The sequence below is a fragment of the Pseudopodoces humilis genome, chromosome 4, assembly GCF_049639895.1.
Source record: "Pseudopodoces humilis isolate 2021_Gansu_Grassland_sample_001 chromosome 4, ASM4963989v1, whole genome shotgun sequence".
In the NCBI taxonomy this organism is placed as follows: Eukaryota; Metazoa; Chordata; class Aves; order Passeriformes; family Paridae; genus Pseudopodoces; species Pseudopodoces humilis.
In genome coordinates, this window is record NC_142203.1 from 11,851,963 (window position 1) to 11,924,051 (window position 72,089).

A 72,089-nucleotide genomic window follows, 5' to 3' on the forward strand; every position below is an offset into this window, starting at 1 on the left:
GTTCACGAAATAGAGTGCATCTAGTACCTAGGAAAGGACATTGAAAGAAGAGTTCATTGTTACTCTCCTCTGTATTTCTATGACAGCTGACCTTAAGAAAGTCTTCTTTTTTCCTCTGAAACTCTTTTTGTTTTGTGAAGAATAAGACCATCCTACATTCTGTTGTATACAGTTCCATCTCAAATATGCAAACTGCAAGAATAGAAGTGACTAGAATATTATCGTTGAAACATCTCAGACTAAAATAATCAGTAAAATGCAGTGAAACACTCTGAAACTTTTGCCTTGGTTGCAAAATTAAAGCAAGGTCTATTTGCAGAAAATTATCCTACCTATACCAGTATCCTGCTAACTCTGTCTTCTGTATAATAATAGGTTTTTTTAGCTAACACAATTGTATCCTGAGTTGTTTAAAGTCTATAACAAAAACCAAAGTATTCATCAAAAAGGAGCCATGTGGAGTTGCACACCTCACATCCAAGATTTCTGTGTTTGAATTTAAAACAACAGTTTATCACAATCTTGTAAGTTATCCAACTCACACATGATTTTGATACGAAAGGCTATGTAAATATTTATTTGACATATTAATAATTGCTCCACCCCTAGAGAGATGATACTTTGCATTTCGGAAGAGTGGATCAATGTAGTAAACCTCCTTTTCCATGCCCCAGAGTACACCCGGCTAGCCCTGAGTCTACCGGGAGGGGAAGGAGATTTGACAATGACAAGGTAAAAGACAAAGGAGGCTCTTTTCACCGGGTGCAGTCCAGAGTTTATTCTCAGAATGAACTCCAGGGAAAAAGAGACAGAGAAGAAAATGGCAGGGACTTTTAAACTGGGGGAAAGGGGAGGGGGGAAATCAGGACCCCAGCCAATGGGGTGAAACCGAAGGGGAGGGGCGGGGGGATTGAACCAAAACCACTCATCCAGGGGGAGCAACAGGGAAAAACCATTTAGTGTAAACATAATAACCATCTTAGTGCAACACGACAGATCAATATAAATACACAATGACAAAGAGGAGGAGCCAAGAACTGAAACTTGGAGGATTCCAATAGGTCAAAAAATAATCTTTGAACACAGTTTTCTCTAAGCACTTATATCACATGTTAATATCAAGTTTATAAAAATATTTTCCTTGGATTTCTTCCCATTTTCTTTGTACTTATCACTAAATAAATTCCTTACAGACTGTATAACTTCCATTGGTTTTTCATTAGACATGAAGGAGACACCCCACTTCCACTGTTTGTCTTTTGATGAAGTCAAAACTAGAAGTTCAGAGTACACAAATACTTCTCTCTGTTGGCTTTTCAGTCACTCAGAAGTCAAATTAAAGGTCCCTACATTTATCTTCAAAGTTGTGAAGCCATTAGGTGTTAAAGGATTCCTAATCTGCATTTTTTCCTTTATCGCAATAGGCATCTATTGTCATTTCAAACAGCAAATGCCAGCCACCAGATCAATCTATATTTCTTTCAGTGATGTTTTGACTTTTAGCAACCAAACACTTAGGTTCAGGAAGTGACTGCTGTAACTGAGCAGGTGGGGCCTAAGAATACTATACCTGTGCTCAGGTTTACAGAAATTCTAAAACTGAAAATGACAAGAGAATGAAATAAATGTTCAGTATAACTACTGCCAAGCATAAGAAAACTCATGAAGGCAGTCACTTATAAGTTCAGGCACTGAAGCCAGGTAACACTGGCTGTTGATTGTACTGTATCTTCATGAAAATCTTTGCAGCTGGGATTTTTGAATTATTCCAGAAATATTTACCTCATAACTTTCTTATAACTTTTTTATAACTTCCAGAGTGTAAGAGAAATGCAGAAAATCTCATCACAATAAGGAAACACAAACAAAAATCCTAATTTCAATTAGGGTATGTTGCAGTTCATTTATTTAATTTTGTTAAGTATATGTTAAAATTAGTTGGCACGTTCTTGTTCCCCCCCCCCCGTTGTTGTGTAATGGTTTAGCCCTAGTTGTCAATATTGTTAACTCCTCCCCTTTTTCCTGAAAGTTCCCCGTCAGTTGTCCTTACCCTGCCCCATCTCCCCCATCCATCATTGTAAACCCCACCTCCCCTTCCAGCTCCTTCTGTGTATTTCATCCCTTCTTCGATACGTTATTGGTTACTAAGTTGTTATCCTGCCCTCTTCGTATCCCCATTGGTCCCCAATATTGTAATCTCCTCCCCTTACTCCTCCCTCTGCGATCCCTGATTGGACCCTAAATTGTGCCCACCCCTGAATAAAAGCCGATGCACAGAGATGCTCGGGGCTCTCTCTCCTGTTCCGTCATCCCAGACTGAGCTCTTGCCTCCGTTCCCTCACGCTAATAAACTTGTTCCTGGGAAGTACAGCAGATTGAGCCTCCTCCGTCCTTTCATCGTCACCCACGACGCCTGAATTAGCAGAGCCCGGCAGGGGTCGGAGCTCTGTAGGTTCCGCAGTGGGATTGCCTTTCCCCTGCGGTTCCCCACTCCTGGCCGCTGCCCATGCCGGAGCGGCGTCACAGAGCTAGCCCAAAGCTCCGGTGCGGCTAAGGAGCAGCATCAGTGGTACATGTGTTAAAAAAAAAAAAAAAAGCAAAAACAAAAACAAAAAACACCCATCAACACAGAATAACAGAATATCTTTACAAGATAAGTAGCCATCAGGGGTTTATTGATTCTTTTGGTCCCCATTTAAGTCCTCTTCAGAGATAGATGGCTGCCTGAAAACCATATAAGTTTTGTCAGTCTTCGTTTGAAATCTAAGTGCCATGGTTTCTTTTCTCATCAAGACTTCTCTCCCACCTTCCTGGGGATTGAGAACAGCTTCTAATATAAGGCATCTTCAGTGTGGCATATTAGCCCACCCTCTAATATTTAATTATTTCTTGCAGAAGAGTTTTATTTTTTACAGCTAATTTACAATGCCTTGATTGTAAAGTGTGTTCATAAGGGTAGGACTGTCACCTACAATTAATTTTGTTTCATATTTTTAAATCTTCATTGCCTTTCCTTCTCACTTAAATTAAATCTTAAGATGTAATGGTATTTCTACCACTGGGCAAAATAAAGTGTTGCTCAAAAGGTTGCTATTAAAAATCCTGTTTCAAGGTCGTACCAGCAGAAGTAGAGATACCACACTGCAAGATAGAATGTTCACCAGGAGATTATGGGAAAGCAAGTTCACTGCAGAATCTAAAAGCCACTGAAATATTAAAAACATTTGATAACTCAACTCAAACTTTCACCTACTGCGGTTACAGGGAGTCCCAGACTTTACCTCCTTAAATTATTATGATTATAGCAATATGATATTTTAGTCAGGTAGCTGAGCATTCAAGTGCATAAAACCACAAGTGACAAAACTTGCTGAAGCACTAAAATGATTGTCAAAATTTCCAAAAACCTTGTAAGATTTTACTCACCTTAAAAGGATTGATAATACAGTATGATTTTTTTCCCAAAAAAATCTTTGGCTGCTGTTCTTCAGTTATTCATCAGTTGCACATAAATAAGAATCAGAATACCAGAGTATGATCAGAGACACTTGCAGATTTCAAGAGCTTAGTAGAATTTATATAACATCAGAAATATTAAAAAAAAGAAAGAAAATACGTTGTATGCATGCCCTGACAAGCACAGTTTGAAGATTTAACACTATTGATGGTAGACTGCTTAGATATTGACACATTTATTCCTATATAGGAAAGTTTAAAATCCTACAAAGAAAATACCTTTTGAGATTCAAAACTGTACCTCTGCCTAATGTTATGCTAGTAATTTAAACTGATTTTGTACCTTGGATGTCTTTATATCACTTTGCAGTTCAAATTATATATCCATCATTTTACGCTGAAGCAAACAGCACTGACTACATCACACAGGCAGTTCTTCTGTGCTAGTGTACATCAACAAACAACATGTTTGGAATCTTATGAGGCCCACATAGCCATTTTAGCATACCCTTTATTCTGCACAGGAACTAGTAAAAAATTAAAGACACATTTGAAAACGAGTATAGCAAAAACACAAGCTTCACAGGTAAAATAAATACACTGTAGCAACCCAGTACAGGACTATAACAGATCCGTAAAGCATAGAAAAGTTAAATTTCAGCAGGCGAAAAGTTTTCTTAAAATCCTTAGGAACAAACATTGCTAACTGTTTGTAAAAGGGATTCACCCATTCTTCAGACAGTTATTTCTCTAGGTTTGTAAAATTATGGCTTTACAAGAACAGTCTTAGTGTCAGACTGAAGGCCAAGCCTCAGTATTGTATTTCTTGTCCAGAGTATGCCACCGAAGCCAGACCTGTCTTGAACTAGTCACATATCAGAAGGATGTCTTCTCTGTGTCATGTCACTACTCTGTGGATTATTTCCAGCATCCTCCATGTAACTTACTCTGACAGCAAAAGCTAGCATTTCCACTCATAGACTTCTTTTAACTGAAACAGATGCCCATGTTCTGTAAGATGCATGTTCACAACACAATTGCATCAGATATGCTCAGCCTTACTGCCAATCTTACCTTCATTTAATACACTGACTTGTCAAAAAGATTTTCAGAGTGCATACCCTCCTTACTCATCCCCCAAGCAGACACTGTGCAACACTAAAAAAAACCCAAACAAGCAATTAAAATTTTGATTCCACTTCAGGAAAAGAAAGGTTACACTTGATACTTCAAAAGTAATTCTAGAAAGGCATAATATAATTATTGCAGTTTGAATCTATCCAAGGACAGTAGAATGCATAAACCTATGCTTGCAAAATGTACCATGCAATGGCCAAAAGTTATCATGAACACAGTTTTATTACTCAGATAAAAGATAGAAAGCACCTTGCAATTCTAATCTAGAGTACTTGAATCAATATTAACAAATTGAGAATTATACCATCCTCTGCATCACAAATCAACAAATCTTTCCACCTTTCTATTCATTGAAGGACTCTCATACAGTACTAACATATGCAGATTTAAAGAAATAACCCAAAACATTTTAAATGGCCTTAGCTATTTTTTCACTATGAAAGGGTTAGAGAGAGAAATACCCTTAAAACTATATGATTATATGAGCGTAGCTCACATAACTATTTTTAATTTTCTTATAGTTCTCAACAAGCACTCGAAAATTTGAAAGTTTGCATGCAAACTTGTGTGTTTACAGACAAATTTTCTGGAAAAAAATAGACGTTAAGTCTCCTTAGTTACAGGATTGTTATTTTCTTCACTTCCTGGTACACAGAAAGAGCATTGCTTTCACAATTATTTTTTTTGCGTTTCAGTTTATTAATTGTTAATTAGCCATATAAGAAAATAATAACTTCTATCTTTGATCAAGCAGAGTAAAATATACAGAAAATAATTTTAACCAAGTAACAATAATTTTGAAGACTGACAGCACCACTATTATTAAACTGAAAGCCATATATTTTTCCTATTAGCTTTTTAATGCTTTTCAAATTTTCTGTGAGCCATAGTTGCATAATTCAGTGGAAGAATTTACCACCAATATCAGACCACAAGCCATCTCAGAAGAGCTTCTTACATTAGTTAACTGCAGTTATTCTAATACTTTACTGGAAATTTTAGTTTCTAAAAGCTTTCACAAAGAAGTTCTGAATTAAAATATTCTATTTAGTAATATTAAGCAAGATGGGAAGATTAACATTTCCTTACCAAAGCAGTATGTAAACTTGAAACAACAAAATAAGAACTAAAATTATTAGGCATGTTCTGTTTCCTTGTTAGGGCTCTACTGCTCAGTCCCTTTATACTGAACTACAGGTATTTATTAGATCTTAATTCATCCAGCCCAGGATATAAAAAATTAATTTGCTTTATCTCATCTTCTAGTGCTCTGGAGCAAGAATGCTGAAGGACACTGAACTGTCACCTGGCCTTCTTATATGCCAGAGGTGACTTTACAAAGTAGCCACCAGAATACAGCCACAATCATAGGATAAGAAATACATTTTTCTTACCATTGCACAAGGAGTCATGGGAAAACTGGTATGTATTTATTTCCCCTTTATATTATTAGACACAAAGCTACATGTTCAGGGAGCTAACTGCTAATTAATTTATTTTCTAAGACATTTCTACATCCTTGCCATTTGTGACTCAATGTTATTGGGTGATAGTTTATGATGAGTGATACCTAATTTTATTTAGATACCTCTAAACAGAACATTTAAGAACACCAGAAATGCCTTACACTAACGCATAGTGTAGTCAGGATTCAAGTACACTTAAACTGATTAAGACCTACAGCATGGGAGACAAAATAAAAACATTTTGCTGTAAAAAAAAGAACAGTGACTTCTAATTGTATTTTTTTTTTAGTGAGCATAACATGAAAACATGATAACAGAGCAGTATGAGCTAAGCTGTGTGAATTAATGATTCACGTGAATTGAAGCTGTGTTTCCTTTTACAGGAAGTATTTGTTTCCCTTGATCAAATCAGGTGTTTTGCCCAACTTCAGCAATTAAAAGCAGAATCCTGGAGAAACAATTAAAGCTGCCTCCTTTGGCACTTAGATGTTTTTGTTTATGTGTTTCCCCAGTCTGCCAGATAATGCCCTACATAATAATTATAAATAGTGAGAGTGGAAAATTTGTTAGGAATATTTGTTTTGCATTTAATTTCTTAGCACTTCAGGAAATTCAGTAATCTGAAAAATTATATTTGGCTCAGAGAACACCCTAGGAAAGCTTTTTATTTTAATTTTATAATCATACTCCAGATTTACGCTCTCTCTAACTCACTGTTTAAATACTACAACTGAAGAAATGTGAGAATAGTTATTGTCTCTAAATTCGCTTAACATATCTATGTTATTTTTTAATCTCTTCAAGGACAAATTTGAAAACAAGATTTTTCTTTTTACATCAAGGTAATAGTAAGAGATAATAAAAGCATATGTTTTCATCCTCTGTTTTTCCACATTTAAAAAATAATAAAATACAATTTTTTTTTAAAATTTATTTTTAGCACTTACAGATTCACATTAAAATTTTCCTTGGGGCTTGATGCAAAGAACTCCATCTTACACAAGAAAATAGTAATTACAGTTTTTCTACAGATTATTCAAGTGTGTAATTTCCCACAAATACTGCACCAAGGTACATTTAAATAGGTTTAAATGGTTTTTCACTTCTATAAAATACTAGTAGGCTGTCCACCAGATCCAGATCTAGTGACAGTTAGATATAACATTGGTTTCTGTTTACTTTTATAGGACTGCAAAAGAATGCAATTATTAAAAATGCATACTATTTTTCACTTTTACAATGCTAAGTAATATATTTGCCATTAAATTTGATTTCTCTATTTGAATCTGCAAAGCATAGTACTGGAGAAGTAAGCACTTTGTTTATATTTTTCATGAGTAAAATTTTAAGGGCTTAATTCATCTTAAAAACGAGATTCACTTAATAAATTATAAAAAGAATTTAATATAAACAAAAGACAATTAGGAGACAAAAGAAATAAAGCAAAGGGTTAAAACGGCCGGGTGCCCTGGCCCCTTGCCAGGAACACACCTGGTATCTCAGGAATACCCTTTTTATCCCCTCCTTGCTGTGAGGGGTTAATGCATATTCAAGCATGTCCCCTCCCTGGTTCTGCCTTCTTGGATCATGCTCTTCACAGTTTTATTTTCTGCTGGTCAGCATATATTTTTGCTGGTCATCATTATTCTTGCTGGTCAGCATTTTTCTGGAGTTTGGTTTCCTTTCTTTTTGCAAATGGTCAGGGCAGATAACAGTCCGGGGCCATCATCCTTCCCCTGAGGACAGATGGGTTTCATATCTTCTGCTGATAACAATTTGGCCTCTATTGTTCTCCTGATAAGAGCTTGGGCCCCAGTGTCCTTGCCCTCTGGGGTTTCCTTGCCTTGTACCTAGGAAATTCTTTTAAACTTAAGACTTATTAGCAAGGAAAAAAGTACATACATAGTTTAAAAGTATTAAATATATAATATTCATCTGCAAAAGCCAATATCACAATACAAATTTATAACCTTCACTAGCCACCAGAATTCAATTCCTAGTCTGTATTAGTCTAATAGTACTAAATAGGTGGGTTCCCAAAGCAATTTCTGTTCATGTCAGCTCTGTAGGCTACAGATCCAAAATCAGTGAAAGGTAATCTGGCCTCCCAGCAACTTCTGGGTCTCAAATTTTACTGACACCTCCTGGGTTTTTATCAATGTAAATCTTGTGGTGATCTCCACTCACAATCTAGCAAAACATTTACATGCTCCAATAAGACACCTATCAAAGAAACCTGTTCTTGTTAAAATACAATAATTCCCATCTTACGAATATACAATATCAAAGTTAAAAAGGCTTTATGTATTTTACTTTCAAAAACCTCCTAGCAAAATAATATTAAGAACAGATCTTTTCACATTGTGAAAAGAGACAGAAAAGATAAAAATACAATAAGTTGCCTGATTATTTCTTTTAAATCTGGTTGAAATTTGAGATTTAAATCTGATTAAATTTGAGGAGCTACAGTTCTTTTTCTGTACTATTACATTGAGCCATTGTAATTTAAAAAGTCTTTAAATATCTTGTCTTGTGTTGGAGGTTAGGGTTTTTTCCTTTCTATTTTCTTTCTCTTAGAGAATTTTCTCCCATATGCTGCTAGGAAAATAATGACCAGGTACTTAAGAGAGGTAAAACAGTTTTCACAGCTCAGGGGAGGGGTGCAGCTCGCTACTCACCCATTACCTGGGGGTTTCTCTGGGAAAGGCAGAGATACCATGGGATTTGGGACTGGGAAAAAGGGGTTGGGTACAGCTCTGAGTTTTCTTCTTGCTCTCTCAGCCTTGGAGGAGGACAGTGGAGCTACTGCTCACAGATGGAGGGAAATTCGCTGTTGCCAGAGCCCACCCCGGCCTTGTTTCTCCTGCCATGGGTGAGCCTTTGCTCGTAAGAGCAGCCATACTGGCACCCTGCCTCACTGGAAAGGATTCTCACCATCTCTCAGGGTGCTTCAGAGCAAATCCTGGGATGCTGAGCCTACTCCCTTCCCAGCGGGCGCCTCTCCCCGACTATGTGTGGCAGTGGCTGCAGAGAAGCCTGGCTGCCAGCACCCAGCACCGCTGCGTTCTGCCGCTGCCTCGGCCTTTTCCCCTACACTAACCAAGCACCCCGCATCCACCCGACCCCCCACAGCTCCTGCTAATGTTGTGGAGCTTTCTGTTACATTTTTTTGGCCGCTGCAGGGGGCGTGCCTGCCACTGCCATGCCAGCCACTGCTCCGAGGTTCCTGCTGCAGCCCGCGCCACCACCCAGCCGCAGCCGTGGCCAGGTGAGGGAGCTGTGGCTGTGCCTCCGCGCCACAGCGCCCCCTGCCGGCGCGGCGGAATCAACACACCCGTGCTGCCCACCGGGAGCCAGGAGCGCCCCTGCCGGCGGTGCCCAGAACTGCACTGAGGGAAGCTCTCGGAGAGCGGGCAGAGACTTCATTGGGTTTTCTGCTTTTTTGTCCATTGTTGCTGCCATTGTTGTTTCTTTGCCTTGCTATACACATACATACTAGTACAGAACTGTTATTCCTTTTCCCACGCCTGAAAGTCCCTGAATTTTAAAGTTCCTTCAGAGGGAAGGGGGTCATATTCTGCATTTCAAGAGAGATTCCCATCATCTTTCAAACTAAAATATCTAAATATCCTAAATATCCTAAAATATCCTTCAATAATCCTTCAAACTAAAATATCTTGGAAGTTACACTCAATCTAGTTACACACTGAATGTGGCTCTGTGTCACTAGGTCATTGCTTACCTATTATAGCCCTCATTTTCATGATGAATCACAATTGTCCAAAACAGTAATATAAATTCAATGTAAGTTCTACCCTCCCTCTTTATGATTAATTCTAGTGCTACAGATTTGCATGAATGAATGTCAGTGTGTTTTCTGCCCTGAACATTTCCTACTGGCTTGAATTCAGCCCTGTTGATGCTTATTACAAATTATAGCTAAATATTCTTGATTTAATGTCCGTGGTGGCCCCTCATCTGAAGGTCATGTCTGTAATAAGAGCAGACAAGACTAGCTTATAAAAAATACCAATCAGATTGTGACGCTGCCCCTGCCGTGGACTTTCTTGCCCTGGCTAGCTCTGCCTCACTGACCGCTGGCAGCGTCAGGAGTGGGGAACGGCCTGGGAGCTGTTTGTCCCACACCGAACCTTCAGAGCCTTTAAGCCTTCAGGCCCTGCGGTCTCAGCGCGTCATGGGTGCTCAGTGGAGGAATGGAGGAGGCTCAGAGTCCAAGAATCTTCCCAGAAACCGGATTTATTGTAGGAACAGGAACAGTGGACGGGGAAGGGACTGGAAAGGTCAAAGGCAGGACAGACTGAGCATCAAACTCGTCTGTGCAACTCAATTTAAAGGAGGGAGGGTACAAACTCAGGAACCAATCAGGGTAGTTCATGGGAGGAGTCGGGAGGAGGGTTCACAATGCTGGGGACCAATAGGGGTAACATTTGGGAGGGGCAGCAGTCACAATGCCAATGGGGCCTCGAGTGAGGGATGAAAGGCAGGGAACATACTAGAACAATGGGTTGGATTTACAATAACAGACAGGGGCTTGGGGCAGGCTGAGGGTGACGGACAGGGAAGGTTCGGGAATACAGGGAGGGGTTTACAAAATTGACAAGTGGGGCAAAACCATTACATAAACGCGAGGGGAATAACAGGAACAAACCAACAAACTATACAAATAAAACTAATAAACTGCCTGCAACAAGATTGTGTTTGCATATATAGTGGAGAGGCTGCACAGACATAGCAGCAAAATGGAATGGCAGCCTTTAAAATGTAGCTGCTGAAAGTCAAGGGTTCAAGAGCATATCACCTGCTTTATTTTTTGGTCCCTCTGCATTCTTTTACCGCCTTTCTGAAGCACCTGTGACAACAAGGTCATAGTTAAAATAGTCAAAGATTCCCTTTTGACCCTCTTTCCACAAATAACAGTAAATATCATAAATCACAATGTAGTCACACCTACTGTCATTGTTAATTCTTCCACCAGAAACCATGAGAAATTAGAGGGAGTTGTCACAATTGAGTCAGAGCTACATCTGCAGAGTCACATTTATCTTAGGTTAATATGAATCATATTAAAAACATCTCAGTTTTCCCCACCATGTCCCCAAAATGCAACAATGTTCCCATACCTACACAGGGGAAAAAAATGTTGCTCGCCAGAAGTACAGAGCAGACAAGAAAATAGCTGAAGTAGTTTTCCAAGATGTACACATATATATCATATGGAAAGACTGGAGAAAATATAAAAAGAAAGATACTATACGGGTTTACTCTTGAGGACACTGAATTTTCCCCTTGACCTGTGAATGAGCAGGTGCTATGTGACTGGGATGACAAAGGTTAGCAGGGTCACTTCATCAAGCAGTGATACAAGCAGTATTCTCCAGAATATTCTAGAAAGCATCCTAGACCATCCAAATTAAAATCAGTAAGGACACTGCCTGTAAGGCTCTGATGGGGGAAAGGGGGAAATAAATCGTTCTAATCATTATTTAGAGGCGCTTCACAGCACTATATCTTTGTTTTCACTTAGTGTTATCACCATGCAAATGGTTTAAGAAGAAATTTTCTTCATCACCATCTCAAGGACTGGAGGTACAGGACTGGCCTGTGGTTTATCCAGACCAGTTCTTCCTTGCTCATAAGTAGCAGGACCAGCAGAGCACCCTGCCTTCTTGGCTCCTCAATCACCCATCATCCACATGTTCTAGGAAATCTCCAAGACTACCTGAACCCTTTTGTTTTGTCCCTCTAAAAGTTACAGGGTGGCTGAAGTCTCCCATAATTTCAGGTAAATGTGATGTTTCTGCCAGTCATCTGAAGAAGGCCTCAGCTACTACTTCTTCCTGCTCAGGAGGTCTGTAGCAGATACCCGGAGCAAAGCAACCGTGCTGGTCTACCTTCTGACCTTCATCCATCTACAAGTTCCCATCTGGCTCCTTTCCCATTCCTGGACCCGGCTCCATGCACTCCAGCTGTGTGGGAAATGCTGAAAGGTTCAATCTGCAGCCTTAGAAAGAGCTTGAGTTAATGTAATGATGAAGGTACACAGACATTGGGTAGAAAAATTATAAACTTATGTCTCTATAGTTATAAGTAAGAATACATTTTGAGTAAGTAAGAAATTATAATGAGTAAAATAGTTTGAAGTTTGAACTGTAATAATGCGATTTATAGAGTAAGCTAGAGATCTGAAAACTAAAATAGGGGTGTGTGTGTGAGTACATGACCTGTCAGCTTATTGGCTAAGAGACAGGTGCAGTGAGGCAAAATTAAGCAAAGGTGATAGGTTAATAAGTAGAAACAAGTTTCATGTCAGCTATCTATTGGACCAAAATATTATATAGTGCTGTGTGAAGGAGAAACCCGTGACTACCTTGAGCTATGGCTGACTTGTTCCTGCTCTAAATCTCATGCCTTCAGACTGACATTTATCTAGCTACTTGAGCAATGAATCTTCTCAAAGCATGGTGGTCTTATTCCTTGTTTTTCATCTCAACACAGCTGCTCTCTCACATAAAGGGTAAATCATTCTCCTCACTTTCCTCTTCTCATTCCTAAGGAGTTTGCATCACTCCTGAACCAACAGCCCTCGTTGCCCCTTATTCTAGACCCACATCAATGACAGTCCTTAACCTTCTAATGAGACTACACTCTTCTACTAATCACATAAAATATTTTCTTTACAGAAAGATCCATGCTCAGATGATGTTTCAGGTATCAATAACAAATATTTATCACTATGTATCAGTAACAAACAGGGCTTATAAGAAAGTGTACCTTTACAACAAATATACAAAAATCCAAACAGTGATGTTTAAAAGTTACTTTTTTCTTTTATTTTATGATGAGGACATTTAAGAATTTATAAGCCTCTATTTCTATAAGCATAAATTACATGAATCTATGAGTATTTAGAATATATTTACATACATACAACTGATGTATCTAGGTATCAGACATGTACATCTATTCATGAGATCTATATGAACTCTTTCTCATTTATTGTTAATGTGAAAATAGTGTCCTGTATCCTGTTTTTCTCTTCCCTTCCCAGCTTGTGAATTCACGGCAATACTTTACAGATATACAAATACTTTTTTACTTGGTCTTAATTCATTTACCAGGAAAGACTTGTGCACCAATAATTTCTCATGCAGATAAGAACTTCTAGGAGCAGGGGTTGTTTTATCTATGTTTATCTCCTATCTAATGCAACTCTGTTTTGTCTTTTCTGACAGGCACCAAATAAGGAATGTCCACATCAGAGATTTTAATTACTTGAAATCTTTTTTTTACTGATCACAGACAGCAAAGCAGCTCTTGTGTTAACCCTTCAAAATGTCAATTGTGATCTTTTTTAGCCCTATTGCTAAAGATGATACATATTGCATTCTATTACTGCTACAAAAAGTGTGCTTTAATTATATACCAAGAATGTGCTTAAGAATTGCTGTTATTTATGGGAAGAGCTGTTTGACTGCTTATAGACAGTCTAAGCAGATCAAGACATAGGCTTAGACATTTCATTGGCGCAAGGCATATTGTATTCCGATTTTTATGCCAGCCCCTCTCATTCAGACTCTGCATGGGCCTCACATTTTTGTGTATCTAGTGGTTTAGATTTACCAATTTGAGTTTCCTGGTCAACGCACCAAAAAATGTGGTAGGTTTTAGCACTGGTTAAAATTATCAGGGCACTTACTCATTTTTTGTTGTGAGATATGGATTCGGAGAAGGGTAAAACAGGTTAAAACTTAAAAGGTATAAAGAAACTTTATTAACATGACTACAAGAATAAGAAGCATCAGAATAAAACCTTCAGAACATTTTTCTTCCCCCTTTTTCTCTTCCCAACTGACCACGAAGAGACAAAATTTGGGATGGTAAAATAGTACTAACTATACAATAGTTTTTAATCCGTTTTTGTAGGGAGAGGAGGGGGTTTTTGTCATGCCATGGAGACTTTTCTACAAGAAACAGGTTTTTTGTGGCTTTTCATTTCTAGGAACAGCAGCCACCTGGGCAAAAATTTTTGCATCATGACATTTTTCTCATTTTCACGGCTTTCTTAGAGGTGTGTTTATGAGCCATGAACTTATGGGGTAGTATTTTAAGGATGAATTGTTCAAAGGCAAAGATTCTCTTCATTTGTTTCTGTGATTATTTTTGGGAACAGAGGTTTTCTTCTTCTCTCCCTGGGGGAAAAGGGTCTTCATAAATTCTAATTTCTTTCCTTTTGTTTAAGTTTCTGATGGAATCAAAGTAACTCTAACATTTGCTTGGCTTTATCAGTGGATGCTTTTGCTCAGATTTACAGTTTGAGTACTTCATCCCCCCATACTTTTCTCATTAATTAAAGGATATATCCTTTCAGTATATCATTGGTCATCTCTGTGATGGATCGGCATTTAGGGGAAAAAAGTGAGAAACACCCATGGAAGTGAGGGCTCTGAGAGAGGCTGCTGGGAGTTTCTTCTCTGCTTGAGACCTGGACAATAGCTGGCCATTTCTGAGAATTGTCAGCATTTTTTCACCGCTGAAAAGTGAGATCAACTTTGTGAATACCACCTTTTAAACCTAAGCTTGGGAGCTTCTGGCTCTCTTCGTTTCTGGCCTGGAAAGGTAACAGAACTCCAGCTGGCCCCTGCTCTCCCCGTGGCTTGTATGGCCTGGGGGGAGGGGTCTGAGCCATATCCAGCAGCTCCCAGGCGGGGGATGGAGACTGAGGGGCTTTCCCCAGCCCCAGGCGGGGCCGGGCTCTGCCATGGCCCCCGGCTCTGGGCTGGGACAGGCCACAGCTGCATTTTCCTGAATGGGTATGCAATCCACATATGGAATTTTGGGAAAATTGAGTAAATAGAGTGCCTGTAATGTTTCCTTTCACCACTGTAGCACAGTAACATAATGTTATTGCATTGAATTGCTGTATATTCAATGGTAGTAGTGGCTCTGTAAAGATACTGCAATAGTTAATGAAAATATTATCCTTTTTCAAGGGGATTATAGTAAGGTTAGCTTTCTAAAAAGTGGATGAATCTTCCACTTTATTAGCAGAAGAAGAACAAGAACCTTGATATTCTACACATCTAACTCTACTGGGAGGGTTTACATAGTGATGCTGATGTCTTATCCTAATAAAGTTATTTATTTCCACAGCAACTTTTTAGAAACTAACCTGATGTACTGTTCAGACAATATTTTAGGAAATAACATTTTTTGATGACAACACATTGTACAAGAATCATTTCATCTCCCACATTTGTTGCATTTGTGATTGGTCTATTTTGCATCAATTAGCTCAGTTCAAAAACATTCAGCAACAACTTGATTGTGCCTTTAAATCAGTCAAAAGAACTTATTGGTTTTCCTTGCTACGTGACAAATACAATTACCATTACTAGTTTACTTACAGTCACTTTTCAATATATATTGATAGTTTCTTGGCCTTATCAGCAGCATCCAACTAACACGGCAACATACATTAGTACCATTTTAAATCACAGAATTACTATAATCTAAGTATGTGGTGGCAAATATAGCTGTGGTAGAACTTTTGCAGTTAGATACTGACTTTTTACAGAGGGCTATGTGCCTAATAAATTATTCATTATGTGGGAATTTCTGATGCAGCATATTACGAAGAATAATCTCTCTATTCCACAACACAATTTGAATTCACTTCAGCTGACAAAATTCAAAGATGTCTAAGTTCCTTGTTTTGCATGGGTACTATTGTTGAGCTTAACACCTAACTCCAGCAGCTAATATTTGCAGAAAACCAACCATGACCCAGGTAATGGCAAGATAATAACAAGACAGAGACAGCCTAAGTCCTTCAGTAAGAATGACATAATGTTTACTTGTTTTCAATTTTGATAATGTTTACTTGTCTTGTTTTCATTCACTCTATCCTTCCTATCCACCACTTCTTCAAATAGATTGAAGCTTCATCACCTGTACATCTATCACTCCATTGCTTTCATACCTTGAGGGAAAAAACACTAACAACTCATATCTGTGGTATGCTTTTCTTTCCATCTTTGAGCAGATGAAAAAAGCCTGAATCCAGAATTCTCAGTCCAGACTCACCATTCCATTTCCTTGAAACTACATTTGTATTGATTGTCATATTATATATTCGGTTTCAAAGCCCGTCTAAGTTTTAAGTCTTTCTGATTAGTCATTCCTGAAAGAAATTACATTCAAATATAACTCCATTGTGCTAGGCCAATTTACCTGAGGTCAAATTCTGCACTATTTACACACAGTTCACATATGTGTTGTATTGTAGTTCTGCTGAAAAAAAAAGAAGAGAAAAAACAGACAAGTTTTTAAAAAACTTCAAGTTATTAGATACTACTCAGCTTTCTTCACTCAGAGTATATAAATCTTTTCTAATAGAAATATTTCAAATTCCTTCTTTGATGAGATGTTTTCTGTCATCATTAATGGAGTGCAGTTTATAGTACTACTGCAACCTTTAGGTAGAAAAGAAGCCTTTTTGTGGCAGTGCATTTTTGTTCATTATATTTGATTCAATAACCTTCTGTATTGTACCCTCCAGGCCTTGTTAATAGTTTAGTCACAGTTGTGCCCTCCTACCCCGGTTGCCAATCCACCCGGATACCTGCCCCTTGTTCCTGAATGTTCCCCCCTCCCATTAAGTTGTCAATCCTCCCCTGTGCCAAACCCCTGCCTGGACTGCCCCCTTTGGAATTTTCCTATTCCAAGCCCCATTGGACCATGTGCCCCACTCTCCTCCCCTTGTGTTCCCCATTGGTTTATGTATTATGTAATCCCACCTTGTGCTCCTCCCCTATGTCTTCCCTATTAGTTTATTATTTGCTTCTCCCCATATACAAGCTGCTGTACCCCTGTATCTTTTGTCTTTCATCCCTGGAACCTTCAAAAAAATAAGTTCATTTTGGAAGCCACATGGAAGACCTCTCCCTCATCCTTGCTTCTGCCCTCAATGCTGGACAGCCTGTGCCATAGAGCATAAGCCCTAAGCTGCCCTGCTTTCCACGAGCAGCCCACTCTTGGCCTGGTGCCGGGAGCTGGCTGGGGAAAAATCCAGCACCGTGTCACCTTACCTTACCTTACCTTACCTTACCTTACCTTACCTTACCTTACCTTACCTTACCTTACCTTACCTTACCTTACCTTACCTTGCCTTGCCTTGCCTTGCCTTGCCTTGCCTTGCCTTGCCTTCCTGCATCTTCCCGCACCTTCCCTTCCTGCACCTTCACATCCCGCACCTTCCCATCCTGCACCTTCCCGCACCTTCCCCTAACCCTTCCCCTAACCCTTCCCCTAACCCTTCCCCTAACCCTTCCCCTAACCCTTCCCCTAACCCTTCCCCTAACCCTTCCCCTAACCCTTCCCCTAACCCTTCCCCTAACCCTCCCCTTCCTCCTCCCTCTCCCCAAAAATTGAGTTGAGGCATTTTTACCTTTCTTCTTTTTACTTTCTTAACAGTGACTACATAAGGGCAGCTGTCTACAAAACACTTTCAGCATTGTGAAAGTGTGTAACACACAGGCCAAGAGCAGAAGCTTAACACAGGGAGGTTAGCTAATCAATAATTTGTTTCCATACACCCATTTGATTCCTCCAGTATGAGGGATATGCAGTTTTGCATTGTCTGAGAAATCACCAGGCAGTTTTGTAGTGGTACAAAAAGTGCTGCTTTTTTTTTAAGCAGCAGATGAGAAAACCCTTGGGAGACTTGCACACTCTGGGAGAACAGCTTGCACTTGGCCAGCTGCACAAATAAGAACAAGTGGAACAGAAAAGCAAAGATTTATTCTGTTATGATAGGTTGATTACTCTAAAATCCTTAGTTACATTCAGTACTAAAGGTTGAAATTTATATCATAAGAAAAACTTGAGTTTTCATTACATGCGTACAACAACTCAGATACACAAACAAAAAAGACAATTGCATCCTACATTAGGCATAAACAGCAAGGTTTTGGTACTGGCAAGGAGTGGTGCTGCAGAGGTAGCCTCTGGGAAGAGGCTGGGGCTGTTCTGTCCTGGACACAGCCAATTCCAGCTGGCTGCAATAGATCCACTGCAGGGCCAAAGTGGTGGTGCCTCTCTGAAAGTGAGACAGAGGGAAAAGATCAGGAACAGGCAGAGGAGGGGGGAAGATCTAGAAACAGTATGTCAGAGAAAAAAAGAAAGGGAGGAGGTAAATTATCACAGAGATGAGATTTTCCTATAGTTCATGGAGCAGACAATGGTAAAATAGTTTCCTGAAGTAACCCACCCTGGAGCAGGGAAAATGTATGAGGAGCAGCAGCAGAGACAAACTGCCACCTCCAGAATACATACTCATCTTCAACCCCCTCTGCTGCGCTGTGAGAGGGGATGGGTAGAGGTGTTGGGAATGAAGGAGTGAAATTGAATGTGTAAGAAGGGGGATGCAATATGTTAAAATTTGTCTTCTTATTTCCCACTACCTGAATCTGTTGAATTGTGACTACAGTGAAGTAATTCTTTCCAAGTCAAGTCTGGTTTGCCTGTGCCAATAATCGTAACATGATCTCTCTTTCTTTATCTCAATTTGTAATTTTTCTCATCCTAGTTTCTCCTCCCATCTCACGGAAGGGAAAGTGAGACAGAGGTTGGGTGCATGGCCCCTAATCCGACCTAACTCTCCACACATCCAAAGACTGAAACACAGGCTGAGGTTTGGGGTCTTGTCATGTGTCTGAGACAGTAAGTCTGGGCAAAGACCTAAGAGAAACTTGGCTGAAAGCCAATGAATTACTAGCTGAATTTTAGGCTAACCTTAAAAAAAGAAGCCTCTGCATCCTTCTTTGTCAGTAATCCCAATAATTGCTAGGTTTATTTTTAGCTATTTATTATTACACCATTAGCACTTAGCCTCTTGATACTTAGTTCCAGTATATATGTGTTCCCCTATATGCGTACATAATGGCTACATTTTTCCTTTATTTGTCTTTATTCGCTAAACTCATTAACAGTGCATTAAGATAGATACACTTTTTTGACAGACACACATTCAAAACACATTTCTACCAGGCACACCCTTGCACTTTACGTTATGCACACTATTGAAATTCAAGGTATTAATATGTTTACAATTAAGGGGTGAGGTAACTAATCTAAAAAGATGGGAGAAGTACTGAGAGTAAGGACAATATAGATCTAACATACTCAGGAGAAGCATTTTTTGTATTAATTTCTTGCTGTAGCACTTTCTACTAACTCTATTACAGTAGCCAGCAATTTCTATGTGCTTTTCAAACTACCTTCACAGCCAGAAAGTACCTCACCATGTTAGAGATACATCTTACATCTCTCCAAGTACACTGACACCCAAAATTTGTTGTTTCAGAAAGGGTACATGAGCAGGACACACTAAGATGGCTAGGATTCAATAAGATATGACAGTTTTTGCATTGCAAATAAATTTATGACACTTGTTAATGGTTCACTGAACTTCCAGGGATTTCTCTTTTTCTTTTCTTTAATTACCTGAGGTTGAACTTCCCTGAGAAGACTAAAAAGTTCAGAATGGACATTCTGGTGAATATCAGAGAAAATGCCATCCTCTTCCCTATGATATAAATACTGATGCTGAAGAGCCCAGAGGTGGGAAAAATCTCAGTTGTGATAGGTAACAAAATGACTGCAGTAAAAAAGACTATATGTCGAGTTGAGGTAAAAGAACTCACATGCTGAACAAAAGGATATCCATTTTCATGATGGCAAGTTTCTAGAAAGTGAGAGAAATTCAGCACATCTGGTGTTTTACCCTAGAGCAGCCCACCCTGAGCACCTTCAATAAGCACAAGATGACAAGAAAACCAAACACATAGATCCATCGTACCAGACATTTTTAACATACTTATCTGAAAGACTGCATTACAATCCTGCTACTTTAACAAAAACAAGAACCTGATATAATTCCTAAAGCTCACTGTGGACTGTGTAACTGCTTCAGGAATTAATGGCTCTGAAGAGTCACAAGTTTTGAAAAAGAATCTCCACTGCCAAAATCAAGTACCTGGAGGTGACAATACAATCCTTAAAATTAGCTTGTCATTTTATCTCTGAGCATGCTTTCAAATATACTACATATAATTGATTTTATCAGCTAAAAAGAACATTTTCTTATATTTCATCACAGCTTCTTGCTGAAGTATGCAGAAGAATGCCAAGTGAACCAGCAATACAGCTGACAGATAAGCTAAAATAGCTGTGGAAAAATGCAAGTAGGAGAGGATTTCACTACGCAGTGTTCGCTTCTTCACAGATCATGATAGCAGAAAATAAGTAGTTGCCATTTGCATCAGGGAACACTCCACTCAAAATCACAATATTAAGACTGCATTAATACAGGATATCCCATAAGTTCATCATTGTGGGATCTTTCTATCTGATCCTTACAGATTTATCCTTACAGATTTTTATTGCTAGGAAAAAAAATATCTTTTAAGATTAAAATAGCTTTTAAGTTTTCTAAAAGAGTCTTAATTCCTGATGCTCAATCTCATCAAAATGAAGAATGTATTACTCTTTGGCAGGAGCCTTTGCAATATTTGAAGACTTTCAGCTCATGTTCACCATTCTGCTTATCTCTAAACATCTTCAAGCTGTTCCATCTTTTCCTGATTGTTAAGGTTTCTTCTTGATTTCTTGAGGGAAGAGCTCAGTTTTTCAGAAGGACTTTGAATTTTCCTTCATATTCCAGTGTGCTTGTAGCCACTCCTAAACTAGTGATATTGGCAAATTCAATAGATACACTCTTCACCATCTCTTAGAACAGTTTGCAGATATATCTCTAACCCTGTTGGAATGTTGGGATTCAGTTCTGTTCGTATAATCGTATAGTCCTGTATAGTCGTATATATATGGTATAGTCTCTTGTCTTTGAGAATAGAATTTGGGCTTCAAAGACTAAAAAAGGACAAGTATTTGTGGGAAACAACAAAGTAGCAATGGATAGCCCCCTAGAAACTGTAAATTTACTTGGAATGTACACAGATGTTAGCTACACAATGTATGGGTGCCCCCATAAACTCATTTGCTAGATTTTTAAGTGTATATTCTAATATTAAATGTCCTGAGTTATTTTTTTAGGTAAAAATATAAATCAATATTACTGTCTATTTAATATTTAAAGAAATCTGGCCAGGATAATAATAGCCATTCTCTGATATTTAGTACTTAAAAACTGGCAGCACTTAATCATAAAATCATAGAATTGTTTCTGTTGAAAGGAACCTTAAAGATCATCTGGTCCCAATCACCCAGCCACTAGAACAGGATGCTCAAATCCCCATCCAACCCGGCCTGGAACACCTCCAGGGATGGGGCATCCACGTCTTCCCCAGGCAACCTGTTACAGTGCCTCACCATCCTTAGTCACCTTAACCTCATTACTTCTATTCCATTATCATGTCTCTATTCTTTAAAGTAATTATTCAACTATTTGCTAGCTTAAGCACTGATCCTTATTTTCAGCTGTATTGAATGAAAAAAAAAAAGTATCATTAATGAGGTCAAGAAATACATCTGTCTTAATTCATCTATTGCTTTATCTAAATATGGTCACAACTTGAAAAATCACTGATTTATATATTTATACAATTCGGTTGTTGATGGAAAAATTACTGTTTTCTAAATCACTGGGCATCTAAATTAAGCAGGTTGCTATATATACACATGTGGAAAGTTTCACTAGACACTGTTTGCTCAATAAGTATTACCTACTGCAAACAAAATTAAATTCATAGAGAAAGGTAAAGCCCTGACTGCTGTCAGCTAGAATATAATTTAAATGTTAATAATTAATTTTACATTTAATATTTAATGATAGCAAGACAATGGCCTCCCTTGCGTAGCTGGTGATGCTGTGCCTGATGCACCACAGGACAAGATTAGCCCTCCTGGCTGCCAGGGCAGATTCAACTCAGATTCAGCTCAACTCAGATTCAACTTGCCATCAACCAGGATCCCCAGGTCCCATGCTGTGGTACTGCTTTCCAACACCTCATTCCCTGGTCTGTCCATACATTGAGGGCTGCCCCATTCCAGGTGCAGAATTAGAAATTTTCCCAGGTTAAACTTAATACACTTAGTGATTGCCCCATCCCCTGATTTGTTAAGGTGTCTCTGCAGAGCCTCTCTGCCCTTCAGAGTGTCAATAGCTCCTCTCAATATAGTATCAATATAGTATCATCAATATAGTATCACTTATTATCTTTAATGCCTTTAGTATTATGAAATTAATGCAATTTAATTTCCATTTATAATATTCACTGACATTTTTGTAAAGACTTACTACTTTAAATCTTGTATCAACAAAGCTGTTAAATCCTCTGTATAACTATTAGGACCAAGCAAGATAAAGGAAAACAACATTGACTCAATCTACTAAAAGGTTTCCTTAGTAATATTTCTTCCTTTGAAGAAATTAAAGGAAGAGTGTGTACTTCTTAAATAGGAAAAAAAAAAAAAAAGGTTGGCAATTTGTTTTTACTGGTAATCAGAATCACTGCAGGCTGTTTGATTTTCCTATGATCCAAATCTACTCTGTAGACAAAAAACAAGTACACAAGGTGGAAGTCCTTTCTCTCTGACACAGAGCTCTTTTGGATTGGATTCATACTTCATCAGTTTTCTGAAGTCCACCAATGAGCTTTGACTCCGCATCTCATCATCACTCCCCCTTCAATCTGCTTCTGACTTGCCTGTCTCAAACCTACCACTGTAACCCCTCCCAATAAACTATTTAAAGAAACCATATCAAATAAAGTCTCCAGTCTGCTCCTGACCTCCCAGCAGCACACTTATCTATGTTGCATTAGTGTCAAACACTGGGCCTACTGCCCTGGAATCTATAACCCCCTACATGACAGAGGAAATATAACCAACATAACCAACAAAGAACCACAAAAGAATTTTGAGTGGTAGGTACAAGTGACAGACACTGCTACCCCAATGCCACAGTAGTTACCACAGTCTTCTTCCACTCTGCAAAGTTACAAAATTACATAGGGTGAATTCTTCTACCAGAAACATAAACAACACCACAGAGACCTTGACAATGCAGGCCAGCGTTGAGCTTGACTTCTAAAACAGAAAAAGAACAAAGAACCCAGGCCTTACAAATGTTAATTATACATTATATTTTAGAGAGAATGGTTGCTGGTCACAAGGACCTACTAACATGTAACAGCCCATATATACACTACCAAACTTTGTCTCTCAAAGCAACAAATCCAGTTGGAAACAGACTTATGAAAAGTACACCTCAGCCTTTTTACTTAGCTTTGTGGTTTAAACCAAGCTGGAATTTAAGCCCCATGCAGCCACTCCCCTTCCCTCACCCCCTCAGTGACATAGATAAAGGGCAGAATTTACAGGTTAACAATTTACTGAAACAAACAGTAGCATCAACAATATATGAGAGAGTGGTCACCTGCAAAATTTTCAGCCTACTGACTCTGAAACAATGTGACAGGACCACAGCTGGCACCTCCACGCCACTCCATTCATCATTTGCTCCTCCAAAAAAGAAACAAAATGCCCATTGTGCACTGCCTTTCTCTTCCACCTGAAGTCATGCTCCCTTCTTCTCAGAAGAGAACTCCTCTTCCACTTCCTATTTCTCCACCTAATAGATGATGTACACGGTACAGAAGAACTACCCAGACACACCACACAGCTCCAGGCTCCAGCTCCTCTCTTCGGCAGTGAAAAATTAATCCTGTCCTTGGCCTAAACTAGGACACTTAGACACACATCTCTTCAGCACCATATGTGTCAAATTCCCCTCAGCTTTTCATGAAAGTCACGCATTAGTATACCTTACTTGCCCCATGCCACATCTTATCAAGGCTTGTCATGTCTGTTTGGTGCACCGTATCAAATACTACTGCTATACATAAAAAATGTAACTTCACTTTGTTGCTCCTGATTTTCAATTAGATGCCTTGCATTCTCAAGCCTCCTTTGCTATCCTCTTTGCTAGGGGAAAAACCTTCATATCCATCCAGGAGATGGGGCCCTCCTGTGGATGTTTTCTAAAAGAAATTCTCTTATCTGATGCTGTCAGCAATGCAAAAGTCCCCAGGGGAGATTTATTTAAGGCTCTGTTAACAGCCTCCCTCTCCCATAAATCACTATCCAGACTGTTTGCTGTTCCAGAAACTCAGATGGTGTCTCCATTGATCAGATCCCAAAATAGAACTACTTCAGAGTAAAGAACACAATTTTTACTCTGAGTGAAAGAGACACTTTCAGACACTTTCAAGAGAAAGTATGCCACTAGGATACATGGCATTATTGATAAAAGCAGAAGAAAAACTAAGGCACTCTCTCAGTTTCTATACCCTGGGATGGCATAATCCTCTGGAGGAGAAAACATCCTAAAACCATACCCCATGGCAGGGTCTGGGAAGGTCTCCCAGTTGAAGATGTCAACCCCTCAAAAAGGTGCAGGCAGACATGTAGCCTCCCCTTACTTAGTGTGTGGAAGTATCTGATCATCAGTCTGGGAAAGGGAGGCAAGCCAGTCTTGGCATAGGCAGTGATGGATGAGGAAGAAGGATCTATCCAGATCTGAACTCCATTTCTCACTCAGTTTCTTGCAGACTTGAGAGTGGGAGGTCATCTCCTGGCCTCAATACCATGACTCTGCTTTTTGATTTCCAACTGTGAAAAATCCACAGATTACATCACAGCCCTTCATAAGAATAGCATTTGTAGAGCATGATTCAAAGGTGCATCTGGCAGGCCCTGGGGAATGGGCAGAAGACCTGCTGGGATGATTGTAGAGCCATGCCAGAAGGACCAGGCCAAAGCAGCACAGCCTTATCTATTCTAGTAATTGAGTGCCTTTTAACTGTCAAATCATACCCAGGGAGGGTACTGGGGAGGGCTTTGAATGGCACGGGCCAAATTCATGCCAGGAAGCATTCTGGTTCTGTATTAGTCTGGATGAACATGGACCAGCATCAGGAAGCAATAATGGCATACTCAGAGCCACTTGCATAAACACAACCACAACACACGAATAACTTCAGCCTGCACCTATCCATCTCATCTCATAGCCTCATCTAAACTCACAGGCTTCATGTTCCATATTGCCTCTCCAGACTTATTTCTTTGGTTAATTACACACCTGATCACATTCTGATATCTTTTCTCAGAACTTTTACATTGATTTCTGTTGTTAGAGACTCTGAATTTGCAAGTATTATTCTGATCTAAGAATGTATGTAACATTTATCCTTTTTCTCCCAGTGTAGGAATGGATTTTTTTTTTTTTAACTGAAGATGCAAATATATCTCTCTGTTCACTTTTTTTTTGAAAATGAGGAAGTTAAAGATGAAGATGGCAGGGGTAGGTAATTGATTGTCTTTGCAAATTAAGTAATGGCCTAGAATTTGTCCCTGTAATGCAGATTAACTTGCTTAGAAGTAGAAGAAAATCCGAGTAATGAAAATCATTTTGCTTTGCAATTGCTTTGCAATTCCAAACAACTTCATGATAGGAAGTCCATAAACTGCTCAGGTTTCACCAGAAAGTTGACTAAAGATTTGTTATCCCTATATCCTTTAGAATCTGAAGCCTTGTCAATCCTATCTCCAATGACTAAAAATGGTTCTCTTAGGTTAATTCAATGGCCAGTTTATAATTTGCATTATTTGCATTCTCAGAGACACAATTGCAAGGTTTAAAATTATGAAAAGTCAGCACTTCTAAATAACTTTTGGTGGGTTTTTTAACTCCTTTAAAGATTTCAGGGAAATTAGTACAATCTGTTTGGACATTGATTTACATACCACTAAGGTATATAAGAAACAACAAAGTTCATAAAACTGTTTTTTAGAGAAAATAATTTCAACCCTATTCCCATGAATGGTACCTGAATTCAGACTAACTCTATCTCCAACTAATTTATTTAAAGAAACAAAATATACTGAAAATCTTAGTACCTCTATGTGTAGGAAAACATTTTAACAGAGTAAAAGCATGATATTTTAGTAAAAGCCTGTCTGCACAAGCCAGCTTTCAATCCAGGCAACAATTCTAAGGGCAGTGTCCTTGAAGCTCTCCTGAAACAGCGAGAATAAAGAAAAACAATGGCATTGTGTATAAGGAAAAGAAAGTTAAACAATATGTATTAACCAATAGTAGCTTGTTAAGCCGCATGAACCCTGTAGGACCCTATAAAAGTGTGCTAAAGATAGAAATAAACGACATTTGCTATACCTCTATGAGGACTCACTGAATAGTCTGAGAGGTTTTCCATTACCTGGTGCCCAAACAGGGACCCTTTGTGGGTAAAGGGTACTGGCTCAGCAGGTTCACACAATGGTTGGATGTGGAAGCGGACCGGGGCTGGCAGAGCGGATTCTCACAGTGGTTAGACGTGGAAGTGGATCAGAGCTGGGTGGCAGGTTTGCATGGCGGTTGGACGTGGAAGCGAAGCTAAGCTGGGGAAAGCCAGGAGGCACGAGCCTGAGATGAAGACCGAAGGCAAGTATGCATTGGCACTCAGGGAGGAGGGGCCGCTCCCCTCTCCCCGTCCAGGGCTGCTAGCATGGGAATTGTATTTGCGGCAGCACAAACTGCTTCAAAGCATTATTGTTAAACGAAGGAAAGCAGTCAAGTCAAACCTTGAAAAGCTCGTTTTATGGGCTAGAGAAAACAGAAGCTTGAAAATGCCTCCACTGCTTCTTGCAATGGAAGCATGGAGAGAAATAGGAGACCAGTTGTGGGAGAAAACAATTACAGGGAAAAGCAAGGACACTGTCTCTTGGTCTGACTTGGCAGATTGTAATTAATACCTTAAAAGTCATGAAAGCAAGATCTGCTCAAGGCTGCGAGCCCTGTAATTCTACCTGCATCACAGCAGCAGCTGTCTTTCCCTCCCACTACCAGGCGAGCATTCCTGTCTTTGCCATCCTTGGAGAGAGTGGGGAGAGTCAGAGAGAAGAAAATAAGGAGATGTTCAATGTTTTTAAATTGATTGTGGACATACAGGGACAAGATATTAACTCTACCTTTGAAGAGAAGCCAGATTTAGATCAGTTTTCACCCGACCCAGGGGGGGCATGGGGGGAACATTGGAACATGCACAGAGAACAAAAGCACACCCCATGGTACAAGCACTGCAGAAGAAGCTCCAAGGCCACGTGGGACAAATATCAGCAATTACAGAAACAGTTGAGCAGAGCCAGGTGGCTCAGAGACCTTCAAAGGGAGACAAAATAGCCAAAAAATTGCTAACTATGTGATACCTAGTTCGAAATTCATTACTGTAATTAAAAGCTGATAAGTTGCAATGGTCACTGCTGCTACCATCCGGCCCTGAGAAACTCTTTGCTTAACATTGTCTGTTTTTGCAAAATCGTGTCCTTTTCCCTCTGTCTGTGAACAACAAGAGAAATATTGAGACAAAGAACTGCATTTGTTAAAGTTAACTTTGTAGCTATTTCTTTTCATCTCCATTTTTCCCCTCTGTGAGAGTATGTGGGGGATGGTGAAGACTTCACTCAAACCTTCAGCAGTAGAGTGGGGCAGTTCACCCCCCCGCTCCCTCTCCAAGAAGAAGTACTGGGATAGTACCCAGTTTGTGAAAAAGTCATGATTCATTGTTTTGTTAGAATGTCTTTATATACCCTTTTAGAATTAATTTTGTGTTTTTAAGTAATTATGAGTTCTTGCAGTTTTAGAAAGTTTTACTGGAGAAATTGTTGCGATTCTTTAGAAAATTAAAAAAAAACCCTCTTTAGAAATGTTTAGAGTAAATATTAACAGAAGTAAAAGTTACCTTGCGATAATTAGTTTTAAAATCTAATGTCAAAATATTGAATGATTTAGGGCTACTAATTTAACGACCTTCTAATTAATATTATCTATAGAAGATATTCATGGTTTAAAAAATAATTAGCTAAGAGAATTTCACTGTACAAGACAAAGTAAGGTTAACCATATATTACCCATTTGCTTGTTTTTTCCACTGTTTTAATAAGGTAATTTCAATTTGAGTCCTTTTGCTGTAAAAAACAGGTATAACAGCATATAGACCGATTTGGACTTCAGATTTTAATTAAAAATTGGACTTGATGTTTCTGAAAAGTGCTACAAAAGCTGAATGGCAACTTGCCAAATCCTGTGTTGTTGTGGTTTTTCCCTAGTAAAACTGCACTTTAAAAATCCTAACCAACTTAAGCATATACCAAGCAAATTCCTGTTATGAATAAGTATTTTCAGTAACAACTGCAGTTATAAGTTATTCTCAAAACAAGATGACATACAATTGTGATGTATTTGTTACATCCTTATAATCTCTATAGTGAATGCATGTTGCTGTTATATTATGTTCAAAAGTTATATACCAAGCTTTCAGTTGCCTTTTTTGTAATAATAGAGTAAGATTGAGTTATGTTTTTGTTACCGCTGAAGATGAATAGATCACGCGGACACAGGTTGAGGTGTGGTGAAAAGAAAAAGCAGAGTTTATTTTTCCTCCCAGGATTTATAGGTTTCTGACCATGGCCAGGGATTGGATGGTCAGGATAACGCTTTCTCACTGCACTGGCCATGAGAGATGTCCATCACAAGACGTGTAACAGAAAGAATGTACACATATCTATGTTTACAGTTACTGTCCTGGGAAAGTCCTTAGAAAACTATGTTAGCAAGCTCAGAAGCTGAGTTTTCAGGGCGACATCTCACCCTTTTTGGTTTAACAAAAAGAAAAGAAAAAAGAAAAATGAACAAAGAAACTAGCAACATTATAAACAATCAAAAAATAAATAATAGAAAAATACAATACTCCATACAATCAGAGGGCTGTAATTTCAGGGTGATATCTCACCCTTTCGTTATTACAAAAAAAACCCAACCAAACAAAAAAAAACCAGAAAAACAACAGAAACCCCAAAAAATAAATGAAACTAATGTCCAACATCAACACCTGCTTGTGGATGGCTCTCAGTTTGGTCACGGAGGCAGAATCCATGGCCAAATTGAACAGTGCCTGGGAAAACCTATGAAATGCTATGACAGCAGCCTGTAATTCTATCAATTGGGCTGATCCAGCCTCATGACTCTCTAAAAAAAAACCCAAAAAACAAACCAGTGACAACAATGGAAAGATTAATGTAATAAATTTGAGGAGCAGAAACTGCTCGCAGAACCTCCTCCAGCATCTACTGTGCACAGGGGTCAGTGTCAGAGGTGACTTTAAAGCAGAGTCCCCCTTTAATAGACCAAACAAGGGAGACAGTTCTGTCGTGGTCAGTCCCATATAGGGACACAACCATGTAAAAGTCCATTAATATCTGGACACCATTCATGCAGTGTCTGCACTGAATGCAAAAAAAATAAAATAATTGCACCTCCAAATGCGGGACTGTTTGTCCCAAAATCATTTTGACCCTCAAATAATTTCAGGGAGGTTGTAGAGACGAGCAGCAAGAAACTGCTCGCAAACTTCAGAGAGGGCTAGAGCCCCATATCATCGGCAAATGCCGGCAAATTTTGCATGCCTTATGGCAAAATCTCCATTGATACCTCTGTGTGGGCTCAGCATTAATGATAGCTGGCACCAAAAAGACAAATTTCGGTCTGTCATTGGGATGCAAAGGAATTGTAAAAAACAATCCTTCACACCCACAATGAGAACAGGCCAATCAGCAGGAAGCATGGCAGGTGAAGGCATGCTAGCCTGCATCATCCCCATGCTTTCCATCATAGCATTAACTTTCTGGAGGTCTTGCAATAACCCCCATTTCCCAGACTTCTTCTTGACACAGAAAACAGGAATGTCCCAGGGACTATTTGAAGCTCCAGATCACTGTGATCCAGCTGTTCTTGCATCAAGTCACGGAGGGTGACTAGTCTATCATGAGAGAAGACAACAGAAAATGCTGAACAAAGAGTCAGTCTCAAGTTCTTCTCTGAGTTGAATGTGTCAGCATTGAGTCACCAAGGATGGACCGGGTGCATCAGCAAACCTGACAATTATGATGTCCATGCCAGTGTCAAAACCCACGGAAGCTAATCTCTGACAGCATCTCACCAAGGATGGACAGGGTGCAGACCTGTTCAGGATGATCCCTGGCTGTCAGAACAGCAGTCCGTGAACCCAGGGAGGTCCAGGGAACCCGAAGCCACCATCTCCCTGCAGCTGGTTCTCAGCTCTGAGAACATAAAACTCAAAAGGCACAAGGTGAGCAAATCCAGGTCCCACAGGGATAGGAACAGTAGGGGTGAGTGTGGAACCCATGGCAGAAATGCACCCCAGGAATTCCGAATCAATGTCCCCTAGGTGAGCAACGGTGCCTTGGGCAGTGATATTCAACCACGCCACAAGAAGAGCACTCATGGCCTCACCCACCGGATCAAAGCATTCGGAAGCACATGGAATGCCTGATACGCTCAGCTGCACAGTCATTTTACAGGAGGACAAGGTCCACAGGCCAGCTGAAGAAGCTCCAGCAGCCTGGGACCCCTGGCCCGTCAAGGCCACCGGCTTCTCCCCCGTGGCATCGCCACCCAACCCAGTGGTAAACAGCTCAGGACCTTGGTCTGCCGCGGCCGCAGGAGGTGATGGGGGAGGGCCGGCTCCAGCCGCAGGCTCGGGTGACGCCTGGGAACCCGAGGCAGGGGGGTTTGGAGGCAGCTCAGCACAGCCCGCTCCTGGCGCGGGGGGGAACCGGGGCACCGGTACAGGCACAGCCTGTGAAGCCGCGGCACCGTCCTGCTCTGCTGCCAGGGAACAACCCAGGCTCACAGGAGGGGAAACCCGCAGCATGGGGCTGGCAGAACCTGGCCCGGCATCGGCACCACTCGCAGAACCCGCCCCCACGCCTCACAAATCCGGCACGGGGCGGGCAGCGCTCGGAACCGCCCCTAACAGCATTTCTTCAGGGGTGAAAGGTCCAAGAAGCGGTGCTGGCCGCTCCTCCGCTGGAAAAGCGTGCGCGGCCACCGGCGCGGGGCCTGGGCCCTGCCCGTCCCCCCACGCGGGGCAAGGCACGGCCCAGCCACAGCAGGGACACGGGACAGACCCTGAGGCATCCCCCAGGGCCGGCGCCACCCCCTGTTCAAGCACCCCCCCATCGGTCTGTGCCGGAAGGGCACACGGAGGAGGCGAGCCTGTCCCAGGCTTCCACCGCCGGGGCCCCGGCCGAGGCCACATTACAGCCCCCAGGTCCACAGCGCCTCTGACAGCCTGCCGGCAGGGATCCAATCCCGCCCCGGGCCTACACCGCCGGGCCGCCGGCCGAGGCGGGGTCACGCCCACCGATCCCGCAGCGCCCCTGTTCAACCCGCTGCACCTTCGCCAGGTCCCGAACAGCCGGGGCTCATAACCGACCAGCAGAGCCTCGATCAGGAATCGCCTAAAGAGTCCCAAGCCGACTGCGGAAAAATCGCTTCAACCACAGGGAAAAACCCTTCAGTTCTCCCATACTCACACAGTCGCTGAAAGTCAGCATACGAAACATCAATCCCTCTTTGATCAGACACCGCATGCCATATTTCCATAACCAGGCCCTCCATATGAGAAAGCCCAAAACTGTCCATAGCCACAGGCTAGACAGTACCCTGTAACACACGTCGGGGTTCACCAGATGTTACCGCTGAAGATAATAGATCACGCGGACACAGGTCGAGGTGCGGTGGAAAGAAGAAGCAGAGTTTATTTTTCCTCCCAGGATTTATAGGTTTCTGACCATGGCCAGGGATTGGAGGGTCAGGATAACACTTTCTCACTGCACTGGCCATGAGAGATGCCCATCACAAGACGTGTAACAGAAAGAATGTACACATATCTATGTTTACAGTTACTGTCCTGGGAAAACTTAGTCCTTAGAAAACTATGTTAGCAAGCTCAGAAGCTGAGTTTTCAGGGTGACATGTTTTCATTTGATATAGATTAAGTGTTAATAGAATTAAGCAAAGTTAAGTTTCACTGTGATTAAGTCTGAATATTTTACAGTTAGGTTTTATAACTTTGGTATTTTTTTTGAGGTTTTTTTGTTATTTTCTTCTGTCATAATTAATTTCTGCCAGGTTTGAATATTGTTTAATTTAAATTGTCTCATGTTTTGTTAAAAGACACTTGTCTAAACTGCAAGGTATAGTTATTTTCTTAGAGAGATGAAGATGACTACAATTGAGATAACTGTGATGAAACACCTATGCACACCTGCTTGTAGATAGAGGTGAATGCAGTCTATGATACCCTTGATTTCATCGGGAGTTCTATTGTTTGTTGCGATCTCTGCCGTTTTTGTTTTCTATAGGTAACACAAAAGTGACTGTTATTTACTAGGAGATTTAGAAGTTTACCTTATTTCAGTTTTGGTCATTAAGATGTAAATGTTCTAAAAATATTATTTTGATTTTGCCAGACATTTACTGCTGACATATTCATTGGATAATGTGAATTTATGGATTTTCATGGTGAGCATTATCTATAGACTGTCATTTTTGTATCTATAAATGGCTTCTTATATATTTTAATGTACCTTTGTGTAACTACCTTTTAGATACATGTCATTTGAGATCTTTTTGTTTTTTAACTATAGATGCATCTTGGTAAACAAGCTATATAGCTGTTCCTACATAGAGTTTTCTTGGTTTTTACTCCTTCCCTTGTTTAAGGAGACTTGCTTTTGCCTAATCCAGTGTAGCTCTATTATTTTTCAGTGCCTCCAGAATTCCAAGAGAATGTATCATTGCTGAAAGTCAGCTGTCACAAGAGGAACTTCAGATTAAACCAACTACTAAGTGGTTTAATTGGCCTGTTACCTAAGACTTCTGATCGTTTTCTTCATAGAAATGCATTTCAAGAGTTTGCTGTGCTTTAAGCATCTCATAGCTGCTATTATTAAGAACCTTGTTCTGAAAATTACTTAAGAGACATCTTTCCAGTTTAAAGCCTAGGCCAAGCCTTGCCTTTACCTGGATGGAATGTGAGCTAACAGATTCAGATGTCTTCTGCACCAAATCAGTATTCGGGTCACTTCTGACTTGGCAGTTTGACCCTATTAATAAGACAGCTGGATCAATTTTGAAATGGGCTTCAAGAATCATTTCCAGAGGTGGTTATCCAATCCTTCACTGATTTTGTTGTTTGTTTGCAGACTATGGGATGCTGGTGCAGTGTTTTAGTAGTTAATTGTAATTCTATATCACATATGTTATTAATAATATTTATTATCTGACTGATTTCTGACTGCTGTAGGTTCTTCGTTCATTATGTGTATAGTTTTGTGTTGATATTAATATGCATTATAAAAGTTCATGTCACTTTTAAAAATAAAAGGAATTGATACCCTAAAAGCATTTAATTACTGTAATATGTGCATTAGAAATTTAGACCACTATTCATTTTGAATAATGAAATATTTACATCAAAAATTTAGAAAGATCATATAATCTGAATTTACAATTAAGTGTACCACAGCTAAGTCAAAATGATTCATTAACTTCAAAGGGAGAAGTGGCTATGTTTTGTTGACAGGTTCAAAAAAGTCACCTGTTCATCTGACCACACTGTCTGCCTCTGAAAACATGAGACCCAGTAAACAAAGAAGTCACCATACAGCCTTAGTACTCCAAACAAGATCAGAAGTGGAGCTGCCAAGACACAGTTATGTCTGAAAACTACACAGACAGTTTGCCAACAGAAGTTTTATGTTATCATCATAATGTTGTGTCTCTACCAATTTTCTTCAGTTATTCCCTATCTTAAGATTTGAAAGAATGTGTTGCATGAATCTTTCTAACCACTCTGTCTCTATCCATGGGCAACTAAAACAGCTGCAAAACAGGTTAAACTCCCTGAAAGAAGTTGATGAGCCCATTAGAAGTTGGTTAACCAATTGAGACATTACTAAGTAGTTAAAATCTTTTGTACTAGAAGAAAGATGAATTCTTGTTATAGTATTAATAGCGATAGTTATTATAAGCTGTATGTAATTCTGTATCTGTAAAGGTCTGAAATGAATCGCGTCCAAAGCCTGGGTTGTGCAAAAAGAAAAAAGGGGAATTGTAGGAAAACATTTTAACAGAGTAAAAGCATGATATTTTAGTAAAAGCCTGTCTGCACAAGCCAGCTTTCAATCCAGGCAACAATTCTAAGGGCAGTGTCCTTGAAGCTCTCCTGAAACAGCGAGAATAAAGAAAAACAATGGCACTGTGTATAAGGAAAAGAAAGTTAAACAATATGTATTAACCAATAGTAGCTTGTTAAGCTGCATGAACCCTGTAGGACCCTATAAAAGTGTGCTAAAGATAGAAATAAACGACATTCACTATACCTCTATGAGGACTCACTGAATAGTCTGAGCAGTTTTCCATTATCTATGTTAATTAGCTTTATATATTCATACAGCAACACAGAGGTTACCAAAAAGTTCAAAGTGAATAGTGACATATAAAACTGTACAATAAAAGCTGGAGATTTTTTTGAGATTTGAGATTTTGATTGTGAATAAATTAATGGTACATTAAAATATTAGACATCTTGTTCCAGGTGGCAGAAAATAATGTTTTACAGACACCTGAATGCATTACAGTATTTCATTTTGAATGCGCTGATTAGATTTGAGACGTTTTTATTAATAAAAAAAGGCCATTTCATGCTCTTGTAAAAGTGCCTAAAATGTATATATAGCTGGTAGAACATGATGAGGCTTTTTTTCCCCTCAAACTATTATACTGTCCAGAGTAAATATGTATTTTCAAAATAGGATCTAAATCCTTATTTACCCAGTTGACCAAGTAGAGTCTTATCAGTTCAAGGTTTTGTTCTGCTTTTCCAAGTGACCATTAGTACAATGCTTTCCAATGAAAGAAAACTCAAAAATAAGAAATCATGTTTACATTAAGGAAGGCAGGAAAAAAACCAGTCCGTTATTTAAAGGGTTTGGGTGTTTTCCAGTCCTTAGGCTGATGTGCAACATAAGAATGTCACACCTAATGCCATACATTTATTCCTTTTCCTTTTTTGAACTTCTTCACATTCAGAGTTACATACAGAGTTCCCATGTTATGTTTTATATAGCTGTCCAAGCAGGCTGGAATTTTTAGTAGGTGTTAGTTTTAGGTATGTCCTCAAAGTCTACCATCATCTTCCTATCCTTCTCTCACTTAACCTCTGCACCACAATCATACAGTCTGCATTTTCTCCTTTTCCTTGTTCTTATGCGCAGTTCTATCTAACCGTTCTTTAAACTGCACAAACGTCTTAACTTACACTCATAAAGATGGGAGCCTATAGTGTCATCTGGGACTTTACTGACTTTTTGCATGTGTTTTTGCATTATATACTACCATATTTTGCTATTTGTTTTCAGAACAAAGGGTGTAGAAAACAAGGCAAACATTCAGATATATGTCTTATCATCAGTGGAAAGACATACCTGTTAGCATTCAGGAACCCATAATCACGGAATGTGATCAGGGGTAACACATATCCAAATCTAACCCAACTTGGTTTTGAGTTGAATATGTTTTATACTCAATCATCATATAACTTACATAATAATTATTAAACTGACATTGTTCTATTATATACATTGATTCCGTCCAAGCATGGATTCCACGTGATCCCCATCAAACCTTTAACATAGTTTCTCATGGTTCTTTAAACAATAATTATATCTAATCACATCTAACAATTATATTATTTATCATATACTGACTACACAGGTGATCTAGCAAGCACAAGGCCTAACATTTCCCAGGGCCTACTTTTAACATTTTCCCAGGGCTTGCCAAGCCTAACTTTCTTTCTAACTCCCCGAATTTTCTATGATTTGAAAATCTTTTACTATCACTTACTGTGCATGGCATGGTACTAGTGTTTCAAAAATTCTTAATTACTGTACTAGCTTACATGTGTGAATGAAGAAGTTTATTTACATTGTAATGTCTCTTTCAGAATAATTCTGTCTAGGCATGTTCCACTCTGAGTTCTCAATTCTGCCCTCGCTAGCATGCCTGTTAACTTGGTCTTCAGTTTGTGTAAAAGAAAGAAAAAATCCTCTAAGATGCAGTACTATCTTTAACTAAGATGAAAGATAAATGTGTTTCCCCATCCATATAAATGTAAGAAATCAAAACCCTCCATAAATAAGATAGCAGATGTGAACTTCAGTTTTGAATGACTTACTGACATGAAGATATAAAAGCATATTACATAAAAACATGGAAGTTATGTAAAATTACTTGTCTTACTACACTACTGCAATCTTCAACTTTCTTTCATATTCTGGATATTGGCCACTGTTCAGAAAAACAAAATAGAGCTCACAGTGCTCTGTATACAAGGTGATGTGGAAGAAAAACAGATATACTTACCTTCACATCTTTCTTTCCCAAGGTAGTTTTAACAATTTAAGATCCATATTACACTCTAACAATACTGTAGCTCTCCTCATCTATGATTTCAATCTCTTTCCTAAAGATCTTACTCCTTTTGACAGTATTGCACAATCCTCTCATATAATTCATGTTTTAATGAATTTTAAAATGACTATATTATTTTTAAAAAAGAGCCCAAGATACATACAACATATCCAAGATACATACAACATATTAGACAAACCAACTAAAAATTTATTTGCGAGTCTTGTTTCTGCAAACACCAATGAAGATGCAAAATATATTTGCATTTTTTACACCTACACTTCTAGTTTCCCTTTTTGAATTAAACCTCACCCACGACTGGGAGGAAAAACTGCAACCACAAAAACTATAGACAGCATGTTCAATATATAGTTTATTTTCTTTTCCTGGTTTTCATTAGCCTCTCTGCTTTTGAATGTGAAACCTAGGTCTTCAGCTTCGCTGTTGGATTTCAGTTCCTCTTCTCTTTGGTGGATTGGTAGAGATTTTTTGAGGCTTGGAGTGAATTTCTACTGTATTGGTTCAAGTAAGGAATTGATAGCAGTGGTTAAAGATGCCACACATTGTACTAGCAGATGCTATACATACTTCCTTGCAGAGCTCTGTGAATGCATTTCAGTCCTGATCTATAACACCCTTGCTATTCTTGATCTGGACCTCTCCTGTGCAGAGCCTGACAGAAGTTATCTAGTATTCTGGTTCTGTGATTAAGCAAATAGCCACTAAGAACTAAACAGATACCCCAAAAGTAATCTTCACTTGTTTGATAAGACAGTTTTATGATCAGATCTAGATTATGCACAAGTTAATAGGCATTTTCATGAGTCAGTAAATATGAAATTGTTTTTCAGCATCTGGACACAGCAAAGCAGTAAAAACAAGGTTACTCACAAAAAAAAAGGAAAGAAAAAAAAGAAAAAAACTAGAATCAAGGCATACAAAACCTGTGTTTTTTTCCTAGGGCTAGATGGTGCCCTTTAATTCTACACATAAAATTCCCAGTGGAGAGTTTCAGCTTGTGCTTACAACTGACTCATCCTGAGGAGTCACTACTATACTAGTGCTGCTTAGTGGATGTATGAATTATAAAACACTTCAGATAATTTCTCAGTGATAGTAAAAAAAAAATGGTTTGAAGTGCTATAAGTGCTATACATAATGGTTACTTAATGAGAAAGCATTTCTAGAAAAAGAATACTGCCAGTAGTGCTAATTTGCAGTGAGCTGGAAGGCTTAGTACTTCCTCTCCATTCTCTATGAGACTGTGGAATACATCAGGAAAGACAGAGCAAATATGTAGAAGCAGCAGCATCATATCCTCACTATTACAAGCTTTCACAGATCTCTTGAAGTCAGAGAAAAGACAGCTTACAGCCACTGAGGATCTGTTCCTGGTGCAGTAAGAAACCATAGAGCAAGTCAGGGAGAAAAAGAATGAATTCCAAGTGCTTGTTTTGGAGCTGCATGGTGATATTGATTCTTAAAATGAAGGTTAAGCATGTTTAACTCTTTTTTCTGTTATCTTTATAATATGGCACAGTCTTACATCTTAACATACAAAATTTTAATAATGATTTAGCAGGTTTCAAGATATTTAATGAATGTGTTGTCTTTTCTTTCTTGGGAAAAATATTCTGTTACATCTGATTTCCTTAGATGTTGTGTTAATGACTAACTCATAAACCTTTGAAAATAAAATAACAATATACTTATATTTACCAAATAGCAATGTACTTGCAGTTATATTGATGAGAACAGTGTCACTGAAACACAAAATATGATTTTAAATTTGTGTTGTTTCAAAACAAAGTAGAAAGCATTAAAGAGGTATTTGTAGCCAGTACCTGTACAATGAACTACTGGATGCCATCATGGGCAATAAATGAGATACTTATTATCAGTTATCTATCCATTACCCTAAAGTAAAACTGCACAGTCAGTCAGTACCTAGTGGCCTTGGCTAATCAGGACAAATAGACCAAACATAGGAAACTGTACTAAACAAGTATGAGGAGAAGGAGGCCGCAGAGATGACCTGCTGTGGGCTGACCACAACCCTGCTCCTTGAGAAGTTGGGAAATAAGCAATGAATTTAATGAATTTTCTTATTCACCATATTATTGACAGGACCCAGGTAGAGTTAAAATAAGTTTGAAAAACTTTTCATATTTCACATTATTACTGGTGATGAGCAACAATCATCAACCTGAGATAAATGGGGTTTATGGAGAAGTTTTTGTCTGGTTTTGTTTCTCACAATTGAACTCTCTTTAAGTGGCAATGAAACAATTTTTTCTTGAGTCTGTTTTACCCATGATGGTAACTGGTGAATGGTCATCCTTATTGATGTCCTTATTTTGACCTGTGGGCTTTTCCATCTTATTTTCTCCCACCAATCTAGGGAGGAGGAGGACTACAAGAGTGGCTGGATAAGTGTCTGGCTGCAAGCAGAGGTCAGCCCACCAAAACTTTTTTTTCTGGACTTGACCAGTTTTAAATGGCTCTCTGTACTTTCTTGGCTACAGTTACAGGTATCAGAAACCTATTAAGAAGGGATATCTGTCTAGGTTTCAGCTATTTTTTTTTTCTTTTCAATGGATTGTTTAAGTATCAACATGCTTTGTATGACAGGAATATAATCAGAGTGGAGATAGAATTCTACTAGGCTGGATTTGTCAAGGCCCCAAACTAAGGGAAGTGAGATTAATTGCAGAAACACATTTATTCTCCTTAATTAGTGTTGTCATATTTTCTGTGAATATTGTTTTCTGCTGCTCAGAAGCAACTTATTCCATGATATATATTGGATTGTAGCTGTATTATTAAAATAAATTGAGTATTTTGAGTATTTTTTTTACTTTATTAGCATGTGATTTATATAATTTATATAGAGTTCAGGTAGTTTTCAAAACTTATCATATATGTCATTAAATCTACATAATATGTTAGTTACAACACTCTAATTTATACATTTGACATCTCTGAAAGAGATTTTGATATTTCAAGATTATAAGATTAAGAAAAAACCAAGAAATGTGTGGCACAGATTTGTTAGGAATGTTATAAATCTGTATTGTGATATTGGCTTTTGCAAGTATTAGGATGAATATTATACGTTAAATACTTTTTGGCTATGTATGTACTTTTTTCTTGCTAACAAGTTTTAAGCTTAAAGGAATCTCCTAAGTACAAAGCAAGGAAACCCCAGAGGGCAAAGACAGTGGGGCCCAAGCTGTTATCAGTGGAAGAACAGTAGAGCCCAAGCTGTTATCAGGAGCCAGGACCAGGCCGGTGACAGCAGCGGAAGGATGTGCTGTGAAGCCCTGCTGTCACCAGGGCAGGACAAGGGGCCCAGACTGTTACCAACACTGACCATTTGCAGAAGAAAGGAAACGAATCTCAAAATAATGCTCATCAGCAAGAATAATGATGACCAGCAAAAATAGTGCTGAATGGCAAAAATAAAAACCATACAGAGCATGTTCTAAATAGGCGGAACCAGGGTGGGGACATGCTAAATACTTCTTGAAAAATTTTGAATATGCATTAAATCCTCACAGCAGGTGGGGATAAAAAGGGTGTTCCCATGATACCAGGTGTGTTCCTGGCAACCCGCCAGGGCACCCGGCCGTTTTAACCCTTTGCTTTATTTCCTTTGTCTCCTAGTTGTCTTTTTGTTTATATTAAACTTTTTATAATTTATTAAGTGAATCTCGTTTTTAACAGGAGTTATAATGCACTCACATCAGGAGGGGATAAAAAGAGTGTTCCCATGATACCAGGTGTGTTCCTGGCAACCCGCCAGGGCACCCGGCCGTTTTAACCCTTTGCTTTATTTCCTTTGTCTCCTAGCTGTCTTTTTGTTTATATTAAACTTTTTATAATTTATTAAGTGAATCTCGTTTTTAACAGGAGTTATAATGCACTCCACTGGATCTTTACATAGAGGTAAAAGTACATCTTCAGTGTAGGGTCCTTAGGTGAGAGTATTAAAATGCATATTCATTTCAGCTTGGACTCTGTGAATAGCGGAGTGGGCTGGCCAGTTTCTCCCAGCCCTGTGCTTGGAGGTGTGTCACACACAATAATAGCAGTGAAGAGCCCTGCTTCCACCAAAGCCATCAGAGAGGCAAGAACCAGGAACTGTACATTAGTATTACTTACATATAGTAAGATATAAATATGAAATCAATAACAGGAATACATATTTCGTCACCTATGTATACATTAATTTTACTGCCAGCATCTGCAAGTCCAGAGAAAGCACAAATGTACTATGCAAGAAAATTCAAACTATTTTTCATCCAGTTTATTAAATAAATTCATTACAAAATCTTATTTAACTGATTATACAATTGTTGAGGGATAGGTGGGTTTTTTTTTAGTTCTGGCTTGCCTGTGGAATTTTTACCCATTAGTTTCGGGGAAAACTTAATTGTGGGTACTTGGTGGGTGCTTAAGAGAAGACAAAGAGTTCGGCGGAGCCCAGGGGTGGAAGGGGGCAGGAAAAAAGGAGGGTGGGGACAGTTTGGCGAGCTTTCTTCAGTTTCGGAGAACGATACTTTGGGCACAGAGCTGTTGCGGTGGGGAGAAGGGAATTCTGCCATCACCCAGATGGAGCTGCTGCTTCTTCTCCTTCCCTCTTCGTTGGTGGCCTCACACACCCTGTCCTGCTGGGACGTGTGGCAGTGCCAGCCACCGCCGTGGAGCTGCTGATACACCTCATCCATCGGCCCAGGATCTCTGCTCATCCCTGCTGTTCCAGCCGACTGTTCCTCAGAGCCCTGCAGGGGCACCGGGACTGACTGCCCGAGGGGTTTGTGAAACAAAGCCTCTCCTCCATCCCTTCCCGTCCCTTCTCAGCCGAGAAGGCTGTCATGGGGTCCCTGGTTCTGTTTTCTTGCTAATGCTGTAGTTATTGTTGTTTGTTTGCCTGGTTATAAATACTAGTAAAGAACTGTTATTCCTATCCCCAGATCTCTGCCTGAGAGCCCCTTGATTTCAGAATTATAATAATTCGGAGGGAGGGGTTCTACATTTTTTCATTCCAAGGGAGGCTCCTGCCCTCCCTAGCAGACACCTGTCTTCTAAAACCAAGACAACAATTTATATCACTCCTTAAAATTCTACAGAATCTTTATTATCTTTATATGGGATTTCTATTCTCTATATTAAAACTAGAAAAAGTACACTGCAATCACTACCTTTAGACCTGTAAATGTTCTGCAAGATGTATCTTTTGCTATTATTTTTAATTTAGGGTGTTCTGAACCATAATCTGAGCCATTCAAAAGGCTGTGAAATATTAGAAAAGCACAATTAGATAACTGGCAAAATAATATATTTCCCTGCCTAAGAGAAGCACATAGGCACATATTTAGTTTTAAATAGTTGATAGTAGTTTAAATAGTTGGTTCATTTCTGATTTGTTTCTCAGATATTATTCTTATTTTCACTCATTTTCATTATTTGTCAAGAAGGAAGTGTGCTAGATTATCTGTGTACACATTAATTCAATCTGATACTGTCTACTTCACTGGAAGTAATATCTTCTTTAACATTTCTTGACCTCAAAAGAGAAATTGTTGTTTCACAATAGAAGATCTCCAATTGAAAAAATATTTCCTAACAGCTTTGTGATACACCACCCTTGAAATTGGTTTGCTTCTCCTTATCTAACTTGGTTTAGGAGGCGAAAAAAATCCACCTTATGTTTTTTTCTTGGTTTTTTTTTTGTTGTACTTGTTGTTTTGGGGGGTTTTTTTGGTTTGTTTGATTTTTTTTTTGTTTGGGTTTTTTTTTCTGGAAAAATAAAGTAAAACTCACAAGAACATGAAGCATACAGCCTATTAAAGTCAAAACATTAGGAGAAGTTACTTGCTTGTCTGAGGAGCAACTAAGTGTTTTCTTTAAAAGCTGAACTTCAGCCTTTGTGAAATATGCTGTAGGAAGCCCAGGAAAGAAATCACCCACACAAACTGTCAAGATAATATACAGCTTGAGAAGCAGCAGTGAAAAATTTCCTACATATCCAAATTCTGTTCTGGACAGAGTGAGGTCTTGTTATTTTAAGACTCATGACTTTGATGGAAGTGTAACAACGTGAAGAAAACAACATGCTCAAAAACCTAATGGAATAAGGCAATTAGAGCTTTTAGATACAGGACAGTAACTAAACAATACATTCCTAATATTCACATAGAAAGCTAAACATCTAGACAATAAAAGAAAAAATTCAAATATCTTCACTGTCTGTAAAGCCAGATCTTAGAATCTGAAATGAAAGAACAGGAAGGCCAAATTAATTGACTACCCTTCTCAAAGATGTCCACATTATAATAAACAGCAAAGAAGAAACCTCTGAAGACTTTCAGAGAAAAAGAGAAAACTCATGTGTCTGAGGATGTATGTAAAAAATCCATATACACAATTGATGCGGTCAGATAGGGAACGCCGATCGGAAGATCTCACGTTATACGGGAAGATAGGGCCCCTCTTTCTTCAAAGTTCTATAACCCATAATGTCACGGTGATGATGTAGTCATAACTCGGTCATATAAAACCTTGCACACTGGAAATAAACGCTCTTCACCGTCCACCACATTGGTGTTCGCGTGTGATTAGCCCGACAGGCCTGTAAGTTTAGCCGTCGTGTCACTCACGAACCGGGTCGCTATGCCTCATTCTGAGGCAGCATAGTGGTGCCGAAACCCGGGACCACTCCCCGATACACGGGTTCGAGCGGCTGGATTTCGGGAGTCTCGCCGGACACTGAGGGACGGCTGGAGCGGCAGGACCGACTTCAGCGGGGAGGACGCTCCCGTACCGCCGTGATGCAGTCGCTCGGCAAGGTAGATTCGCAACTGCACAAGCAGTGGGGTATAGACTGCAAATCAAAGGATTTTGAATGCGTGGTTGTCAGATTACTAGAATCATGTGTTATTGATGATCCTGTAGATATTATTCTCCCAGATTGCTGGGATAGGTGTACTGAGGCGCTCACGAATGACATGTTGTGCTTCAAGTCCAGCAAGTGCCTTAAAAGCTGGGCGAGAGTTACGCAAGCGCTGCGGAAAGCACTTCAAAAGCAGGAAACTTGGAAGGCAGCTCAAAGCTGTTTAAAGGTTACACCACGGGTGGGGGTAGGAGCTGCCACTCAAACCACGTTCATTGACTGCCCCACCGATTCTAACTGGCCATCTAATGATGACGGGCGACCCGAGTCGCCGTCCCGCCTGCCCGGCTCTAACGCGGGTTTGGCCGCGGAACACACTTTGCCGCAGGGGGGTATTGATGCCACGGAGCCGCGGGGCGCGCCCGACACCACGAGCCCTGGAGATGTCGGGGAAAGGCCTCCGCCATACGCGCCGCAAAATGGCGCCGGGGAGAGGAGCATAGGGCAGAGCCCAACAAAAACGCACCGCAGCCCGAAAACCTCGAGTCAGTTGACTTCCGGCACTGACCCAGACACCGATCAGAGCAGGCGGTCAAATGACGAGCCCACAGCGTGGGTTTGCAACCTCAGTAAACTAAGCCCTTGTATTTACACCCAAAACTTTAACTCCTCCACTGACTTTATTAAGAGATCCATGTCCCTTCTAGAGGGGTCAGTCTCCTCTCTCTCCGAAGTTGTTTTGCAGGGCGAGCGAAATCTCAGCCTTCGGTTCATGCGGCGGAAACACCTCTGTGTCGCCCTGAAGGAAGAGAGCTGCTTCTGCACAAATTGCGCTAGAGTTGTGCAAGACGTCGTGGCTGAGCTGCAAGACAGACTGGTCCGACGGAAGGCAGCCGAAATAGCTCAGTTGGGAGAGCATTGGATTTGGAATCTAAAGGTTCCTGGTTCAATCCCGAGTTTCAACAGAGCTACAACAAAGACTTGAACAGCGTAGCCAGCAATGCTCTCAACAGAACTGGTTTAGTTCAATGTTCAACCAATCCCCATGGATTATTACCCTTGTTTCCACGTTAGCAGGACCAGTTATTGTTGTTGTGTTCGTACTTATTTTTGGTCCTTGTCTCCTTAATAAGTTAGCCCAGTTTATAAAAACCCATTTAGATAAGATTGACAATTTATATTTAGAACAGAGACAGTTAACCTGAGTTTGCATGATAGTTCGTACTAACACACTGTGGTTTCTTTTCACGTTCATTACTAACAAGTTCACGGTTTGTTGTTAATTACAGAAGTCATTCAGTTGTAAAGTTCTGTTCATGGAGAGGGGGGGAGATGATGCGGTCAGATAGGGAACGCCGATCGGAAGATCTCGCGTTGTACGGGAATATAGGGCCCCTCTTTCTCCAAAGTTCTATAACCCATAATGTCACGGTGATGACATAGTCATAACTCGGTCATATAAAACCTTGCACACCGGAAATAAACGCTCTTCACCGTCCACCACATTGGTGTTCGCGTGTGATTAGCCCGACAGGCCTGTAAGTTTAGCCGTCGTGTCACTCAAGAACCGGGTCGCTACACCTCATTCTGAGGCAGCACACAATACTGCAAAGCAGAAGAGTGACTGTTTTAACATCTATCACTTAAACTCCTCATGTTAAGTCTTTCCTGGACTTTAATCCTTTGTAGATTATTTGCAGGAATTCTTTAGCCAGTGTCTAATTCTGTCTTACAGTGTCTAATGGGCACTTGTAAGAAAATGTTGATTCAGTAATACTGAGAAATAGCAGCACCCAGAGGCATTAGTGGGTGTGGAGTTAAAGACCCAGTGGGCAATTAATTATCATGCAGTTGCTGACTCAATCCCTTCCCCTCACCAACCACATTGGATAGGGAGGAGAATTGTAAAAAGTAAAAAAACTAAAAATCCACATCATATTTATATTATGTTATGTTATGTTATGTTGTTATGTTATGTTATGTTATGTTATATTAATATTATAGTATAGTATAATATAGTATAGTATAGTATAGTATAGTATAGTATAGTATATCCACATCATATAATATATTAATATAATAATAAAATATAGGAATTAAAACCCAAGAAGTCAAATTAATGGCCAATACAATTGCTCACTATCTGCCAACTGATGCCTCGAGAGACCTCAGGCAGCAACCAGGACCCCCACTTTCTGTACTGCTATGGTACTCTGTGGTATAGAGTGTCCCTTCAGCCAGTTTTAATGACCTCTGCTGGCCAGTCTCCCTTGGTTTCTCGTGCAGCCACTCACTGGCAGCATGGAGACAGATTATTTGATTACTTTATTATCTCAAAATGAAACATAACTACTTATAAATTTATTAGACGCTGACAATGTTATGACTTAATTTTGTCCCAAGAGTGTTTCAAAATTAGAATTCCCTGTTTCAGAAATAGCAGTCTTGGCTTAAATTTCTAGAAACTACAAGAAAAATGTATTTAAAAGATCTCTGCTTTTCCAGACAAATTGCTGGTGACTTAAACAAACGTAGACATAACAAAGCAACAGGTAAAGGTAACTGGTCAAAGTAATTTATCTCAAAAGACAAATAGCAAACACTGTATTGCTTATTCTATTGGAGTGAGAATTTGTCTTGAAAATCACCTTCTTTTTTCCTTGCTCAGGTTGCTGGTGCAGCTGGAAACCCAGATGAAAAATTAGCTAACAAACAGGCCCCGGGACACATTTGTCCAAAACTTGCTTCATCTTCAATGGACGCCTGAGGAGAAACTAGTTAAAAGCTTGACAGATTCAACACATGGCAAAGCGTCTTTTGTTGGCAGTGCTTTAAATTGCTATGAGGGAAGGTGTATTAGTGAATCAGAGGTCAGCACAGGGAAAGAAAAAGCAACTGCTACTTCCATGTTAGAGAAAAGTGTTGTATACAAAATCCCAAAAATTCAGAAAACCACCAGATTTCACAAATTGATTTTAAACTTTCTTAAGCAAATCTTATATATCTATCTGCGGAAATATAGATATTCTAAGAGTGACTTCATGTGTAGCACTATTTTCACATGAGATAAAAGGACAGATTATCCAGTTCCTACTCTCTGATCTTCAGCAGGGTCAAATTTAGATTCTGTAGATGCAGGAGAATAAATAATTTTGGGTTTAAATCACGATTTGTTAAGCTGATGAACAGAATTCTAAGATACGCTCAGATGTGACAGTAAAGGTCTGTATGTAATGACCCAAAGAGGCTTTTTGAGTTGTCCTTACATCACACTGCAAAACATATCAATGCAAAAAAATGTTCAGAACTATTCAAGTGCAAGTTGATCAGATTTAATGAAGTATGGATTAGACTCCAAACAAAAAGGATCATATGTCTGAAAAAGTATCTGAAAGTATGACAGAAAACAAAATAAATCAAATTAAATAGAATTGCCTGAATGACTCTGTTGTAGTATGTTTATTCAGTTCTGTTAAAATTGTTAGTATTTCACCTGTTTGGTATGTTCCTGGTTCTCCCCCATTTACTGCTTTGGTTGGTTCCATTTGTCTGTTATGTAAACCCCTCCCAGTTTTCCTGAATGTTCCCATCAATCACCTTTACCCTGCCCCATCTCCCCATCCATCATCATAAACCCCACCTGTCCTTCCAGCTCCCTCCATGTATATCATCCCTTCCTCAACATGTTATTGGTTGTTATGTTGTATTCCCACCTTCTTTGTATCCCCATTGGTCCCTGACATTGTAACCTCCTCCCCTTACCCCTCCCTCTGTGAGCTCCCATTGGACCCTGGACTGTGCCCGCCCCTGAGATAAAACCCAGTGCACAGAGATGCTCTGGGCTCTCTTCGGTCCTGATTTCTCCCAGCCCAGACCCTTGTGCTCATCCCCTCTCCTGAATAAACCTGTTCCTGGGAAGCACAGCCGAGTGAATCTCCTCCTTCCTTTTGCCATCACCCACGACGCCTGATTTGGCAGAGCCCGGCAGGATTCGGCGCTCTGAAGGTTCTGCAGTGGGATCGCCTTTCCCCTGCAGTTCCCCACTCCTGGTGACTGCCCATGCCGGAGTGGCACTGTAGAGCTAGCCCGGAGCTCTGGTGCGGCCAAGAGCAGCATCATGACTCTACCATAATGGTAATAACCACTTAGTAGTTTTGGGGTAGCCTTTCTATCATTTAGAAAGTGCTTGGACTGAAGAGGTGTTTAAATATTTGGCCAATACATAATAAAAATTATGATTATTAAAGGGTCTGTGAGTATGAGGCACTTAATTTAGTTTTCAATTCCCAGTCTTTCTTCTGTAACTCCCTTCAGAAAGGGAGGAGAGAGATTATAGACATAACATTCTCTTTAGATTAAGTAATTAAATATACAGTATCAGGTGAATTGCATTCTAGAATATATAAAAAACATTCTTCTACAGATGTTCTCAATTCTTCCTATTCTCCTGGAAGATACTGTCACATCACCTGCTCTGCAAGACGCGATGAGTGTGTGAATCAAAGCACATGCAGCTCTCCACCTCCTTCTGGATAGACATAAGCCTCCATAGATAAAAATATGCACAAGAAAACCTATCTAAAGGTTTTAAAAAGTTGTATTTTGTTAATTTAGATCAAAGAGCATAAGCCTGCCTCAAGGTCCTCAGAAATTAGAGGGAACCAACCATCTGTGTTTGTACCATCTCCATTATGTTATTCTGATAAGAAGTCCAGATTGTTTTGTGTGCAGAACCCACCCTTATATTCTGGTTTTAAAAGATTCTTTTTATGGTTAAGTAAGCTCAGTGATTTCATTACTCATCATTTTAAATTTTTCGTACGTGTGAAGGAGAAGTCCATATCACTTGGCAAAAAAGGAATGCAAATAAAAAGAGATGATTTATCCCTTTTGACTAACCAGCTAATGAATTTTCTGAGGGAGGAGCAAGGGCAAAACAACATGACATTTTATTTTTGTTACAATCTAACTAAAATTATTGCTTGTCTCGCAACTGCAATGAGTCAACAAACTTGCCTGCATTTCTTTGTGTTCACAAATTATACCTATTTACGTCTGACAACAATTCAGCACGCTTTTCATTCCAAAGAGTAAAAAACACTGGAGTATACTTTACAGCTCTTTTCAAGTTTGACTTATGTTGTTCTTGAGGTGTTCTACAGCCACAGGACAGATATGAATATATGTGCAGTTAGATGATGGCTATGTCTTCATGCTGGACGGGACAGCAACCACACTGCCAGCCCAGTGCCTAGGTAATGTAGCTTCAGTCAGCCTTCTCTGAGCCTGGATTTCTCTCCAGAAGATACAGGCCTGGCTGCAGTGCAATAACCTGGTCGTGCTCTCCTCAGAAATAGTTGGGATCTTGAAACATATTGTGGAGCTGTGTAGGGAATTTGTTCCAGTCAATCTGTTCATCAGTGAATTAGGAGGTGAGGCATGAGGAGTCACAGTCACAGCATGGGAACTTTACAGGTCTTCTGGAAAGAGAAAAGATGAATGGCTAAAGGAAGCTTTCCTTTCTGTGGGCAAGTCTGAACAATAAATCCTGTTCTCATGTGCCTAACTCCAATCTCACACTACAGAGGAGACTGCAATTAGTATTTTCAAAGAGGTTATGAAGAGTATGCTTGCAAAAGGCAGTCTTCCTCTAGAAAGCATGATAGAGTAGGCATGAGGAAAGCTTGGCTCTATTACAGGTTGCACTATTAATACAGAGATCATTTAAATTGTTTATAATAATGTTACACTAAATTGTCCTGTAACAAGTGGGCAATGATTATCTTAAGGCAAAAGCAGGTTTTGTGAAGGCAGTACAACGAAAAAATATTCATCTACCTCTTCTCAATAACCATAATGCGATTTACATGCTCTGATGTATGCATTCTTAATAACAATAACATTAGCAGTCATAGGAATGATCCAGTTTTAATAAACTTTGCAATACTTACATTTTGAAATAAAATTGGTAACAGGTGGGCTCAGCAAAAATAGAACACTTTTTTCCCTAGGTAAATTTTTAAGGGTGTTGTCATGTCAAAGACCTACAATATTTCATCTTGAGAATAATTGCCACAATTTTAAATTATATATTTATTATATTACGTTATGTTACATTACATTACGTTACGTTATATATTATGTTATGTTATGTTGTATTTTGGTTAATTCCTCTATTTCAGTCATGATTTTATGGATTTTCTGCATAATGATTCATCATAATCTTTTATTTATTTACTTTGCTGGGGTTTTCACTTCTTCATGAAGGAACAGGAATGACACAGCACCAATATGATGATCAGATTGTTTGTTATATACATTTATATATGTATACATTATATACATACATACTGTATGCAAATCTATTCACACGAGTATCTCTTCTACAATTGGCCATATGCACTGTTCACACACCCTTATAAGCCTTTCTTTTTGATAATTACATTTGCGTATATTGGACCACAACTTGTTCAATTTCTCCATCTCTCATCCTGTTTAGCTCTTACTTTATGTTCTTTTGCTGACCACAACCATTCCTTCCCTGTCTGCTAACCTTGTGCTTGTTCTTAACTGTTTATGGTCAAATTTGTTCTAACACAGCCCTGACTCCTACATCTCCCCCTCTGTTCTTAGAAACTTGAGTAACTAAACTGTGCAACATTTGTTGAAGGCATTGCAACAAGCAAGGAAGAATCAGCGTAAAACTTAGAAATACAATCAGTAACATTACTGCCCCCTTGATCAATGTCTGCCACCATCCCCTTAAGACCAAACTAGCAAGTCAATCTGAAAATGGAGCATGTCCTTCTGTAATATGCTTCATATTTTCACACAGTTGTATCAATTGTTTATGAATACTTTGGGAGTGGTCAGGTAAGTTAAAACAACACATTCGTTCAAAATCTTCACACCCATATCTATGTGCTAATAACGAAAAATCTATAGCTGCGCGATTCTGCAGGGTGGCTTGCCTAATACTATCAACATGAGTTAGCAACTCACTCAACATTTTCAAAGTCAAATTCAATTGTTTTTCTCCCCAACAGGCAAGATGAGCTATATTTTTTTGCATTTATGGCAGCCATTCCCCCTGTTAAAAGGAAAGATGTAATGACAGTTGCCAATTATGGTGATTGCACACTATCATTACAAGTCTCATCAAAATTCCGAACAGATCGATGTGATCTTTGATGATGACTTTGACTGGCATTCAATAAATCTCCCATGTGGGGGGCAAATAATGTCAGTTGACCAAGATAGCATGGTCCACCAACAGGTCGTCTTGGAATACCAGGACATGCTCGATTCCCACAAATCAAAAATATTCCTAGTGGGAATATTCAGGAAACTCCTGGAGTGTTTACTGTCAGACCCCCTGTAACTTTTCTCTAAATAATCCTTTTTCTCTTTCTCTGATTCTGCTGCATTTCTTCCATATTTTACTTTATCTTCCTGGATTTCCCAATCTCCTTTGGATTGAATTCCAAAGTGGAATGGGGAGTCCTGTTTATCTTAGTTCTCTAGTTTTGAAGAAAACTCCCGAGCTCGTTAGAATCTTGTTTCTTGTGTTTACTAGAAGGTCATCACAAAACTTGGCAGGTCTCTCCAGAATGGCTGCCCAAGCCTAATTCTTTGCAATCTGGTATATTTCTTTCTTCTGATGGTACAACAAGTCCTTGTGGCTCATTTTGTGTTTGAAAGCACAGAATGGCCCCAAATTACATGGTGCTTTTATCTTTATATTTTTTCTTACCCAATTAACCATAGACACATATATTATTTTTCTTAATGACCCAATGACCCATCACCCGTGTGCTACACTGCGGCATTTTCTAACCAATCACTTACTATTACCCAAAAAACCTCTAGAAGAAGAACATAAAGAGGAAAGAAGGACAAGAGACAACACCCTAAATCCTCCATCTTATCTTCTGTTCTCTAAACTAACTTTTTCACCCAGTGACTTAAGAAAATTTTCTAAGCTACACACTTACACTTTCAGCTTTTTCTATCTAACTTTAGCAGTTGTTTTCATGTATCACCATGAAAACATGCTCATGAATTTCATGTTATATGAAATTCAGTGTTTTTCTTGATCTTAGAGTTAAGTATCAGAAACAAGGGCACACACTCTATATCCCAGACTCCAACACCCCCCTGTTTTTAATCTGTTCCATGGAGATTGTCCTGTAACATTTTGTTAACCTTCAAATAATGTTTTTTCTCCTTGCTTTTGTAAGCAACTAAACCAAGGATCATCAAACCAAACTACTCCTGTGCTGTTAACTGGTTGCCACAGTGGGGCCATACTGTCACAACTAGGCAGAACAGTAACATTAACATCCAAGGTTGGGAAAACACTGGCTAATAAATCCAATTCTTGAAAATGGAACAGGATATGATCAGTTCAAGTTTTCAGTTACTGTTTTCTGCCAGGCTGCATTACGCATTATTATTACTGATCTAATGGTATACCAACAAAGTCAGTCAGCCACTGTGCTCTAGGGTAGGTAATAACACGTGTAGTACATGGCTGACACTTATACACCTCCTCTATTTCGCATGCCTGAATGACTCTCCAACTGTCTTGTTTACACCAAGAACAATACACCAATACTCAGGGTCAACAGTCCAGCCTGTGTTCTCCACAAACATGTTCAAGAGCCTCTAATTGTCTCTTGTCAAGTGATTGCATGTGAAGAGCAGTGTAAAATACACCAAGATCTGGCAAAAAACAAACTGTGTCCTTATTGTCAGAGTGCAGGGCTGTCAGCAACAGTGTCAATGCCAAGTTCATTCAATGTTGATGTCTCTTCCATGCTTTGGGGCACAGAGCTGATGTCATTATTCTTCTCTAACCATGTTTTCACCTACTTTGCAGGAGTCCATGTAGCTGAATCTTCACCTGTGGAAACACAAGCATAACCTCTTCCCCAGGTTAATAACTGCGTCAGGCCCTCTCATAACCTGGTCTGGGGAGAAAAAAATTTAACTTGAATATGTTTAAAGGTAAAATCACGTTTGTTTGTTTGCATGTGTACTATTGCAGGAGGATGGTCTTGTCCTCCATGTATATTCAACCAACTTATAACAAATAATGTTTTTGCCAATATTTCATGGGGGGAACCTCCTATTTCACCCAGTATTTTCAAAATAGTTAAGGTGATTTTTAAGAATGCAATGAGTGCTTTCAATGATCGCTTGGCCAGACAAGTTATATGGGATTCTATGGAGAAGTCAAATACCCCAATGTTGTAAAAAATTAGCAGTGGAAGGCACTAATGCAGGACTATTGACAGTTTTGATCTTTTTGGGGCATTACATTACAACAAAACTTGAGGCCAGTGTTGTTGAGTCTCAGCAACTGAGGCAGATGAATGGGCAGAAGCTCACAGAAATGCTGAGCAAGTATCGACTAACACATGCACATAACGCAATCGCACAAAAGGTGAACATTCAGTAACATCAGTTTGCCAAATCTCATGGGGCTGGAGTCCTCGAGTATTAGCTCCTCCATCTTGCAGTGGTGTAAGAATAGCACACTGAGGACATGCTGCAACCACCACTCGAGCTTGTGTTTTTGGAATTCCAAATTGTTTACAGAGAGCAGCAGCAGATTGATGAAAGATAGCATGTGAACAGTATACCTCTTGAATAGTCTGATCTTTATCAATGATGGCAGTCCCTAATTGATCAGCTTGAGCATTACCTTCTACAAGGCCTCCAGGATGTCCAGTATAACTTTTCAAGTGCATGATAAAAAGTTGATATATTCAATGATTGACAAGATTTCTGAAATCTAAGAAGCCTTGAAAAAGTACAGAATTATTTACATGTCCCAGCAATGCCCCTTCTATACTCTGTACCGCCCCGGCAACATAAGGGGAATTAGTCACAATATTTAATCTTGAGAATCCCATTGATTCACCACAACGATTACTGCCTTAAGTTCTAGAACTTGTACTGATGTATTGCAATAAAAACATTCTGCCTGCCATTTTCCATCTTCTTGCCAAACAAATCCAGCTGCCTTGCATCAGTAAACACTGTCAAAGCATATAGTGGTTGCTGACTAATGACAGGTACTGATTTCATAGTCAAAGTAGTTTTGAATAATGGATGTTTAGGGTAGTGGTTACAATCTGAAAGGATCTATTTAAATAGACCAACACAAGGTCATTGAGGATTCAAACATTGATTGAGTCAGGTCCAGAGGGTATGGAATGATTACTTTGTCAGGTTCTTTTCCAGCAATTGCAACTGCTGGTTGCACTCCCTTTTGAATGACTCTTGCTACAGCCTCCATATGAAGGGTTACTGTTCCATGTCCTCTGGCTGATAAAAATAGCCATTCAATGATTTTGAGTGGATCAGACTGCCATTTACACCATTGACCTAAAAAGGCAGCAACTTCTAACTCAGTATTATACACAAAAAGTTGTAACAGTTGATCAGGATCAATATGATTTGCAGTCTTAGTACTTAGTTTTAGTGAATTTTTTTCTAAAGCTTGTAAAGCAGAACTTGTCAGGGTCTTTGATTCCTGGGGATCATGACCTCCTTGCAATAACGGAAAGAGAGGTTGCATATCTCTGTTGGTGATACCACAAATATTCCGAATCCATTGAATTAGTCTGCAACTAATTTCTGCACATAATTCAATGTTTTAACTTCCTTTGATATCAAAAGCTTTTGTGGTCTAACCATTTGTCTGCCTAACATCATTTCCAGATATTTCCAAGGCTCAGTTCTTTGTACTTTTTCGGAGGCCACAATTAATCCCATCACTGTCAATGCTTTTGTAAACTCACTGATTAAATCATCAGAAATGATCGTTTGTTGGCACAGAAGCAAATCATCCATATAATGGTATAGTATGCACTCAGGATGAGTTTTTCAGCATGGTCGCAGTGCCAAGTCCACATACTATTGGCAAATGGTGGGTGAATTCTTCATTCCTTGTGGTAAAACAACCCAAAGATACCTTTGGGCAGGTTCTGCTCTCTTGATGGAAGGCACAGAAAAAGCAAACTTTTCATAATCATCCAGATGAAAAAGAATGGTGAAAAAACAGTCTTTGAGATCTATGACCAGAATGCCCCAGTCTTGAGAGAGTATGGCTGGATTAGGTAATTAGGTAATAATTAGGTAATTAGGTAGCTGCAGCGCTCCCATATCTTGCATGACAGCATTGACTGTTCACAGGTCTTGCAATAATTGCCATTTTCCTGATTTTTCTTGTTAGTAAACACAGGCATGTTCCATGGGCTAGAAGATGGCATGAGATGCCCCACAGTCAATTGTCCTTCCACTAATTCCTTCAAATAAGTGAGCTTATCTTCTGGTAGCAGCCATTGATCAACCCACAGTTTGATGTAGGGGTGTCCATTAGCCAATTCAGCTTTAATGTCAGGCACAGGCCACTCACTGCAATGGCTGCTTTTAAAAAGGAGTGTGCAGTACAGATCTCTATTGGGATAAGACATTTCGACCAAGCAACCACAAAGTTGTGTGCAGTGGTTTAATTTGTGCTCTAAGTCCTTCCTTGTCATCAATAGCAGTAATAAAATGTGCACTTTGTTGTGTAGGTGATGTTCCACCAATGCCTGCAACCATGTTGGCTGCTGGAGCTAAAGGCCAAGAAGGTGACCTTGCAGCTCGAGCTATAACAGTAACATCTGCACCAGTGTCAAGCGTAACTTGATTACACTGAATTGTGAGTCCATCTGAACCTTGCAATGTTATTGACCTTATTGGTTTGTTGTTATTAATCGTCTGTGTAAAGGCAACAGTCACAGCACCAGCGGATCCGAATCCTCAGTCTCCTCATTCTTTGTTTAGAGCCTTGAAAACCTGTGCTTGAAATGGAATCAATTGAGCAATGCAGTCACCCTTTTGTAATGTGACTGGAGGGTTCAATACTCTTAACATTATTCCAATTTGTCTAGTATAGTCAATCAATTAATCCAAGGATGATTATCAATCCTTGTTTTGAAGCTGATGATCCTCCTATCAATAATGCACTTAACCCATGTTCCAGAGGTCCTGTGACTGTGGAAGGAATTACATGTACCGAATCAACTTTATTGTGATGTTGACTCCCACAGCCAAAGCGAGGCCTGCGCTTCCTCTAGTGGCTGCTGAAAGCTCATCGAGGCAGCTGCCACTTGGGGGAATTGCGGTGTCTTGCTGCCCCCATCAAGGCACTCTGTGGGAAGTTTCCTGACAAAGGAGTTCAATTTTTCTTGTATCTGGATCAACAATTATTAGCCCTATCCCCAAACTTATTACAATGATTGCAAATACCAGCAAATGGGATAGCTGGTGCACTCTTTACTTGTGGACACTGTTTCTTAAAATGATCAAGCTTCCCGCACAGGAAACCGCCTTCCTTTTTCCTAATACTCTTAGGTTCCTTGGATCACTGCTGGACACAGAGCTGCTGCAAGAGCTTTTGCATGAATATTGGCTTTCTCTTGCTCTTCCATGAGTTGTGGTAGTCTAGAACATGCTTCTACCATTTGACTGAGGCTAGCCCCTGGAGGGAGACTGGCATTTGATAACATCACTGATTTGCATTCTGATATGCTAAATCCTTTCCCACTGCTGTTTTGGCATCAAGTGAAAGATTGGGTGTACTGTCTAAGTCTTCTTTTAGGCGATCAATAAACTTCATATAAGGTTCATCTGCTTTCTGCTTTATTCTATGATGTGGCAAGCTACGTGTTCCAATTTGAGTCAATTCTTGCAGTGCAGCTAATGCCAAAGCCTCTGATTGTTGAGTTATACGTGGATGTAAGGCAGCTTGTGCAGCTTCAATATTGTCCAGTACCCATAAGCTGTTCAAGGGTGGCAAACCGTAAAGGGTCATTTCCATCCAGCCGGTTAATGTTTTCAACCATAGCAACCTCAGACTTTTCTTGCCATTTGCCTTGAAACAGCATAAATGCAGTAGGAGGAAGAATAATTTCTAAACGTGATCCAATAGGCATAAAGTAAGTAGGCATAAGGTCTTGATTTCGAAAAAAGGATTGTATCACAGTCATAACTTGTTTGTTATCAATGCTCTGTTGCAATTGACTCACAGTTTTGCAATCAAATGGATGCCAAAAGCATTGATCTCCCTGGAAGTAGACTGGCATGGCAGTGATACAGGATGGTAACATTTGTCCTTTGATAACTGCATGTTTGATAACTCCTCTCCATCTTTTTCCTTCTTTATAATTAAGATCTTATGGAGGAGGACCTGGAGGAGGAACTGCTCCAGACAGAGATGGACCCATCAATTGGCTGATGATGAAGGGGCATGATGACCCTCTATCTTTCCTTTGTCCTCCTTACTTTGCAACCAATCAGTAAACCTCTGAAGTGGAGTTGAAATAGTAGAATCATTACTGTCTCTTTTATCACAATCTGACTTATATTTTCCATAAACCTGACTCTTTATTTGAGTCAAACCTTGTCCAAATTTACTACATAAATAATTACCAGCTTCATCTGGGTGCATTTCTCCTGTCTCTAACAGTTGTTTTATCCATTCTCTAGCTCATCTTTCTTCAATTTGCAGCGCCTCCCCACTAACTCCAGACTTGTAAGGATTTCTTCCAGGCTGTCTCTGCCCTCTAGCGACACCTTTTGCTTCTGGCCCACAAACATTTTCCACAACTGCTTTTAATCTGTCCTTGATAACTCGATGGGCTTTCTGATATGCATCCCAAATGGCCCATTTTGAGGATCCCCTATCTAGTCTTTGCATGTGATTCAAGAGCTCAGATGTTGCCTTTTCTTGTTCTCACAACAAATTAACAAGTTGCTCAGACTGAAGTTTAGGGTGAAGTGTTTCAGGTGGGTCTTCATCAATTTCCATAGGGAGTGGCACTTTTTTTCTGTGCTGATGGAGCAGGTTGGACTGACTGAGAAGGTGAAGGAAGTGCAGGCATACCAGACATGCCAGGCAATGGTGGTGCCCAAGGAAAGGTCAGAGGCACCAAGGGATCTATGTCAATATCCCTTCATACCCAAAACTCTCTCTCAGAAACCAAACACACAGTTTTTGGGGTTTTGGTATCATTGGTGTCCAATAAATCATTTTCTTCTTTCTTGTCACTCTCTCTATCCTTTGCTGAGAGATAGCGCAGACATAATCTATTGCTGCTGAGATAGTGCAAGCAGCTGCAGCAGCACAAGCCCATCCTTTCCTTTCTTCCACCATAAGCTGTACAGCACGATAAGTAGGTACCAACTTTCCAGCCTCTTTATTCCCTGTTTGAATAGATTCCCAAAGTTCTGTGCCAATGTTAGTCCATGTAGCTGTATATACATAAAGCTGATTAGCATTTACAGTTAAAGCCCATTCTCTACACCAGAGAAGCAATGCAGCCAAGTCTCCTTCTTTGATCTTAGTCTCTGTCTTTTCTGTAAGCTGCAAGAAACTTTTAACAGCAGCCTTTTCTATCACTGATGCAGTGATCCTCGTGCTGTCGATATCTAAGCCCTTTTTCTGCTGAGCGCAGATCCACTCCTGCCTCTCTTGGGCAGCCTGGCGTACCTCCAGGAACGCCTGCCAACAGCCCCCCTCCGGCTTCTGCTCCAAATAGCAATGCTTTATCACATCTCAGGGTCACCAGTCTGACAGGGTCTTCATTTCTTCATGTGGGAACAGGAACAACACAGTAACAATATGATGATCAGATCGTTCATTTATTCTGTAAGTTTGGTAATAATATACATTTATATTGTATACAAATCTATTCATGCGAGCATCTCTTCTACAATTGACTGCATGCACTGGTCACACACCCTTGTAAGCATTTTTATTGGATAATTACATTTGTGTATATCAGACCACAACTTGTTCAATTTCTCCGTCTCTCATCCTGTTTAGCTCTTACTCTGTGTTCTTTTGCTGACCTCAACTGTTCCTTCCCTGTCTGATAACCTTGCCCTTGTTCTTAACCATTTCTCTTCATGGTCAAATTTGTTCTAACACAGCCCTGACTCCTACATTACTATTACCAAAATTTCTTGCAAGTATAAAGTGATTATTTCACTTCTACAGCATCTAACCTAAGAATCTCAAAAAGTTAAAAAAGTCAGCTAATTAATTCTAACAACATTGCCATAATTTGACAAAGGTTAAAACAGTTTCATTTCATCCACCAGCAAAATGCCTTATCCTCTGATGTGAAATACAATAGCTGACTGAAAGGGCTCAATAAAATAATATTTTGGATCTTTTTCTACCCTGTGCTCAGCAGTTTCTATTAGCCAGTTGTAGACTGGGATCTTACATACTCAGATACTAAATTACTTCAGAAAAGACATATATTTATCTAGAAGTGGTCAGGAAACATATGATTCTCTGCAGAAGGCACAGACTTTAAAAAGCAAAAATTTGGATTTAATCTAGACTATGCGTGTTTGACTAGATGTTCTTTTCATGTTAGCAAAATTAATTAGCCATAGACTTTGTTACTATTACATTCTGGGACCCCTTAGTACAATTATCACACTAGTAATAACTACTTACTGTTACCTGTTTGTTACACCATGAACTTGCAAATGCTAGCCTAAATTGCTACGCATGTAGCATCTGTGTGTTTATAAAAGGCATGATAAATCATGTGCTTCTGGCAAGCACTTCAAAAAAGCAGGTTCTTCACTAAGCATACATTTGGCACAGCTAATTACAGAATCAATTGCATTTGCAAAATACAGGAGTGCAACAGAGGACATTCTTGAAGCATCCTGATCTACATTGAGTAAAAACCCCAAATGTTTCAAGAAATATGTTCAAAAAACCATCCCATTTCTGCAAAAAAAGCAAAAACAGTCTGCCAAACTGTTCCCAGTATAACAAAGCTATGGTATTTCCTATAAATCTAGAATCACAGTTTACAGTTCTCAGTCATCCTGCAGACATTTTGCAGCACCACTGTATCCACAAATCAGGCACTGGCCACTTTAAAGGTTATCCTAAAGGCTTAAGATCTACTTTACAACTAGTTTCAATTTTGGTTCCATGCCTAGATTGGTCAAAAACATCCTGAAGTATCTAATCTTTTCTTACAAAGTGGGATATATATACATATTATACATTTTGTACAAACTGAAACTTTTGGCTAAACTATGGAGAGTGCTTTCTGAAAAGCACAGTAAACTTTCTGAGGGGCAAAGTACACAGGAAAAAGTGTATGACACCTTTGCTCATGATGCATTTTGATCGACTCTAGCTTATAACAGCCTTTCAATGGTGTTGATGGACCATACACCACACAGACCCCTCTTTTCATTGTGTCTTCAGACTCTTACTTTTCTTGACTCTCTGATTTGGAAGTTATTGAGAAACAGAATAAAATATACACAATTGTATAGTTTACCACATTTAATTTATGTATTTTACTTACTATAGCTTTTCAAATTTTGAGAATTGTATGCCATTTAGGCCTCATATTATTTAGGAATGCCATATCATGGCTCCTTAGAAAGACAGCTGAGAGGTCACTATAATTTAATCAGCTCCATAATCACAGTGCAGTTCATTTCCTGAAAGAACCCTCCTCTCTCCTTTTTCAGCTCCAGCATCCATGCAACATCAAGATCAGAAGAATGACCTCTCTAGATCACAGTTCCAAGTCAGCTCCTTTAACAATTTTCTAAAGCTCTGTCATTGTGTGATACATGTACTAAGATCCTGAAAAAAAAGTGTACAGGGTGATCATGAATCATCATGGCAGAACTATGCAAAAGTCAGTGTGATGCAGATGTGAGCAGAAGAAAGATGGAATGGGGAAAAAAATAAATGTACAATTGCACAGATGAAAGAGGTTTTACTGCATCCCTCTCCTTTCTCCTAAACCATTTTTTGGCAACTTTTTTCTGTTTCCCTGCCACTTTGCTCTGCCTAAAACACTTAAATGCAAATCTTGACATTAAAAAAAAAAATCAGAAAATCTGCAAAAGGACTAGGTCTGCCTCTACTTAGAAGGCAACAAAAGTACTTTATTCCTCTACCCTCCAAACAGGAAGGAAAGCATAGAAGTGAAGAATTTTCTTGAATCTTCTTCAATCATTTTTTTCTAGCATGCCGAAAATGTGTCTCCTGCTTTCGTTTTCCTTGTCTTTATTTCTAGCCAATGTTTGCTTTGTTCTCATGATAGAATGGTGCATATCATTAGCAGTTTAACATAGCATTTTAATGTACTTAGTATTGCGGATTTCTTTTTCTTCCAGAGCTGTACCAGCTTTCTTTTTCTGTACCTTTTTCTTCCAGAGGGTACCTACAGCTGTTCACAAAGTATTTCAAACAAACTGAAACAAGCGTCCTGAATAATTGAAGATTATTGGTAAGGGCACAGAGAGCCTTTCAAGATAAATTAAAATGCATCATAAGATGATAGTGATGAAATCCATATGAAATTATGTCCTAGAGTTTATAAGAACCAAATGTAGTCTGCTCAGTGCTCTATTCCATATCAAGGAACCCACTGCATGTGGCACTGGTTAACAGGAGTTGGCAGTCTCCAAATAAAGGTTGCAGAATGGTGGCCTACAAAATTAATTGCTCTTTTAGCCCTGGAAGAGGTGTTTTAGCTCAGCATTTACACAGTGCATAAAGCTATAGGTTAGGTATAGTAAGATTTTAAGCAAGGGTGGTAAGTATGTGGACCAATTCCATAACCTCTTAAATCTTCTCTGCTCCATGAGATCTCCATGAAGTTTAACAGTAGAAATATTCATAGTACCAGACGGTCTATTAATTTAACTACATGGAGGATGGAGTGGGAGGAAAAGGAGTAATCTTTACCTTCACTGAAATAATCAGACTGTATAACCCAGTTTAGTAAGAGTAGTCTTTTTCTTTATTTCTAATTTTTTTCTATTGTGCTTCTTTCATTTTACAAAAGATGCTGCCAGAAGGCCATCCCGACAGCTGGCTCCTGGAAAGCAAAGCCTGCCAAGACAAGGAGAAAATGGACCTGTCCTTGGACTGAGACATTAAAAGGGAAAATAGAAATACAACTTGTGTGTGCACAACCCATTTGACGACAGTCCACTCACAATTATCCTCCCTGACGACAATGAAGAAGAGAGTGCCCAGAAATTATCTCAGTCCCCAGCTAGTTATTGCTACCAGCCTTTTATTGCTACTGTTGTTCTGATGTATGAGATCCTCTACAGTGGATGTCCCCAGACCAAAGGACATTGGTCTCTTGTCCTGGGGTGACTTTATAATACTGGTATCCCCAATCGTCTGGTTTATGTTATATATTAAATTCTGCACCTTTAAGACTGCCTTTGAGAGTAAGAGCAGTGGGAAGAAGAAGTGCAGTTTGTGTTAAAGAAAAACATCACTCCCACACATCCCGCGCCTGGACTGTGGTGTCTGCAGCACGGACAGACAGTGGGACAGAGCTTCTCTCTGGCTTTTAGTTAGTTTTAGCTAGCTGAAACAGAAGAGTTCCCTAGACCTTTGCTTTTTCCCTTTTTTCCTGGATCTGTGCAAACCTGCTCTGGACTGAACACCCAGCCAAACCCCGGGAGCTCACGCCTGTGGCCCACCGGGGCCTGGGCCTCGGCACTTTCCAGTGCCAAAAAGACTGATAAGAACCTGAGTGAGCCGAGCTACACCACATGAAAAGGACTTTTCTTCCTAGATTTGCCATCCCATCGAAGAGCGAGAGGTTTTATTATTTAATATTATTCAATTTCTGTTAAATAAACAGCTTTTTCCACTTCTCTCCAAAGAATTTTTTTTCCTTTCCCGGACCAGTTGCGGGGGGGAGAGGGGTAATGTAAACTTTTTTTCCCTCCCTGGAGAAACCCCCATTTGGAGTTTTTCTCCCAAATTTACCCTAAACTAAGACATTTCTGAAGAATACCATAAGAAAATGAGCACTCCATGAGCCATACTTTTCACATACCTTCCACCTGGTTCTGGACATATGTCTTGCTTCCACCAGAGTCCCACTAATTAGCTGAAAAACAGAAAATCAATATTTAAGTCTGCCTGGAATGCCTCCTATAAAACAGTGTAAAGATCAAAAATCTCTTAGTATTTTACACAACTTTGGTCCTAATTTCTTATTTAATGTGGTTCTGGCACTCAAAATTAAGTTCAGAAAAACAACATTGAAAGGGCAAAACTGCATAACATATTTGGACACAAAGCAGGAATGAGGAAAGAATACCCTAGAGATCAGAATAACTACACTCAGTAATTGAAACTACAAAATATTTTTTTTTAAAAAAAGGCATTTTATGCCCCATTATGGTATATCAGCTGCTATTGCTCTTACATTTTTCACCCAACCAATACTTCCTGCAGATACACAATACTTGAGTTCCAATACCTAGTTAAAAGTCAGATTCTCATGGAAACTTTAGATGTAAACTCCAATCATTCAGTGATTAGTCATATTTCATATAAATGCTTACGAAGTTTAGACTACAAAACACAATAACATTCAAAACTATTGCAGTAGATTAAATTATTTTTTTCTTCTAGTGCTCTTAAAAAAAGTTTTAAGCATATTTTAGGTTTGCAAGAATAAACAATGACCATTTTCTCTTCAGAGGACTTAAGTAGAGAAAGCAATCATTAAATCCACCAAAGCAAAGACACCTGCAGACTCAGACACCCAGAGAAATCTCTGGAAACATTATAATAGTCCCTTCTAAACACAGAAGGTTCCTCAGATGTGTTTTTCTGGGCTCTGGTTCAAGTAGTGAAGGATTTTGTCGAGGTTTTAGCTGTTCCTGTGCTTTGTGTGCCCCCTATTGGAAAAAACTCTACAATAAACCACCCATATTATTCAATATTCAAACTCTCTCAGCTTTACTGTCAATGTAAGACAGACCTTTTATTACATGTACTTTTCCCTATTTTCTCAGGGATTTCAGCTTTCATTTCATGGCACACAATGGCTGAACTTATAATATGAATTTTAAATGGATTGTCACAAGGCGATTGTGACTGTGCAGGTTGCATAAATTTTCATGGTAATTCTGTTGTAAACAAGAATTTCACTCATGACATCCCTACATTAACAAGATACTTACTTACCCATAATCAATAAATGTCTCTCCTAGACACCTGAAATCCAAGCTCTCTCCAACTGCTACAGACAGTAGTTTAGCACAATTTTAATGTAGTTTGCACAATACTGAATATTAATGATTTTGTCTGGATTTCATAGAACACAAAGTAATGATAACTAGGAAGGTCAGGAGTTAGAGAAAAGAAGAAGAAAAAAAAATTAACTCACCAGTCAAGGACTAATCCTAACCATTAAATAGAGAAATGATCAAGCAATGAGTATGCCTTAAAAAAATATTTGTAAGTAAATTCAAGATTCTGGATGAGATATTGTCAATGAAAGCGAAATTCAAATTAGTGATCCTAAATAGATGAAACTATTTAGAGAAATACATGCTTATCCTAAACCCCAGAGGCTAGTATATCTTACAGAAGGTTAAGGGATACCTACACAGGATATACACAGAAAAGGAGCAGCTGGTCTGCAGAGTGCCTTTGTCAGACAGATGCTCTCTGAGATTGTAGAATTCTTGTAACTTCTATAAACCATCACACCAAGACATAGAGAAGCTAATATCCATTAAACTTCTACTACACACTGTAAGTAACCATGTTGTGCTGTTAATTTATACTAACAGGACATAAAGGCCTAGTTTTAGAGGTATTTAAAATGAGTTGACAGAGAGCTGCGTGCTTGGCACATCTCCCATAAAAAAGGTTTTACTGACTTTTACAAAACAAGGGTGTCTTTTTTATGTTATGACCAGTTTTTCAGACAATCTCTACCATGAACTCCATGCAGTTGTATTTCATTCAGCAGTAAGTAGGACTTCAACTGTTTCCAAAAAAAAAATTAACTACATTCTTTGTTTTGAATAAATCATTTTACTCTTAAGAATTGATTAAAATACTGTCTTTATAATAGCTGAAAAGGATAACCATTAAAACAAATGTATTCTGATCCAAGCATTTACATAGAACTTACAGAAAGAGGCTCAGTCCTGGGCTTGTATAAGTAATATTTTTTCTTAAATGTCTGTACTATTTTACAGATAGATCACTGTTAAACAGACATGCTATATTGAATAATGTTAAATAAAAATGAGCAAATTATTTTGGTCACAAGGACAGAATTAATTTGCCTTGTAGCATATGGTTCAAAAAATGCTTTAGCAAACACTGCTTGTATTATTACTATTACAGCTGTTGTTTCAATATTATAGTGCAATGACTTTATGTACCAGTTTTAATTGTACATATTAGGGTCATAAAGAGAAGCTGCAGTATCTCCTCTTTTATGCATGTTACAGTATTATGAAACTTGTAAATATGAGAAAAACTCTTAGGCTCATTAGCAAAATTTCTATCCATCATAAGTAGTTTTCTAGTTCCAGTGTCTATTATTCATCTGAAGTGCCTTCTTTGCCATAAAATAAACATCTTCTTTAAAAACTTAGTGATTAATTATTACAGCATTTTTTGTTGTCATTTTCTTTGGTTTTTTTTTACCAAACACCTCACCTTTGGAACTTCTTCCACAGTCTTCTTGTAATCAATGCAAATACCTGATTAAATATCTTCATGCTTCATGCTTCTTTAAGTCTAACTGGAGAGTGAATATTCATAGGGTATATTAACTTGATTTAATTCTGATAACTTTCCCCTCCATCTTTTGGCTCTCCATTTTAATGATAAGAGCTTTCCCTGGCAAATATTGTGTCTGATTCCAATTAAACAAATCACCTAAACTGACCTTTCAAAAACAAAACCAAAAATTTGCAAAGAAAGAGAAAATTACACTCAAAATCAGATACTACACATGTTCTGTAAATATTTGAGATAGTGACTTTAAAATTCAGACAGCAAATTTAGAACTAAAACATGTAGCCAGAACAAATGTATATCATGCATATGTGTATGTAGAGACAAAACCCACGCACATTGCTTTGCTGTCTTTCAGTCTATTTTGCATACTTTGTAGGATGAGAAAAAATTCAGTTTTTCTATATTGTCCATATACACATGTTCCTGGTGTCACTACCTTACACACAGACAAATATATGCTCCCTAGCTTCTGTATTGCAAAAAAATATTTTGCTATAAAATTGAACATGTGCAATGAAAAATTTATTTGTTTAAACAAAAAATTATTTTTCTCTTGGATGATAATTGTCTTTAAGCTCTTCAGAAATCTGAGTGATCCACTGGTTTGTACTATCTCATATCTCATGAGAACCCTCTAGAGACTGAGGTTCTCAGACCAATTATCCATGTTTGTAACATATTCCCTAATTTGTAAGGACTCAGACAAAATCACATGATTAATTGGGGTTCCTCCCCTCCACTGATTCATATACACTAAGTATTGCTGTGATTCCTTTGACAAAAATACATACTGACATTAAAATCTTCCATAGATTCCAAACAACACTTCAATTACATATTGCAATATGCAGAGCACAGCATGATCGTATGTGCCCTGTTGATGGGTCACACTATCATTCCACATCAGGTGGTTCAGGCACTAGCAGTCTAACTGAAACCTTGCTCATAACCAGAAACTTTAACCTAGCTCTCAGGTGGTCTTTACTGCTACAATAAAGAGTTTACTGAAGAGCCAGCTATTTTAAAAGCTCAGGAATATCTAGCAGGAAGTATAGGTACACTCTCCACCTGGTGAAAAACACAGTAAAGAAATTGGTAAATTAGATTTAGTATTTCTGTGAAAACATTGAAATTCCTTAAAGACAACATCATTTTTTCTTCAGATATTTAGTCAAAACAACTGAAATGCTTACATCAAAACACAGAGCACCCTGCCTTCTCACTTGCTCTATTTCATGCAAGAAAAGAGTGTCTCAGTATCTTTTTATTAAAAAAGAGGAGGGGGAAATGTGCTTTTATATTTTTAATTTATATTTCTGACTTTCAAATGCAGTTCCAACTCAGGAAAGCAGCTAATATAGATTTAATTATATGGAAAAGATGGTTTAACTGCAATCCAAATTCAGTACCAAAAATCCAAAGAAACCAGCCTTGCCTGAAATGTGCATATATCAATTCTTTGCAGTCATTTGAAAAAAGCTGTGCTTTAATACCTAGATTACTAAAACCAGAGTTGATAAAGCCCTATATTCCTGTGGATAAAGTTTTACTAAAAAACTGATCATCTATAACACACTTCATTAAATTCTTTTTTGTTCTTCTCTAAATGACACAACTACTAGAGCCCCTTAAAATCCTAATGCTAACCATATTAATCTGTCATCTACTGAAAACATTGACAATTTGAATTCAAAGTGGAATACTAAGGATCAGCTGACACTCTACGTAAATCTTGAAAGAACACACTTCAGACACAATGTTTTTGTATTACATCTTTCTCCTGAATTTCTTCAGTCTTCTTACTCTTACTAGGTATGGTGTAATTAAGGTAGGTCGTTGTCCCATACAGTTGAAAGCATTGGGAAGTCATGATGAGACTTACCAGAAAAAACGTGAACCAAATCACTTTTTAAAATGATACTACACTGAAAAATGTTTGTGTTAAAATCCATAGACTGCACTGATCTCATAAAATGGCCTGTAAGTCTTAAAGATAATGTTCTGACCTCCATTTAGATTACCTCTGATTTTTTTTTTTTAGCAATTTCTCTTTTAAGAAACACAGTGAGTGAACTCCACCAACATTAAGGAGACTTGTAGAGGAACTTTACAAAAGTGCTTGAGAAGTGTCCCTGGGGACAGTCATCTGCAGTAACTGGTCTCATGCACTCTGCATGTGGGATCCTGGCATTCTCTATAGCTGGAATGATTTTTAAGCAAACCAACAGAAGAAGCACAAGTACACTGTTATGTGCCTTCCCTCAGTGATATAATCTCAAGCTGCGCAGCTCCTTGCAAGATGCTAACCATTGGCAGAAGGATAAGCTGTCACAAATTAGAGTAAATTGCACCAAGGGTCAATTAAGTAAAAAATTAATAAGCTCAGCAATTTGTTCTGCAACAAAATGTATAAAAGTAACTCTGTACAATTATATGAGAGGTCACTAATATACAGTCTTTAAGATAAACTGTTTCAGTAATGTTTTTTTAAAATGCTTTGACAAAGAGCATTGCATTAATAAGGATATAACAAGTGAGTAATTAAGACAGCAGACTTATAGACTAAGATGTTTGCATGTCTGAAATTTTACAGCCAAACTTGTTTTATCAAATTTTACTTTTGTTGATTTTCTATATTTATTCTTACATAAATTGTATATTATCACTCAAAATTCCATCTAGAAGAAAGCACAGAATAAACTTGTCACTTTGTAGAAAAAACAACTTTTCTTATGAAAGTAATTTCATGTTTGCCACAGGAGAAACCACTTGAAACAAGAGATGTGTTTCAATTTGGCTAATCCCTCATTATTGTTTACCCCAAAAGCACAAGCCATAGGTGATTTTGTGGTATTTAATTTACCTTTTGCAGAAGAACTGACAGTACACGAACACGAGCTGATGACACTCATCAGAATCACTGCTCTTGATAGTACTGCCACCTGCTGTTCATTTTCTTTTTGTTTCTTGATCAACAGTTTTAAACTACTGACTTTGTACAGCTAATTTATTTTTGTATTTATTTTTTATTAATTTTTGTACAGCTAACCTTATCTGTAAGAAAGATTGATTCAATCAATATTGATTTTTTTTAACCATTTTAAACACCACTCATTGTTTCAGTTTCTGTTTGCAACTGATGCATAATTCATGCTTTCTTAAATGCACAGAATAATCACACCAAGGAAGCAAGACTTTCTGCCTGCTTTTTGGAAGTGTTTGTTTAGGATTCTGCATGCGTTTCTTAAGATTTTTTCACATAATAAAAAATTAAAGAGTAAATAATCTAATTTAAAATTTATTAAATCATGATGTTAAATTTTTAAGCCAACAAACCTAGCACAGAAATTCAGAAGATGTTAAAGAAATAAGTGTTATTCTTTAGAAAATAGACCTAGTAAGTACTTGTGGGATTTTATTATTTAAGTTTGCCTTCAGCTCTATGGTATCAATAGGCTTCTGTGAATTTAATCCAAGAGGAGTGTTAAACAATGAAAGACAGATTATTACATTTCCTTTGCAACTCTCTTTAGAACTAGCCTAGTTTTCTGTACAGACAAAAATGGAGACAAATTAAGGAATAATTTTATTTCTGAAATTCAAATTTAGCATGTGTACATACTTTAGTTTTGTAAGTTTTGAGACAGAGAGAGAGAAAGAGAGAGAGAGAGAGAGATGAGATGTATGTTTGTGGGGGAGATTATACATATATTTAATTAGTTGTTTATCTGTTTAAGCATATAACACCATCCTAAATCTACTACTAGATTTCAGGGATAGTAAGCCATGGTTGCCTTATACTGCTGCTCAGAATATTGTGTTGGAAGAAAAATCTTCCTTTCCAGTGTCCAGTCTTAAAGACTGAATTCCAGGAAAAAAAGTTAATCTCTAAATTACTAAAATGAAGAGAGCAGACTGTGGGATAAAAAGCACTGACAAACTTTTGGGGCAGATATGAAAATTTAAATTGAGGACTTGTTTCTGCTCTGCAATGGCTTTCCATAGCAAGGTTTTTTGTAGCAGAGGAGCTACAGAGGCAATTTCTATTAGAAAGTAGTCTGTAAGTAGTAGTTTCTGTAAGAAACTATGTTGCAATGTGTTTGTTTAATTTTGTCAGAGTTGATAGGTTTGAATTATTTGTTGGTATGTTCCTTTTCCCCCCCTGGGTTGAATGTATTGGTTTCTACCTCTTGTTATCCCTCCCACATCCTATCTATCAAAGCAAAACCCTCCCTTCCTTCTTGAAAGTTCCTTGTCTGTCCAACCTTGCCTCTGCTCCCTTGTCCATCATTCTAAACCCCACCCTGTCTTCCAGATTCTTCCCTGTCAATCATTTGTCCCTCAAGGCCCCACTGCTTAGTGTATCTTGCTCCCTCCCTCTGTGTATCCCTGAATTTGTGATTCCCCCTCCTCTTATTCCTCCCCTCAGGATTCCCTATTGGTCCACTGTCTGTACCCTCCCCTGGAGATCGGGCTGTACTTAACCCCCTGCACAGGATGGCTTCGGGTTCTTGTGGATGTGACTCGTTCCAGTGTATATCCCACGTTTCCCCATCCTAATAAACTATTGCTGGGAACTCTACTCTGGAGAGACTCCTCTGCTTTATTACCTCTGTCCCTGACACCGTGCACCACAGAGCTTGGGGTGGCCCAAGTCTCTGGAGGTTTCACTGAGGGAAAAGCAAAATCCCCAGTGACTTCCCACTCTTGGCACTCACCTGTGCTGGAGTGCAAAAGAACACCGTAGCGCTAGCTGGAGCTACAGTGCAGAGCAGTGTCAAAACTATCCAACAGATCAGGTGTCAGCCAGCTCCAAGACAGACCTGCCACTGGCCAAGGCTGAGCACATCAGTGACAGTGGTAGTGCCTCTGGGATTCCTGATTTAAGAAGATGGAAAAGCTACTGTGCGGGAGTCAGCCTGGCTGGGGCACAGACTCAGGCAGATTTCACCTCTGATAAGCTGAACCTCCATTTTAAGCCCTGGAAAACATTTGTTAACTCAGGGCAAACCTGAGTCTTCCTCCCAAGACCCCCTGTAGTTGGTATGTTAATTAACCGAAGTTCTTTTCCCCTGTTGGTTAGTTATGTTCCTTATATGGTCATGCTTCCCAAATGTTCTTTCCTTAAGGTAATATATTGTTCCTCCTTTGTTCTTGTCTTTGGTTGGTCACCCCCACAGAGCTCCCTCCGGTTATTGTTGTTTGGTTTTTGGGTATTGTCCCTATTTCCTTTTATTCTTTATTAAAGTGATATTTTCCTGGTACAAACCATTGTTCCCACTCCTATTTATTTTCACCACCATCTGCCCTGAAGTCAGGGGACCAAAAGATTTGTCGTGGCCACCCTCCTTGTGACACTACTGTACCAAATCAACTGCAGTCAGAGAGAGAAGTGAGCATAGGTGAGAGAAGTAGTTGTGCAGATACCCAGGTCAGTGGAGAAGGAGGGGTAGAAGATTCTCCAGGCATTGAAGTTCGATTCCATCTGCAGTCCAAGGTGCAACCCGTGGTGTGCCATGGTGGAGCACATATCCACCTGCAGCCCAGGATGACCCTGTGCCAGAGCAAGTGGATGTCTGAATGAGGATGTGACTTTGTGGGAAGACTAGCAGGACCAAGCAGGACCTCTGGCCCCACAGAGAGGGGTGCCCAGGCTGGAGCAGGTTTGTGGGCAGGACTTGTGACCCAACGGGGACCCGGGCTGGAGTATTGCATTCCTGAAGGACTGCAGACCATGGAAGGGACTCATGCTGGAAGAGTTCATGAATAACTGCAACCTGTGGGAAGGACCCATACTGGAGAAGTGCACAGAGCAGGGGAAAGATTTCCTCCCCTGAGGAAGATGCAGCAGCAGAGGCCATAATTCCCATTCCTGTCTCATTTGCACTGGTAGGGTGTAAGAGATGGTCCGAAGATTCCCTCATCTGTCTCACAACTGTCTCAAGGACAGAGACTGAGACCCTGAATATCACAAGGGACTTGGTTTGGGGGTTTGGGCCTAGCTGAGATGGATGTTTGCTAAGTGATTGTTTGCAGGTGGTTGCACGGTACACTGCTCTCGTTCCTGCTGGTGAGCAGAGGCTTGGTAACCTGCACAACGGGTTTTCCACGACTCATGGCTCTCATTCCTGCTGGTGAGCAGAGGTTTGTGCGTGGTACCCTGTGCAATGGGTTTTCCACAACACCTTGCCCTCGTTCCTGCTGGTGAGCAAAGACTTGCAAGACATGGATCACTCTGTACCCTACACCTGCTCCCTGCGCAATGGAATTCATCACAATGATCATCAGTCTCCTCTGGTTTTGGCCCTGCGCCCCTTGCTTTGCAAAAGGCTATAAAATTATACTCCAAACTTACCTTCCTTTGAGATCTCCCCAACGGACAGAAGACTCTGCGTCATTGGACAGCTGAGTGGACTTCGATGTTGGTAGCTATAATCCCCTTACTCTCTTTTCCTTATGCTTTGCTTTCTCCTCTTTTTTCTCTATCGCATATTAGTGCTGATGAGCACTCAATAAAGTGTGTTTTGTTGTTTAAGTCCTTGGTTTGCTGATAATCTTTTGTACTCTAAGACCGACTAAAAGAACCACATCACGAATCCCACCTTGAGGATCGTGACATAAATTTGCGTCACGGACAGGATTCTGACAGACAGAAGGGCTTGCAGGTTGTTGTGCAGTCTGTATAAGGGGAAGGAGGTTTCGCTTCAGCCGCACCTAGCCTGCCACGCTGGTGAGCAGTGTCTAGAAAGCAAGGGAGGCGACTCGAATTTCTCGCCCAGGTGAAAAGCACCCCTACACTCATTTGAGGGCTCTGTCTTCAGAATTTTACACAGGATCTTTGAGTACAAAAGGTGGGACTTACTGGTTTTTTATATGCTGACTGCTTGGTGTAGCGGAGAGACAGCCTGAATTTTAAGATAAAGGAGTGCCTCCCAAGCAGATTTGGTCTCTCCACCCACGGCAGGGGGGAACGCAGCGTTGGCTGCGTCTGATGTAGTGTGACTAAATTTTACCTCCCTGTAGTGGTTCTGTGTACTGTTATGTGTTTTTGAT

At 39.3% G+C, this 72,089-nt stretch overlaps 1 non-coding gene and 1 pseudogene across 1 annotated transcript; one reads left to right on the forward strand and one right to left on the reverse strand.

The window, feature by feature from the left end:
- The first annotated feature begins 44,285 nt into the window (after window positions 1-44,285).
- On the forward strand, window positions 44,286-44,358 carry TRNAP-UGG (transfer RNA proline (anticodon UGG)). The gene has a single exon. It is a non-coding gene; the product is annotated as a tRNA-Pro (tRNA).
- An 11,183-nt stretch (window positions 44,359-55,541) lies between these two features.
- Window positions 55,542-56,535, reverse strand: LOC148184436 (endogenous retrovirus group K member 21 Gag polyprotein-like; annotated as a pseudogene).
- Window positions 56,536-72,089: the final 15,554 nt, after the last annotated feature.